Source organism: Triturus cristatus, chromosome 11 (assembly GCF_964204655.1).
Source record: "Triturus cristatus chromosome 11, aTriCri1.1, whole genome shotgun sequence".
Taxonomy (NCBI): domain Eukaryota; kingdom Metazoa; phylum Chordata; class Amphibia; order Caudata; family Salamandridae; genus Triturus; species Triturus cristatus.
This window is the reverse complement of record NC_140594.1, coordinates 42,132,206-42,204,294: the sequence shown is the minus strand read 5'-3', so window position 1 is coordinate 42,204,294 and position 72,089 is coordinate 42,132,206.

The window sequence follows — 72,089 nt, the reverse complement described above, 5'->3', positions numbered from 1 at the left end:
GTGGGAGTGAATGCTGCGCGATGATGTGTGCGGCGTGCCTGTACCTAGTGTGGAAGTGCCACTTCTAGAAGTGGGCACTTCTGTGTGCAGTGTGTCTGTCGCGTGATTGGCTGGTCGTGTCATGTGACGGGCTAGGGATTCCCCAGTGTCAGGATGAGTCACCCAGTGGTGAATGGGGAGATCAGCAGCTAGATGGGTGGGAGGAGTCCACCTGGGTCCTGAATAGGACAGGGTTTTCCAAACACAATGCTGGCCCCGCCCCCTGTGGTGCGACTGACGACCCTAGCCCTGCCAGTAAATAGAGTGAGGGGCTGAGCACATCAAGGGTGCTCCCCAACCAGCTGCGACTGGTTTTCCCCCTCACCCTGAACCCAGAACAAAGGGTTTGTCTGTATAAAAATGGGGCTGTGTCCCCACAGAAACTGTTCTTTGCCAGGATCCTGCCTGAGGGGGGCTGCTGCTGCTGCTGGACCAGAGGACCGCCACCTGGACTACCTCCCTGCCTGGAGGCCCAGTGAGCTGGCTCTGGGTCCAGCCTTGCCCTCCACCACTGCCCTGCTGCATGCAGGGGAGAACTTGCCTGGACTTTTGCTGATTGGGTGCCCTGAAGCGCTGGGAGCGCTTTATTTTTCACCTCTAGCGCCTGGAAGCGCTTTCCTTTTCCTTTACCGCTCAGGAGCGCTTTTATTTCTAAAAAGCCGGTGCCCACCCGGCGTCTGCCCCGTCTCTGCCGAGCCTGAAGTCCCCTGGCAGGTGCCCACCCTGCCAGGGACATTGCCGATATCGAGTGCCCACCTCGATTGTTGTTTTATTGGGAACTAGCAGGTGCCCACCCTGCATCTGTGACGTTTTGGCCCGATTTATAATTCGAGGGAGCCCACCCCTCATCACCGCTGTGGAGACGACGAAAATCACCGCTGCAGCCCGGGCCGGGACAGCCAGGAAGTCAGGCAGGACAAGGGCGGGCCTCCGGGACACCCAGGACCGGAAGTAGGAGGGCGGGAGCCTACCCCGCCTCCCACCGAGGACTCGCGTTGCATTGCAAACCCCGGAGCAGGCAGGAGCCTACCCTGCGCCCCGGGGCCCTGAGGAGAGAAGCCGCCTTCCGGCGGACCGGCCAGGAGAGGAGCGGAGTCCCCGGAGAACAGCCCGGTGAGTAGGGAAGGGCTGGGGGACTCCGTACATGCGCTGTGGGTGCCGGTCCCAGACCGGCCTATTCCTTGAGCGGCCTCCCATTTATTGCAAAGCCCCCGTGAAGCTCCAGCACAGAGCCCCGTGAGGCTCAAAGGGGGCATGAGTATTTAGAGCGCTAGACGCTCCAACGTTGGGGGCGACACTTGTTAGAGTCCAGAGGGACTCCGGGGCCACGATTGGTTTAAAGAGACTGCAACGCGCCCCCCCCCCCCCCAGTTGTTTCAGAGCCAGCAAGGCTCAGGGGGCCATCTGTGTGGTGAGAGCCTGCGAGGCTCACGAGTCACCCGCGTGGGACTCCAACGGTTGGGGGCATTGTTTCTTGAGCCCCGAGGCTCCGACGACGTGGGGCATTATTGGTTGCTCAGAGTCCAGAGGGACTCCCACGACAGCGCATTGGTGGTTTAGAGCCACGAAGGCTCTAGGGGGCATTTCAATTGTCTAGAGCCCAGAGAGGCCCCACGTGACTGTGATTTGTGTTCCAAAGGCACCGTGGTGCCCAGGCTCCTTTCTACAGCTGCCCAGCACTTAGTGGGCAGCTGCACCGTTTAGGTTGGGCCCCTCCACGTTTCGGCTTGCGCAGCCTGCGCAGCCCAGCCCTGACTTTGTGACACAGGGCGTCCTAGCCCCCCTACGAGGCCAGTTGGCCCAGGGACTGCCACAGTAGTGGCTAATGTGAGTTTTGGCGTTATTGTTCCTTTCCTGCACCTGAAATGTTTTTATGCATCATGTGTTTTATTGCTTTACACCTCTGAATGTTATGCATCATGTGTTTATGTGTTCAGACCCCTACAGGTATTGTGATACTTAGGTGGTTGTTTTTCTCCCTAAACACAGGTGGTGCTAGTGAGGTCCTGATTCCCTGCGCAATATTCTCCTAAGGTGGTTAGGGTTGCGTAGGTGGTACTTTCTGGTTACCAGTAGTTACTGGTTGTGTGCTACATTTGCTATTTTGTACTACAGTATTATTCCTATGTTCTAAAAAGTGCTAATTCCTGACAGTGGTCCAGGTGGCCCTGTCCCCTGTATATATAATCCCTTGTAAATTCTGCCCGTGCCTGTTGGCACATTGTAGAGTGTGTGTTTTTATCTAATGTGTTGTGTATAATACAAAGGTTATTTTTATAGAATACCTTGTGTGGAGTTTCCTTTGTGGTGGGCCTTGGGTGTTGTTGCTGGGTGCGCGCGCAAACGCTTTACACATCGCCTCAGGGATAAGTCTGACTGCTCGTGCCAAGCTACCAAGGGGGTGAGCAGGGGTTATCTTTGGCGTGTAACTCCCCAGCCCTGACTAGAGTGGTGGTTTCTGCCTGACTTTGGCGCAAGCCTTAGCCAACCAGAAATCCCATTTCTAACATTGGTGATCAGCGGTGGGATTTGGACTTGCGTTTGCGCTGTACCGCAGCGGCAAATGGCCGCACTACAAAACTCTGCATTTAGATAAATCACATGGTATAGGGATTATTGTTTTAAAGTTTGTTTTTAACTTGTCATTTCTTTGGAAATGTGTTTTTGTGCACTGTGAGTTAGGTGTCCCTAGCTCGGGAGGGTAGATCATCCCCCTTAGTGCATTGTGTTTCTGGATTCACCAGAGGGTGGGATCCAGTGGTGGCAGCGTAATAGTGTCCAGTACATTTGTCCCCCGCCCTGCGCCCAGAGTTGGTACCTGTGTCACGTGGTGGTCAGGTTGAGGAATCAGGGGTGGTAGAAACTGCCTTACCAGTCCGAGGGGAGGGTTGTGTGTGGATGAGTGGTGAGTGGCACTAGGCAAGTGAGTGTGAGTTCTCTGGGTTAGAGAGCTTGCTGAATCTTTTTGTGAATTGTGTGCTCCTGTGTGGAACTCAGACCCCTAGGTTCCCTGTATAATTGTTACCATAACGTCCGCCAGAATGGAGCCTGCTTGTGATCCCTATGAGCTAGCTTGGCGCCAGAGGCAGGAGTTAGAAAGGTACTGTACAGAGGAAGAGTCAGAAGAGGAGGTAGAGGATGACAATACCTGGACGCCAGTAGAGAGTGAGGACCCCATAGGTAGGGCGTCCCTTGCTGGGTCCAGCGTAGGAGGCAGCGCCTCATCCCTTTCCCTGTCCCCAGAGGAGTGGGAAGATAGGAGGAAAGAAAGGGAGCACCAGCTGGCGTTAGAGAAGCTCAGGTTAGAGCATGCTCAGGCTATGGCGCAGCTGGAGGCCAGGAAGCAACAGCGAGAGACTGAGTGGGTCTTGGCGCGGGAGAGGGTAGAGGAGGCTGAGAGGGCCTCCACCAGAGGCAAAGTAGCTCTGGAGGGTAGACTATCCCTTGCGCGCAGTTTTAATTTTCTGGGCTCCCCAGGGAGGGTTGAGTCCAGTGGTAGTAGCGATGTAGATTCCAGTGTAGGAAACCCCAGTCCCAGTTCCCCCAGTCTGGTACCTGTTCCCCAGGAGGAGGAGTTAAGGTTGAAATTCAGGGGCAGTAGGAAACTGTCTCACCAGACTTGGGAGGAGTTTGTGGATGGATGTGAGGATGCAATGTTTGATTGGATTTCCACAGCAAGTGATTTTGATATACTGTGTAATCTGGTTCTCAAAGAACACCTGCTCAGTTGTTGTGTGCCGGGGCTGCGCCAACACCTGTTGGGGTGTGGATTGTCTGAGCCATTTGACCTGGCGGAGGAAGCAGAGCGCTGGGAAAGGGCTAGAGGTTCTCTAGAGTCATTAGGGAGTGACTCCAAAAGTAGTGGGTCAGGTATCTTCCAGCCCAGCGTGGTGGAAGAGGCTCAGTGTAGCCCAGCTAGGTCCCAGGATAGCGAGGAGGGTGTAGGGGCTCACTGCCTGGCTCAGTGGAGCAGGAGTGAGAGGGTGACCGAGGGTCCCCTGACGTACGAAACCCTGCCTCAGGACTTGGATGGTTCCATGAGGGAACACCAAGTTGGGGACCTAGGCTGTCCTGTTAGCCCATTTGAGGGAGATCTCCTGGTGAGTAGAGGACCTGGAGCACCTGTAACCAGGGCTCCGGTGGTTCTAGAGTCTGGCAGTACCGCTCCGGTAGGGAGGGTACAGGAGTCCAGTGTGAGGAGTGATTGGGGGATGAGTTTCCCAGTGGAAGAGCCTGTGGGTCAGGGACTACCCAGTTGGGCTAGGATCCCGTGTAGTGACCAGGGTGGCACCACTTCTGTTCTGGGGGATCTCCGCGCACTCTCAGGTGGACAGGGGACGGGAGATCAGCGCCAGACAGACAGTCGCTCGACATATGTGTCCTTTGATAGCCTCAGGGGGATGGAGTGGAAATCCCCAGAAGTCCTGGAGTGCCAGGCAATTATTCCACCAAAGGTTCTAGGCCGGAGGTTGGAAGGCCAGGTTCGGGATCAGCCTGACCTGAAGGGTGGGACGTCTGTAACCAGCGTCCCGACCAGTTCTTCTTCCAGAGGTACCGCCCCAGTTGGTAGGGAGCAGGGCTCTGGAAGGGGGTGCAGAGGGTGAGAGAGCCCACCTCTGCCCCCGGTACAACCTGAGGGGTTAAACCCTGGGTTGGAATGGCGTTCTAGGTGTACCCCTCGCCAGAGGAGGAGGAACCCTAGGAGAAGAGGTAGGGGGAGGAGAGCCTTCCCTGAGACTCCTGGTCCGCCTGAGGGTGTAGACCCTAGGCTGGAGAACCAGTGGCAGTCTAGTCCTGTCTTTCAGAGAGGAAGAGTGGAGAATGGCCGCTATGTGCCAGGGGTTACTACCCCCCACTCTGTGGTTAGGCAAAGACCAGTGGCACCTGGGTGGCCTAGGGCCTGGTCTTGGCCGCGGACAGCTTGGGAGTACCAGTGGGGTAGCCCAGTTGGTCCGGACAGTGGTGTTAAAAAGAATTCCATGGGTTCACCGTGGCGTAGAACCGGAGGGTGTCCATGCAGTTGCGGGCCCGCGTCCGTGTTCTATCGCCCCAAGCAGGGAAGTCCATCACGGTGGTGATTGGTCTGCCCTGCGTTTTGGCTGGAAGGGGGTTGTGTTGGACTTGGCCCTTCTGGCAGGTTCACCCCTGGACTTTTTGGCTTTTTATTGGTGACTTGGTATGGTGATTGTTTGGTCTCTGCGCACTTTCCCTGTGTCCCAGGGTAAAGTGCGTGCGTGCGCTGAGTGCATGTGGTGAGATAGGCCTGCCCTCCCATAGGAATGCATGGGGAATGTATGTGTCCCTAGTAGTTCCTGATGCGTGGGGTGTGCAGGCCCGAGTTTGGTATGTGCGGACTCGTGGGAGTGAATGCTGCGCGATGATGTGTGCGGCGTGCCTGTACCTAGTGTGGAAGTGCCACTTCTAGAAGTGGGCACTTCTGTGTGCAGTGTGTCTGTCGCGTGATTGGCTGGTCGTGTCATGTGACGGGCTAGGGATTCCCCAGTGTCAGGATGAGTCACCCAGTGGTGAATGGGGAGATCAGCAGCTAGATGGGTGGGAGGAGTCCACCTGGGTCCTGAATAGGACAGGGTTTTCCAAACACAATGCTGGCCCCGCCCCCTGTGGTGCGACTGACGACCCTAGCCCTGCCAGTAAATAGAGTGAGGGGCTGAGCACATCAAGGGTGCTCCCCAACCAGCTGCGACTGGTTTTCCCCCTCACCCTGAACCCAGAACAAAGGGTTTGTCTGTATAAAAATGGGGCTGTGTCCCCACAGAAACTGTTCTTTGCCAGGATCCTGCCTGAGGGGGGCTGCTGCTGCTGCTGGACCAGAGGACCGCCACCTGGACTACCTCCCTGCCTGGAGGCCCAGTGAGCTGGCTCTGGGTCCAGCCTTGCCCCCCACCACTGCCCTGCTGCATGCAGGGGAGAACTTGCCTGGACTTTTGCTGATTGGGTGCCCTGAAGCGCTGGGAGCGCTTTATTTTTCACCTCTAGCGCCTGGAAGCGCTTTTCTTTTCCTTTAGCGCTCAGGAGCGCTTTTATTTCTAAAAAGCCGGTGCCCACCCGGCGTCTGCCCCGTCTCTGCCGAGCCTGAAGTCCCCTGGCAGGTGCCCACCCTGCCAGGGACATTGCCGATATCGAGTGCCCACCTCGATTGTTGTTTTATTGGGAACTAGCAGGTGCCCACCCTGCATCTGTGTCGTTTTGGCCCGATTTATAATTCGAGGGAGCCCACCCCTCATCACCGCTGTGGAGACGACGAAAATCACCGCTGCAGCCCGGGCCGGGACAGCCAGGAAGTCAGGCAGGACAAGGGCGGGCCTCCGGGACACCCAGGACCGGAAGTAGGAGGGCGGGAGCCTACCCCGCCTCCCACCGAGGACTCGCGTTGCATTGCAAACCCCGGAGCAGGCAGGAGCCTACCCTGCGCCCCGGGGCCCTGAGGAGAGAAGCCGCCTTCCGGCGGACCGGCCAGGAGAGGAGCGGAGTCCCCGGAGAACAGCCCGGTGAGTAGGGAAGGGCTGGGGGACTCCGTACATGCGCTGTGGGTGCCGGTCCCAGACCGGCCTATTCCTTGAGCGGCCTCCCATTTATTGCAAAGCCCCCGTGAAGCTCCAGCACGGAGCCCCGTGAGGCTCAAAGGGGGCATGAGTATTTAGAGCGCTAGACGCTCCAACGTTGGGGGCGACACTTGTTAGAGTCCAGAGGGACTCCGGGGCCACGATTGGTTTAAAGAGACTGCAACGCGCCCCCCCCCCCCCAGTTGTTTCAGAGCCAGCAAGGCTCAGGGGGCCATCTGTGTGGTGAGAGCCTGCGAGGCTCACGAGTCACCCGCGTGGGACTCCAACGGTTGGGGGCATTGTTTCTTGAGCCCCGAGGCTCCGACGACGTGGGGCATTATTGGTTGCTCAGAGTCCAGAGGGACTCCCACGACAGCGCATTGGTGGTTTAGAGCCACGAAGGCTCTAGGGGGCATTTCAATTGTCTAGAGCCCAGAGAGGCCCCACGTGACTGTGATTTGTGTTCCAAAGGCACCGTGGTGCCCAGGCTCCTTTCTACAGCTGCCCAGCACTTAGTGGGCAGCTGCACCGTTTAGGTTGGGCCCCTCCACGTTTCGGCTTGCGCAGCCTGCGCAGCCCAGCCCTGACTTTGTGACACAGGGCGTCCTAGCCCCCCTACGAGGCCAGTTGGCCCAGGGACTGCCACAGTAGTGGCTAATGTGAGTTTTGGCGTTATTGTTCCTTTCCTGCACCTGAAATGTTTTTATGCATCATGTGTTTTATTGCTTTACACCTCTGAATGTTATGCATCATGTGTTTATGTGTTCAGACCCCTACAGGTATTGTGATACTTAGGTGGTTGTTTTTCTCCCTAAACACAGGTGGTGCTAGTGAGGTCCTGATTCCCTGCGCAATATTCTCCTAAGGTGGTTAGGGTTGCGTAGGTGGTACTTTCTGGTTACCAGTAGTTACTGGTTGTGTGCTACATTTGCTATTTTGTACTACAGTATTATTCCTATGTTCTAAAAAGTGCTAATTCCTGACAGTGGTCCAGGTGGCCCTGTCCCCTGTATATATAATCCCTTGTAAATTCTGCCCGTGCCTGTTGGCACATTGTAGAGTGTGTGTTTTTATCTAATGTGTTGTGTATAATACAAAGGTTATTTTTATAGAATACCTTGTGTGGAGTTTCCTTTGTGGTGGGCCTTGGGTGTTGTTGCTGGGTGCGCGCGCAAACGCTTTACACATCGCCTCAGGGATAAGTCTGACTGCTCGTGCCAAGCTACCAAGGGGGTGAGCAGGGGTTATCTTTGGCGTGTAACTCCCCAGCCCTGACTAGAGTGGTGGTTTCTGCCTGACTTTGGCGCAAGCCTTAGCCAACCAGAAATCCCATTTCTAACACCTCCTCTACAGGTTACGACGCAGACGCCGCAGAAGGTCAGAATAACTAAGGGAGGGGGGAAAGTGGGGTGGGGGTGGCACGACCAGGGCAGGCCACAAAACAACCACATAAGTCACACACCACACATGGCCTGGACATACCTGACTCCCATGCCCTGGTCACCACGAGGGGGTGGGGGCGTGTCCTGATAAGCCAGCGACCGCCACAACGGAAGTCCGTCACCACGCGAACCGGCAACACAACCAGACAGGTACGTCCCGTACCCACGCCTGAAGAGCGTGGGTACGAGTCGGACCACGCCCACACACGTCACCCCAACAATGGCGGGACGGATCGCACCCACGTGGCAAAGGCCTGGGTACGGGCCGCACAAACATCACATAGCGTGGGGACGGATATGTACGGACCCTACCCCCACCCCGTATGCAAGGAGCGTACCCCCCAGCCCAACAGTGTAAGTACGACCCATACCCCCACCCGCGTATGCATGGAGCGTACCCCCCAGCCCAACAGTGTAAGTACGACCCGTACCCCCACCCGCGTATGCATGGAGCGTACCCCCCATGCCAACAGTGTAAGTACGACTCGAACCCTCACCCGCGTATGCAAGGAGCGTACCCCCCAGCCCAACAGTGTAAGTACGACCCGTACCCCCACCCGCGTATGCATGGAGCGTACCCCCCAGCCCAACAGTGTAAGTACGACCCGTACCCCCACCCGCGTATGCATGGAGCGTACCCCCCAGCCCAACAGTGTAAGTACGACCCGTACCCCCACCCGCGTATGCATGGAGCGTACCCCCCAGCCCAACAGTGTAAGTACGACCCGTACCCCCACCCGCGTATGCATGGAGCGTACCCCCCAGCCCAACAGTGTAAGTACGACCCGTACCCCCACCCGCGTATGCATGGAGCGTACCCCCCATGCCAACAGTGTAAGTACGACTCGAACCCTCACCCGCGTATGCAAGAAGCGTACCCCCCAGCCCAACAGTGTAAGTACGACCCGTACCCCCACCCACGTATGCATGGAGCGTACCCCCCAGCCCAACAGTGTAAGTACGACCCGTACCCCCACCCGCGTATGCATGGAGCGTACCCCCCAGCCCAACAGTGTAAGTACGACCCGTACCCCCACCCGCGTATGCATGGAGCGTACCCCCCAGCCCAACAGTGTAAGTACGACCCGTACCCCCACCCGCGTATGCATGGAGCGTACCCCCCAGCCCAACAGTGTAAGTACGACCCGTACCCCCACCCGCGTATGCATGGAGCGTACCCCCCATGCCAACAGTGTAAGTATGACTCAAACCCTCACCCGCGTATGCAAGGAGCGTACCCCCCAGCCCAACAGTGTAAGTACGACCCGTACCCCCACCCGCGTATGCATGGAGCGTACCCCCCAGCCCAACAGTGTAAGTACGACCCGTACCCCCACCCGCGTATGCATGGAGCATACCCCCCAGCCCAACAGTGTAAGTACGACCCGTACCCCCACCCGCGTATGCATGGAGCGTACCCCCCAGCCCAACAGTGTAAGTACGACCCGTACCCCCACCCGCGTAGGCATGGAGCGTACCCCCCAGCCCAACAGTGTAAGTACGACCCGTACCCCCACCCGCGTATGCATGGAGCGTACCCCCCAGCCCAACAGTGTAAGTACGACCCGTACCCCCACCCGCATATGCATGGAGCGTACCCCCCAGCCCAACAGTGTAAGTACGACCCGTACCCCCACCCGCGTATGCATGGAGCGTACCCCCACCACACCAGTGTAAGTAGACCCGTACCCTCACCTCGAATGCATTGAGCGTACCCCCACCGTGTATGTTCCAAGCGTACATATCCTGAAATCGGAGGTGTGTGTGCAGAGTCCACCCAGCAGTGCCCTGAGACAGGAGGGGTGTGTGCAGAGTCCTCCCAGCAGTGCCCTGAGACAGGAGGGGTGTGTGCAGAGTCCTCCCAGCAGTGCCCTGAGACAGGAGGGGTATGTGCCTATCACTCCCAGCAGTGCCCTGAGACAGGAGGGGTGGGTGCAGAGTCCTCCCAGCAGTGCCCTGAGACAGGAGGGGTGGGTGCAGAGTCCTCTCAGCAGTGCCCTGAGACAGGAGGGGTGGGTGCCTATCACTCCCAGCAGTGCCCTGAGACAGGAGGGGTGTGTGCAGAGTCCTCCCAGCAGTGCCCTGAGACAGGAGGGGTGGGTGTGGAGTCCTCCCAGCAGTGCCCTGAGACAGGAGGGGTGTGTGCAGAGTCCTCCCAGCAGTGCCCTGAGACAGGAGGGGTGTGTGCAGAGTCCTCCCAGCAGTGCCCTGAGACAGGAGGGGTGTGTGCAGAATCCTCCCAGCAGTGCCCTGAGACAGGAGGGGTGTGTGCAGAGTCCTCCCAGCAGTGCCCTGAGACAGGAGGGGTGTGTGCAGAGTCCTCCCAGCAGTGCCCTTAGACAGGAGGGGTGGGTGCAGAGTCCTCTCAGCAGTGCCCTGAGACAGGAGGGGTGGGTGCCTATCACTCCCAGCAGTGCCCTGAGACAGGAGGGGTGTGTGCAGAGTCCTCCCAGCAGTGCCCTGAGACAGGAGGGGTGGGTGTGGAGTCCTCCCAGCAGTGCCCTGAGACAGGAGGGGTGTGTGCAGAGTCCTCCCAGCAGTGCCCTGAGACAGGAGGGGTGTGTGCAGAGTCCTCCCAGCAGTGCCCTGAGACAGGAGGGGTGGGTGTGGAGTCCTCCCAGCAGTGCCCTGAGACAGGAGGGGTGTGTGCAGAGTCCTCCCAGCAGTGCCCTGAGACAGGAGGGGTGTGTGCAGAGTCCTCCCAGCAGTGCCCTGAGACAGGAGGGGTGGGTGTGGAGTCCTCCCAGCAGTGCCCTGAGACAGGAGGGGTGTGTGCAGAGTCCTCCCAGCAGTGCCCTGAGACAGGAGGGGTGTGTGCAGAGTCCTCCCAGCAGTGCCCTGAGACAGGAGGGGTGGGTGTGGAGTCCTCCCAGCAGTGCCCTGAGACAGGAGGGGTGTAACACATGTGTGTGAGGCCAGAATTATCCACATGCATACTGGCTACAAGGGAACATGTCCCCATGAACTCATGTCAACAGACTCCACACACAAGTACAGTGATCACCAAGGATGCCACGATTGTTGCAGGTGGACACATGGCCCTGCATGCATGGCCAAAGTAGAAGGGCTCCGTCACACACACAGCTCATGTAGACACAGCTCTGCGCTAAACATTGGGAACACCCTGCAGGGAAGAAAGCTGGGTACACAGAGGAAGGAATACACCCTGGGACAAGTGCACCATGCAGTAACTGCTTACATGAACAAAGAAAGTTAGCCAACACCTTGTGATGGCACACAGATCCCAGGGTCCCACCAATGAGCAGTACACTACTACACATCCCACACACCCAAACCCTTACACACCACCCAAAACCATGTAGCAGCCCCACCAACACCAATACCAGCATAGCAGTAGTGTGATAATGAAAAAAAAATTAAGCTTTATTCAGCATGAGCACAATGTCCGTGGATCGCAGGCAGTTCAATCTTCACAAAGCCCATAGGGCAGTCAATGATTCTCAGCTGGATGGGGGACACAGTGGGATGCGTGTCCCCTACCTTGCCTGCACAGTCAAATGGCATCGTCTTCCACACTGGTGAGGGCATCAGGGGGGGGGAAGCAACAGGCACCGCAGGGACATCAGGGCAAAGGGGCGGCGTTGTGGGTGCAGGGATGGAGGACTCCACCACAGGGGGTGGGGCAGGGCCAAAGGCGGAGGCCAGGATGGCACTACACACCTTTGCAAGGTCCTCCAGGGAGTCCCCTGCACCCGAAGGGACCTCAGGCCCCAAGGAGGGGGGGGGTCAGAGGGATGGGTCGCAGCGCCACTGGGGGAGGGTGGAGACAGGGGGGGAGACTCAACCACCCTGACCGGGGACCTCCTTGACCGCTTGCGTGGTGGTGTAACCGTGGGGCTCAGGGACAGAGCGGCCATGAAGGAGTCCTTGGGGGAGATGTGGCCAGGAGAGCTGAGGGGAGGGGATTTGGAGGGAGTGGACTGGGTGGAATGCGGACTCCCACTATGGCTGCGTGTCACACGTTTGCCCCCCGACCCAGTGGGTGTGCCTACCTCACCCTGTGTGTGCGTGTCAGGAGGAGTGCGGTGGACCTTCCCTGCTGGTGTGGTGCCCGTGTCCGTTGATGTGGGTGCATGCCGACGTCTGGGTGTACGTGGGACAGGCATGGGAGTGGGAAGTGTGGATGGGGCAGGGGTAGGTAGGGGGAGGTCGCGCTGCAGGAGACCCACTGCTGCAGTCAGTGTGGAGTCGATGGACCTCAGCAAGTTGCGTTGGTCAGCCTGCGATGAATGAATGCCCTCCAAGAAAGCCTCGATGTTGGTGAGGGTTTTGCCGTGGGCATGGAGGACATTAAGGATCGCAGCCTGACCAACCTGCAGTTGCCGCTGGATGTCCACAGACTCTGCATTGGCGGCAGCAGTGGAGACAGGGGCAGGGGGTGCGGTGCCTGGCAGGAAGGAGACATGCTGTGACCGGGCACGCTGGGAAGGGACACGAGCAAGTGGGAGGCGGCTGATGGAAACTGAGGGGGCGGTGCGAGGTGTTGTTCCGCTGTCAGCTGCTGGTGCAGCCTCCGCCCACTCGGAGACATCGTCCTCGGACCTGTCAGCTTCGTAGTCTGATGTGCCAGTCGACAGGTCCTCGGCCACACTCTCCTCCGCCTCTGTCCCACTCGATGTGCCAGACCCGATGTCACGGCTGGCACTGGTGCTCGGTCCCTCCGCCTGGTCTGTGTCCATGTCTCCCTCTGTGTCCCCCGACGATGCTGTGGGCAGGGTGGAGAGACAGAAATTAATCAGACACCTGTACACATCTGTCACATGAGTCCAATCTACATAGGTAACATTGCATAGCCTGAAAAGGAAGATCCCTAACATCTACTGAACAGGGTACCGATGTAGGGCATGAAACACACAGTTGGTTGAGCCACCATGCCACTGAAATACCATGGAGAGCATGAGACAATAGCTAAAGACAGGAAACGGAGTCTGACATAGCACCCAGGCCCTGGGGACAATCCAGCACTGCATCTGCACCACACAGCGTTGGCGAAAATACCGATGACCAGGGACCATATCCATGAACTTGAGACACATGCTGCATAGGTAATGCTGAAAACATGCCCAACATGACTCGGTCACTGCACATTGCGTGTGTGTCCAGACACATCACACACTGCCCAGACCCGGCAAGTGGAAATCAGGATTTGACACATAGGCATTGTCCGCCCCAACAAGACCCTACACGAGGCAAATTGTTGAGACACAGGTGGCACCAACATCTCATAGTCTGGGTGATACACACAGGGGCAGGCAAAAAGCAAGATTGGACGCCAAACAGCCAAGGTGCGCCTGTACAAATAATGAGGTACCAGTGCCCATCCTCAGATGAGTATAACAAGAAACACAGGCACTGGCAACTGTGAGTATGAAGAAGGACAATCAGGTCAGGCTGCACAGTGGACACCTGTACAAAATAGCACGTCAATATACATGGTGACAGGGGACAATGGCACAGAGCACAACCTACGCTGTAGACACTGAGATTGGCCACGTTTATGATGACACATACACCACTGAGGAAAAGGTGCCCCAGGGGACAGTAGTGGGCACGCAACTACATGCTACTGAATGGTAATGACTGCAACACACGTCACCATCCCTGCACTATGTGTATCGCACACTCATGCACATCATGTCACAGGCCACTACATAGGACATGCGCGCTGTAAGGCATGACACATGAGAGACCAACTCCCATGTCTGGAGTCAGCATCAGTGCCAACTGACATGGAACCCACATGCAGTGAACTTGACAGTGCACAGGCAAGGTCCCACAACCTGTTACACACCACCCCCACACATGATGCTACAGTCATTGTTCTCGTGGACAAAGCGCCAGCCTACATTACCTTGTGAAGGAGTGACTACACACAGACCAGGGAACACATTGCAAGGAGGGGAAGGGTGGCAGGGGCACAGCGCTATACTGGGGCAAACAGGATCTGCACAGCACCTTTAAACCCTGCCAGTGAATTCATGCTACTGTGCCCTTACAAATGCCGGTGACACACAACAAACACACATGTACCTACCCCCTTCCGGCTGCTGCATCGCCTGTAAGCGCCTCTCCAGGTCTGGAAAGACCACCGGCAGCACACGCCTGTGGAGGTGGCTCAGACGGCGGCGGCCGCGGTTCTTGTGGCTCTCAGGTGAGTCCCCCAGCAGGAGCCGTGCAATCCTCCGCGTCCAGCACCGGATATCCTGCCAGCGTTTCCTCACCTGGGGCAGGCTCCGCCTCCGACCATCCACACCCCTCACGGCACTGACGGCGGTCAGCCAGATCTGCTCCTTGGCAGTGGCGCCTACCTGTGAGGAGGAACAAGTGACACCACATCAATACACCAGCCACATGTCACAGAGAGACATATGGGTACAAATTAGCTGGTTACAACAAGGCATGTCATGCAGCCAACGCATTGCACCTTTGTCATAGGGACATCATCCCCTGGTGAGGGAAAAAGCAGTACGTGCCACAGTGGGTACACAGGTGGAATGATGGCAATGTCACAATCAATGATCAAGGCTCACACTGTGCATCACACCCACCCCTCCTGTCTCAGGGCACTGCTGTGAGTGATAGGCCCCCACCCCTCCTGTCTCAGGGCACTGCTGGGAGTGATAGGCCCCCACCCCTCCTGTCTCAGGGCACTGCTGTGAGTGATAGGCCCCCACCCCTCCTGTCTCAGGGCACTGCTGGGAGTGATAGGCCCCCACCCCTCCTGTCTCAGGGCACTGCTGGGAGTGATAGGCCCCCACCCCTCCTGTCTCAGGGCACTGCTGGGAGTGATAGGCCCCCACCCCTCCTGTCTCAGGGCACTGCTGGGAGTGATAGGCCCCCACCCCTCCTGTCTCAGGGCACTGCTGGGAGACATCAGGCACCCCCCCCCTGGGACCCCCCCGACAGTACATGGCATGTGTGTTACACCTGGACGCAATGGCAGAAGTCACAGTCACAACATAGGGACAGTCTGTGGCAGTGGCCTATGCACTCACCTGATACCCTGGTCGCCCATACAGCATGGAGTACTGTGGGAGGATCACATCCAGCAGAGCCATGTTCTCCTCCAGGGTGAATGGCTGTGTCCTCTCCACAGCCCTTGACATGGTTCCAGGGAATCAGTAGCAGCAGCTGGGTCGACGAATGCAAAGATGTGCAGGCAAGTGCTCCCTCATGGGACCTGGCTGCCTTATATGTGCCCTTCTGCCCAGTCTCATGCACAGGAGTACAGAGTGATTGGTCACTCACATTTGCATCCTATGTTTCCACCAATCCCTTCAAACCTAGCAGTCTGTGGGTTCTCTATCGGTTTCATTCTCCTGCATGATGTCAGCCCCACAAACACATTGCAACAAAGTAGAAGAATTCCAACTGACTTCTGCTGTGCACCTTCCAGAACAATTTCGAATTTTGAACTTGGTCTCCATGACAACCAGCATGCATGTAGGCCTTAATACTTGTCCCCTATGTAATTTGGAGCATCACACACAGGTACGATGCGTTTCGGGGCCCTAGGGCACCCCAAATGCATGGCAACGGCCCGTACATGCATGCCTACGCTCTCCATCACTATGGGTCTGCACGCGTATGCGTACCCGTAGTGTACGGACCGTACACACGCATGTACGCTCTCTATCACTATGGGTCTGCACGCGTATGCGTACCCGTAGTGTTACGGACCGTACACACGCATGTACGCTCTATATCACTATGGGTCTGCACGCGTATGCGTACTCCTAGTGATAGTGAGCGTACATGCGAGTGTACGGTCCGTACCACTACGGGTACGCATACGCGTGCAGACCCATAGTGATAGAGAGCGTACATGCGTGTGTACGGTCCGTACCACTACGGGTACGCATACGCGTGCAGACCCATAGTGATAGGGCCGTACACACGCATGTACGCTCTCTATCACTATGGGTCTGCACGCGTATGCGTACCCGTAGTGGTACGGACCGTAAAAATGCCTGTACGCTCGCCATCACGATGGGTACACATACGGCAGCACTCCCACAGTGATTTGGAAACATGCACAGGCCCTCTCAGCAGCAGTACGGCGGTTTTTACACATCACTGTGGTGATAGGCGACACACATGTAGGAATAGGGCGGACATACTTGTCCATGGATGGACATACTTGTCCAGGAATGGACATCAAGGCATCGTCTGTGCATTACTACATGTGTGGGGCACAGGTGTCACAGGCTGTGATGTGGAACATGCCTCCTGAGTGGAGAAGGCACCAGATGTATGATGAGATGTGTACATGTGTACTGTGTGAGGGTGCAATGTGTGCCAGGCATGCCCTTGACTCCTTTGACATGTGTGCATGTGGGACTGCGCACTTGGGGTGAGCGTCACTGGCATGGCACGGACACCAACACACGGAAGTGTCCCATGATGCCCGGTACAGGGGTCATGACACATGACTTGTCACTACCCACAGTGCACAATGTGACTATGCCATATATGTGTCCGGGATTTACATCAGGTTGATGTTGTAGCACCCTCAAAAGCTGCAGCCGTTGCAGCAACCAACATGTGGCTGTGTGTAGATTGTCATTGCACACTGTTCCCAACACCATGCCACATGTGTTATCGGATGTGAGGTGCACATGTATGCATGGGACACGGAGTAGCGTGACAAGGCCATGTCAGCAAACTCACAAGGAATGTGTGGTGAGTCATGACATGTGCACCTTCATGGCAAGGTGTGTGGGCTGGACTAGTGTGATGTCATGTGACCTGTGGCTCCAGTGTTCCGCTACCAGTCTCTGCAATCGGCATCACACTTCTGCTGATGTGTGGGTGTATGTCACTCCTGTCTTGCGTCGGGCAGTGCACTTGCACTGGGACACAGCTATTTCCATGGCGTGGCATGGGGAGGTTCTCAATCACCGTGTGTAGCTGGGTCTTGGAAGTAGTGTCACCTTGCATCCATACGTGTCCTGGGCATGTAGCACATGCCTGACTCCCTATGTGGCATGTGTGCATTGCCAGATTTACATGTGCTCAGTAGACATGAGTTGTTCTCGTAGTGCACTCACTCTTCCTTGTCACTTCCAAATTACTGCAGAGCGCCTCCTGTTGCCCGAAGAATTCCAGACTTGGCTACCATGCAGGAGAATGACAGGATCCGGCTCTACCGCTTCACCCAACCGTTGATTCTGGAGCTGACGGCGAGACTGGCACCACACCTGCAACCGCAGCACAGGTATCCGACGGCACTGACACCCCAGCTGAAGGTAATGGCTGCCCTACATTTTCTGGCCACGGGTACCTTCCAAAATACCATAGCTCATGTTGGTGGCATGTCCCAGAGCATGTTCAGCGGTGTGCTGCATGATTTCTTGGAGGCCATGTTGAATCACCTGGATGACTTCATCAAGTTCCCAACCCCTGAACAGATGACTGAGGTCAAGCGTGGATTCTATGCCCTGGGAGGGATGCCCCATGTCATTGGGTCCATAGATGGGACACATGTAGGTTTGGTACCACCACACGCACGGGAGGTGGCGTACCGCAATCGGAAGCACTACCACTCCATCAATGCCCTTGTGGTGTGTCTGTCCAATATGGTGATTTCACATGTCTGTGCTCGTTTCCCAGGATCAGCACACGATGCCTACATCATGAGGCGTAGCGGGATGCCTGATATGATGATGCAGCTGCGCAACGAACGGGCATGTGTTGTTGGTGGGTACAGTCTGTCTGTCCTGTATTCTGTATATCCGACCAGCACGACCGCTACACCAGTTCTAACGATGTCCATGTGCTTCCCATGTAGGGGACGCTGGCTATCCCAACATGCCTTGGCTGCTGACACCTCTCCGCAACCCCATCACGCCGGCCCAGCTCCGCTATAACACCGCCCATGGCCAGACAAGGCGAGTGATAGAGAGGACGTTTGGCATGCTGAAGAGCCGATTCCGGTGCCTCCACAAGACCGGCGGTGCACTCCCTTATGCCCCGGCGAAGGTCTGCAAGATCTTCATGGTCTGCTGCATGCTGCACAACATGGCAGTTGAAAGAGCTGTGCCACTCATCCTGAATCAACATGACGAGGACCATCCACCCGTGGAGGACGAAGGGCTTGGCAATGGGGCTAGTGATGTGGAGGATGTGGAGCCGCAAGAGGACATCCGGACTCGGCTCATACGCGACTTCTTTGCTTAGTGGTGAGTACCAGGGTCTGAGTGTGCACGCATTGGTCCCCGTGTGGCATGCGTTGTGATGTGTGTCTCCACCTGCATGTATGGCACGTGGGTCAGAGGTGTGTGTGGGTGTGTCACTGGAGTGATGGTGGCAGTGATGGTAGTATTTCCCCAGTCATAATTGTGACCTAGCATGTTGTCATCCATACATGTGTCGATTAACTGCACATGCAAGTGGCTGTGCTTTTTGTGGCTGACTTCTTGTGTGTCTCTCTTCCCCAGGTACCTGCGCATGCCGTTTGCTGGTTGCATTGTTGTGGCACTGCTATTCCTCATGGACATGACATCGTGGGCTGACTCAGCGTTACAGGCACGGACACGTTTGGAAGTCTCCATGGGGTAAGGGATGCATCTGGGGTGTATTGGGTGTGGCAGTTGTTCACGATGTGTGCACACTGCCCCGGTCGGGGTTTGGTTCCTCTGCAGACATGTGGCATCCCTATGGGACACGACATGCAGCTGGGTACACCTGAATAGATGGGCTGCCTGGTTGTCAGTCATCAGTGATGGGATAGTGGATTGTGATGATGGCATCAATGTGTGTGACACTGCCCTCGGACACATACGGTTAACATTGTCTTGACATGGCGTGGGACTTCCACATCAGCGGATGTATGGTGTATGGCAGGCTCTCCGTGAGCAGCTGTGGGTGTTTAGCTGTTAGCCGACGCTTGTGTGCCAGTTCCCTGGCCATCACGCATTTGTGCTGCAGAAGGGGGGTGCCAGTGTTGGAGCCACATGTTACTCCACATGATGTGTTCATGTGTACTTCAAGTTGCCTCTGCAATACCAATAACATGACTAATAAAGGTGTCCCTATGCCTCCAAGGTGCCTCTTCTCAGTCAGTGCTGGTGTGTTGGCACGGTGCATCCTGCATGTCTGGCATGGTATTCCCTGATTGTGGCTATGTGTCAATGTGTCGAGTGGCAAGATGCAAGCTGTGTGTGTGTGCTGAGACTGTGTATTGGGCATGATGTCCATGACTGTGTGGGTATTGTGACATGTGCCATCCCCATGCATCCAACGTTGTCCATGACCCCATTCTCTGCATCCACCGGACTCAAGCTTGCAGGACATGGTTCTGCCACCTGTCTACACATACCTGGGTGCCCCCCAGGACACGGGCCAGGATCCCTGACCTCTGCGCATGACTGTTGCTGTACTCAATGTGTCTGTCAGCACGGTTGTTCGGCCACCCCCTCAGCTGGTTCTGACCATCACGGGTGTGTATGGTGCTCCATGTCTGTCTTGCCTAATAAACTGTGACCCATGTGTCCTGTGCCAGACTCAGGCCCCAGGGTGTGGATGGTTGAAGTGAACAGATGACTCAGGCATGTTTAGACTGTACAAGACACATGTTAGGTAATAATGCTACCAGCAGGCATCTACTCTTAATAGTGTGATTTATTATTGGGGGGGGGGGACAAAGTGAGGGGCTTTCCGGGATTAGGGAATCCAAAGTTCAGTAGGGGAGTTGGTGTCCTTGCCATTGGAAATCCTCAGAGTCCATGCCACAGTCTTTGTCAACATTGGTCAGCCAGTGACCAGCAGGGCCATGTGGCAGAGAATGTCTCTTGATGCTGTGATGCTGTTGCTCCAGTGGGCCAGGTGCCAGGCCAGGTGTCCTGGGAGATGGTGATGTAGCAGCCACCCTCACGGTCCTTTCCGTGGACGACCCGGCTTCCTGCGGGGAACCTCAGCAGCAGGCCGTGACGACGTCTGGGATGCTCCGTCGGATGTTTCCTCCTCCTCCTCATGATCCCTCCCTGTGGGTGGTGATGTTCTCCGCCTTCTGGCACAGGGAGGGTCGGCCATGGTGTCGGCCATCCGACGGAGTTCAGCGTGAATCCCCTGGGACGCCGTCACTTGCTCAGCCTGTCTGTCCTCCATCCTCCGTTGGTGTAGCTGTAGACAGGCTATTAGCTCCGCATGTTGCTGGGCCTGCTGGACCTTGATCCCCTCGAGGACGGACACAACCTGGGCCATGCCCGTGGTGTCCTGCCGGTATGAGTCCAGGATGTTACGGACATGGGAAAATACCGGATCCCCAGCCAACTGGTCAGGCTCGCGCCTCCGCCGTCCTCCACTCCCACCACCCCTGCCCACTTGCGTCTGGCCTGCACTTGTGGGAACATCGGGTCTCCGGGACCCCTGAGGGGTGGCATTGGCGTTGTCGCCTGCCTCCTCCTGGGTGCCCGGGACACCGTGTCCCTCCTGGCGAGCCTGGCTGCATTGTGGTGTTGGGGCAGGGATCCTGGGTGTCTCCTGGGATGTGGCAGGAGTGGGGGTGGTGGTTGGCACGGTTGTACCTGACGCAGGTGCTGCAGGTGGTTGGACACCAGAGGGGCCAGGTCGGTCGGGGTCGTCCGCAGAGTGGTGAGAGTGGTCGCTGCCGGTGGGATCGGTCTCCTGCAGATCCGGGTCCTGTGAGTGTTCCCCCCCAGTGTTGGGGGGTGCAGCACGACGTTGACCTGTGTGTGAGAGGGAAAATGTTAATTTTGATCCATGCAACATCCATGTTTCATCCGTTACAAAGTTGGCACATTTCCTCTTGGAATTAGGATCTGTCTTGCATTCCACTCACAGTGCACTTGTGCATGGGTGTGTCCCTTGGCCACCAATTTGGCCCCTTTAACTATGTGTGGCACAGTCTTACTTGCTGCGTCAAGTGTGACTGCAGTCAGCAGTGGAGTGTGCATGTGTGGCGAGCCATGCATTTGCGCCTTCCTTGTAGCACTGTACATGTGCACATGGAGTGGATCCACACACTTATATGATGCAGGTAGCTGTCCTTGTGCTCGTGTACAGGTTGTGACATGGCCCTGCGTTTTGCCATGATGAAGAGGGGGGGTTCTGGCACTGGCCACCCTTGTCTACATGCACGCAGTCCACCTGCTGACGAGCAGACATTCCCACACACCAAAGGACTGATTTGCTCTCCCTGTGTCTCCCTCCTTCTCTGTCCCCCTCTCCCTCCCTCTCTGTCCCCCTCTCCCTCCCTCTGTGTGTCAGCCTCCTCCCTCTGTCCATCTTCCTGTGTCTCCCTCCCTCTCTGTCCCCCTCTCCCTCCCTCTGTGTGTCAGCCTCCTCCCTCTGTCCGTCTCCCTCCCTCTCAGTCCCCCTCTCCCTCCCTCTGTGTCCCCCTCTCCCTCCCTCTGTGTGTCACCCTCCTCCCTCTGTCCGTCTCCCTCCCTCTCAGTCCCCCTCTCCCTCCCTCTGTGTCCCCCTCTCCCTCCCTCCGTGTGTCACCCTCTGTCACCTTGGCCCAGCTTCCTGGGCACACACTGTTAGCAGATCTTTGAGTGGCCCTTGGCCTGTTGATGTGAGTTTGTTTCTGATCTCCAGGCACCCATTTTGTCTGCTGTGTGTCTGTGCGCTGCTGCTGTGGTGGTGTGTGCTGCCACTCTTTCACAATGTTGGCTGTTCATTAGCTGCTGTCATGTGCAAAACAGTGCCTTCACCCCCATGTGTTGATGCAAGGCGTCCGCCATTTGCTGGCAAGTCATTCCTGTGTTGGGACACAGTGTTTGTCTGGCTGTGACCTAGGCCATATGGGCAGAGGGCATTGTTGTCTGCTTTGGAGTCGCACTATGTGATTCTTGGTGCCCAGCCTCCCGCCATCCGGGTTACCGTGTCATGTGTTGTTGTCTTCTGTGGCCTGTGACTTGACATTGTCCATCTGGGTGCATGGGGCATGGTGGCAGCAGTGGCATGTGCCTGCTCATGGAGTGTGGTTGAGTCATGCGATGGCTTGTGGTGGTTGCGTGCCTGTTATTAATTTTGGTTGTGGTTGCAGTTCCCCCCATGTGAGGTGCGTTGTTTGTGTACTCACCCGGGTCTCGGAGTCCTTCTACTCCTTCAACTGCCTCCACCGGCAGTATGGCCATCACCCTCTCCTCCCAGGGATGGTACTGTACAGGTCTGCGGGAGGGCCCTCCTCCGGTGGCGTTGGCCTGGTCGTGTTCCTCCTGCCTCTTGGCTCTGACCCTCCTCCGCAGATCGTACCACCTGTTCTGGCAATCCTGCTTGGTCCTCCTGGTGTCCGCAACAGCATTCACAGCATCGACAATGGTCTGCCACATGGCTGTTTTGGCTGCCTGGCTGGTGCTTCTGACCAATGTTCCAAAGATCTGTGGCTCGACTCTGAGGATTTGATCAACAAGGACCTCCAACTCTCGGTGACTGAACTTTGGATTCTTGGTAGTGGGCATGGTGAGGGATGTGGGTAGGGATGGTGTGGGTGTGGGGGGTGTGTGGATGTTGGGGGGGGGTGTGGATGGTTGTGTGTGTGTGTGAATGTGATGAGAGGGTGTTTGTGAGGGTGGTCGTGTGAAGGTGTGCAAGTGTAAGCTGTGGTGTTGCTTGTAGTCTGGTTCTGTGGTGTCTGGCAGCAGTGAGTCTGTTGCAAAGGCTCATGGTTTGTGTGTGTGGGCCCTTTTCATTGGTCCATGGGTGGGTGTGGCAGTGTTTGAATTTTGGGTGGGTGTGTTATAAGGAGTGGTGGTGTATTGGGCCTCTGTTTGTTTTTGACAGTTGCAGGTCAGTGATTGTGTTCTTTTAGTGGTTGTTGGCCATGTTTAGTGGCTGTGTGCCTTTCGAATGGTGTATTCTTGTGTTGTTTTGTTTTGTCCTTGTTGTGTACGTGCGTTTTGAGCGTGTGTACGGTGTGTACATGGGCCATTTGGTTGTACGATTATGTCCTTGTGTGTGGCTTTGTACGACTCGTACATGCGGTTGTGATGTTGGGGCATGGGGTGCGCTCCGTACTTAGGAGGTTGTGTTGGGGGTGTGCGAGGAACGTACTGGGGTGTAGGTACACGGGGGTATGACACGTACTGGGGTGGGGGTGGGGCTCGAACGTACTGGGGTGTACATAGACGGTGGTACGACACGTACTGGGGTGGGGGGGTGTACATTGACGGTGGTACGACACGTACAGGGGTGGGGGGGTGTACATTGACGGTGGTACGACACGTACTGGGGTGGGGGTACGACTGGAACGTACTGGGGTGTACATAGACGGTGGTACGACACGTACAGGGGTGGGGGGGTGTACATTGACGGTGGTACGACACGTACAGGGGTGGGGGGGTGTACATTGACGGTGGTACGACACGTACAGGGGTGGGGGTACGACTGGAACGTACTGGGGTGTAGGTACACGGTGGTACGACACGTACTGGGGTGGGGGTACGACTGGAACGTACTGGGGTGTACATTGACGGTGGTACGACACGTACAGGGGTGGGGGGGTGTACATTGACGGTGGTACGACACGTACAGGGGTGGGGGGGTGTACATAGACGGTGGTACGACACGTACAGGGGTGGGGGGGTGTACATTGACGGTGGTACGACACGTACAGGGGTGGGGGGGTGTACATTGACGGTGGTACGACACGTACTGGGGTGGGGGTACGACTGGAACGTACTGGGGTGTACATTGACGGTGGTACGACACGTACAGGGGTGGGGGGGTGTACATTGACGGTGGTACGACACGTACAGGGGTGGGGGGGTGTACATTGACGGTGGTACGACACGTACAGGGGTGGGGGGGTGTACATTGACGGTGGTACGACACGTACTGGGGTGGGGGTACGACTGGAACGTACTGGGGTGTAGGTACACGGTGGTACGACACGTACTGGGGTGGGGGTACGACTGGAACGTACTGGGGTGTACATTGACGGTGGTACGACACGTACAGGGGTGGGGGGGTGTACATTGACGGTGGTACGACACGTACAGGGGTGGGGGGGTGTACATTGACGGTGGTACGACACGTACAGGGGTGGGGGGGTGTACATTGACGGTGGTACGACACGTACTGGGGTGGGGGTACGACTGGAACGTACTGGGGTGTACATAGACGGTGGTACGACACGTACAGGGGTGGGGGGGTGTACATTGACGGTGGTACGACACGTACAGGGGTGGGGGGGTGTACATTGACGGTGGTACGACACGTACTGGGGTGGGGGTACGACTGGAACGTACTGGGGTGTAGGTACACGGTGGTACGACACGTACTGTGGTGGGGGTACTACTGGAACGTACTGGGGTGTGGGTAGACGGGGCTATGACACGTACTGGGGTGGGGGTGTGGCTCGAACGTACTGGGGTGTAGGTACACGGGGGGTACGACACGTACTGGGGGGGGGTACGACTGGAACGTACTGGGGTGTGGGTAGACGAGGCTATGACACGTACTGGGGTGGGGGTGTGGCTCGAACGTACTGGGGTGTAGGTACACGGGGGGTACGACGCGTACTGGGGTGGGGGTATGACTGGAACGTACTGGGGTGTAGGTAGACGGGGCTATGACACGTACTGGGGTGGGGGTGTGGCTCGAACGTACTGGGGTGTAGGTACACGGGGGGTACGACACGTACTGGGGTGGGGGTGCGACTGGAACGTACTGGGGTGTACATAGACGGTGGTACGACACGTACAGGGGTGGGGGGGTGTACATTGACGGTGGTACGACACGTACTGGGGTGGGGGTACGACTGGAACGTACTGGGGTGTACCTAGACGGGTGGGGGTATACATATACGGGGGTACGTGTCGGACGTACGGGGGCTGGGGGGAGTGTTGGGCGCGTATGCGGGCACATGTCTCCATGGTTGCTATAGGTGTTCGGTGCGGACGGTGTTTTTTCCATACGGTTGTAGGCTCGGACGCACGGGATGGATCGTGATTCCTCGGTCGGACTTGGATTTTTACGTTTGTAAGGTAAATCGTCCGAGGACGTGTCGGACACATTTTCCGACCCGAGGACGTGTGGGGAATGATTCCCAGTGCGGTTCGTATGGACTTTTTACCATGCGAATCGTGATTGCCAGTTCGTTCGGCACTTGTACGATTCGTACGGTAAAAAGACCCGATACGAGTCGCACGGGGGAATTTTTTACCGGATCGTGATCGCCACCAAAGTGTGTGACAGGAGAGGCAGGCAGGGACTGTGGCGGGAAGCCAGGGAATACTGCAGGACACTGCCACACTGTTAGTGGTTTTTGATCAGAAGCTGATCCCAGAAAAGGTGGATTTGCACAGAGTTTGCATTTACTTCCCACAAACTAAAATCTGTGCCATGCACTGCCCAGACAGGACACTTTAGGAGTGGAGTAGGTAAAAGCAGAAAGGGGATTATGTTAGGAAGGGGAAATCAGGGACAACAGGGCCTTTTGGGACAGAGTCAAAGGAATTCAGCACATGGTCTTCTAGTGAATTTTCTGCAAACTGAGCCACTCTTCACCCAAAGAAGTATAAATGTGACATTAAAGCGGTTCCCCGTGTCCAATCGATAAACCACACCTCATTTTAAGACAGTTTAGGGAATTAAAGCACCTGCTGTAGACATCAATATGTGTCCCTCAAGACTCAGGGTCCAAAACTGATAAGAGAGTTTAGGAGTTTAAAACACTAGGGTGCCGATCACGATCCGGCAAAAACCGGGTACGAACCGTCGGACGGAGCATAATCTCCGCCCGACGTGTACCCGGTCGACAATTTTTACAAACAAGGAATTACGATTCGCACGGGTACACCATTACCGTACGATTCGTAAAAAAGCCCGACCGAACAAAAAACACACACCAATGCGATCCGGGAAAGCGACGACCTGACGTCGGGACGCTCGCAGCCAGCCATTCACGATCCAGGAATCACGATTCGCACCGACGTCACCCCGCACGGTGAATATTTAGCGGCAGCCAAAAACTGCCGGGAAATCAGGACGACGCGAACAAGGACCACCAGTACGCGACGGACAGACGACGACGCGAACAAGGAGGACCAGTACGCGACGGACAGACATGGACCCGAACCTACGAGTCATCCCTGCCCTCATAGCAGTACACCTCCTCTACAGGTTACGACGCAGACGCCGCAGAAGGTCAGAATAACTAAGGGAGGGGGGAAAGTGGGGTGGGGTGGGGGTGGCACGACCAGGGCAGGCCACAAAACAACCACATAAGTCACACACCACACATGGCCTGGACATACCTGACTCCCATGCCCTGGTCACCACGAGGGGGTGGGGGCGTGTCCTGATAAGCCAGCGACCGCCACAACGGAAGTCCGTCACCACGCGAACCGGCAACACAACCAGACAGGTACGTCCCGTACCCACGCCTGAAGAGCGTGGGTACCAGTCGGACCACGCCCACACACGTCACCCCAACAATGGCGGGACGGATCGCACCCACGTGGCAAAGGCCTGGGTACGGGCCGCACAAACATCACATAGCGTGGGGACGGATATGTACGGACCCTACCCCCACCCCGTATGCAAGGAGCGTACCCCCCAGCCCAACAGTGCAAGTACGACCCGTACCCCCACCCGCGTATGCATGGAGCGTACCCCCACCCCAACAGTGTAAGTTCGACCCGTACCCTCACCCCCGTATGCATGCAGCGTACCCCCCATGCCAACAGTGTAAGTACGACTCGAACCCCCACCCACGAATGCAAGGAGCGTACCCCCCAGCCCAACAGTGTAAGTACGACCCGTACCCCCACCCGCGGACGTACGGAGCGTACCCCCACCCCAACAGTGTAAGTTCGACCCGTACCCCCACCCGCGTATGCATGCAGCGTACCCCCCATGCCAACAGTGTAAGTACGACTCGAACCCCCACCCACGAATGCAAGGAGCGTACCCCCCAGCCCAACAGTGTAAGTACGACCCGTACCCCCACCCGCGAATGCAAGGAGCGTACCCCCCATGCCAACAGTGTCAGTACGACCCGTACCCCCACCCGCGGACGTACGGAGCGTACCCCCACCCCAACAGTGTAAGTTCGACCCGTACCCTCACCCGCGTATGCATGCAGCGTACCCCCCATGCCAACAGTGTAAGTACGACTCGAACCCCCACCCACGAATGCAAGGAGCGTACCCCCCAGCCCAACAGTGTAAGTACGACCCGTACCCCCACCCGCGGATGTACGGAGCGTACCCCCACCCCAACAGTGTAAGTTCGACCCGTACCCCCACCCGCAAATGCAAGGAGCGTACCCCCCAGCCCAACAGTGTAAGTACGACCCGTACCCCCACCCGCGAATGCAAGGAGCGTACCCCCCATGCCAACAGTGTCAGTACGACCCGTACCCCCACCCGCGAATGCAAGGAGCGTACCCCCCATGCCAACAGTGTCAGTACGACCCGTACCCCCACCCGCGGACGTACGGAGCGTACCCCCACCCCAACAGTGTAAGTTCGACCCGTACCCTCACCCGCGTATGCATGCAGCGTACCCCCCATGCCAACAGTGTAAGTACGACTCGAACCCCCACCCACGAATGCAAGGAGCGTACCCCCCAGCCCAACAGTGTAAGTACGACCCGTACCCCCACCCGCGGATGTACGGAGTGTACCCCCACCCCAACAGTGTAAGTTCGACCCGTACCCCCACCCGCAAATGCAAGGAGCGTACCCCCCAGCCCAACAGTGTAAGTACGACCCGTACCCCCACCCGCGAATGCAAGGAGTGTACCCCCCATGCCAACAGTGTCAGTACGACCCGTACCCCCACCCGCGGACGTACGGAGCGTACCCCCACCCCAACAGTGTAAGTTCGACCCGTACCCCCACCCGCGTATGCAAGGAGCGTACCCCCCATGCCAACAGTGTAAGTACGACTCGAACCCCCACCCACGAATGCAAGGAGCGTACCCCCCAGCCCAACAGTGTAAGTACGACCCGTACCCCCACCCGCGAATGCAAGGAGCGTACCCCCCATGCCAACAGTGTCAGTACGACCCGTACCCCCACCCGCGGACGTACGGAGCGTACCCCCACCCCAACAGTGTAAATTCGACCCGTACCCCCACCCGCGAATGCAAGGAGCGTACCCCCCATGCCAACAGTGTAAGTACGACTCGAACCCCCACCCACGAATGCAAGGAGCGTACCCCCCAGCCCAACAGTGTAAGTACGACCCGTACCCCCACCCGCGAATGCAAGGAGCGTACCCCCCAGCCCAACAGTGTAAGTACGACCCGCACCCACACCCGCGGATGTACGGAGCGTACCCCCACCACACCAGTGTCAGTAGACTCGTACCCTCACCTCGAATGCATTGTGCGTACCCCCACCGTGTATGTGCCAAGCGCACATATCCTGAAATCGGAGGTGTGTGTGCAGAGTCCACCCAGCAGTGCCCTGAGACAGGAGGGGTGGGTGTGGAGTCCTCCCAGCAGTGCCCTGAGACAGGAGGGGTGGGTGTGGAGTCCTCCCAGCAGTGCCCTGAGACAGGAGGGGTGGGTGTGGAGTCCTCCCAGCAGTGCCCTGAGACAGGAGGGGTGGGTGCAGAGTCCTCCCAGCAGTGCCCTGAGACAGGAGGGGTGGGTGCCCATCACTCCCAGCAGTGCCCTGATACAGGAGGGGTGTAACACATGTGTGTGAGGCCAGAATTATCCACATGCATACTGGCTACAAGGGAACATGTCCCCATGAACTCATGTCAACAGACTCCACACACAAGTACAGTGATCACCAAGGATGCCACGATTGTCGCAGGTGGAGACATGGCCCTGCATGCATGGCCAAAGTAGAAGGGCTCCGTCACACACACAGCTCATGTAGACACAGCTCTGCGCTAAACATTGGGAACACCCTGCAGGGAAGAAAGCTGGGTACACAGAGGAAGGAATACACCCTGGGACAAGTGCACCATGCAGTAACTGCTTACATGAACAAAGAAAGTTAGCCAACACCTTGTGATGGCACACAGATCACAGGGTCCCACCAATGAGCAGTACACTACTACACATCCCACACACCCAAACCCTTACACACCACCCAAAACCATGTAGCAGCCCCACCAACACCAATACCAGCATAGCAGTAGTGTGATAATGAAAACAAAATTAAGCTTTATTCAGCATGAGCACAATGTCCGTGGATCGCAGGCAGTTCAATCTTCACAAAGCCCATAGGGCAGTCAATGATTCTCAGCTGGATGGGGGACACAGTGGGATGCGTGTCCCCTACATTGCCTGCACAGTCAAATGGCATCGTCTTCCACACTGGTGAGGGCATCAGGGGGGGGGGAAGCAACAGGCACCGCAGGGACATCAGGGCAAAGGGGCGGCGTTGTGGGTGCAGGGATGGAGGACTCCACCACAGGGGGTGGGTCAGTGCCAAAGGCGGAGGCCAGGATGGCACTACACACCTTTGCAAGGTCCTCCAGGGAGTCCCCTGCACCCGAAGGGACCTCAGGCCCCAAGGAGGGGGGGGGGTCAGAGGGATGGGTCGCAGCGCCACCGGGGGAGGGTGGAGACAGGGGGGAGACTCAACCACCCTGACCGGGGACCTCCTTGACCGCTTGCGTGGTGGTGTAACTGTGGGGCTCAGGGACAGAGCGGCCATGAAGGTGTCCTTGGGGGAGATGTGGCCAGGAGAGCTGAGGGGAGGGGATTTGGAGGGAGTGGACTGGGTGGAATGCGGACTCCCACTATGGCTGCGTGTCACACGTTTGCCCCCCGACCCAGTGGGTGTGCCTACCTCACCCTGTGTGTGCGTGTCAGGAGGAGTGCGGTGGACCTTCCCTGCTGGTGTGGTGCCCGTGTCCGTTGATGTGGGTGCATGCCGACGTCTGGGTGTACGTGTGACAGGCATGGGAGTGGGAAGTGTGGATGGGGCAGGGGTAGGTGGGGGGAGGTCGCGCTGCAGGAGACCCACTGCTGCAGTCAGTGTGGAGTCGATGGACCTCAGCAAGTTGCGTTGGTCAGCCTGCGATGAATGAATGCCCTCCAAGAAAGCCTCGATGTTGGTGAGGGTTTTGCCGTGGGCATGGAGGACATTAAGGATCGCAGCCTGACCAACCTGCAGTTGCCGCTGGATGTCCACAGACTCTGCATTGGCGGCAGCAGTGGAGACAGGGGCAGGGGGTGCGGTGCCTGGCAGGAAGGAGACATGCTGTGACCGGGCACGCTGGGAAGGGACACGAGCAAGTGGGAGGCGGCTGGTGGAAACTGAGGGGGCGGTGCGAGGTGTTGTTTCGCTGTCAGCTGCTGGTGCAGCCTCCGCCCACTCGGAGACATCGTCCCCGGACCTGTCAGCTTCGTAGTCTGATGTGCCAGTCGACAGGTCCTCGGCCACACTCTCCTCCGCCTCTGTACCACTCGATGTGCCAGACCCGATGTCACGGCTGGCACTGGTGCTCGGTCCCTCCGCCTGGTCTGTGTCCATGTCTCCCTCCGTGTCCCCCGACGATGCTGTGGGCAGGGTGGAGAGACAGAAATAATCAGACATCTGTACACATCTGTCACATGAGTCCAATCCACATAGGTAACATTGCATGGCCTGAAAAGGAAGATCCCTAACATCTACTGAACAGGGTACCGATGTAGGGCATGAAACACACAGTTGGTTGAGCCACCATGCCACTGAAATACCATAGAGAGCATGAGACAATAGCTAAACACAGGAAAAGGAGTCTGACATAGCACCCAGGCCCTGGGGACAATCCAGCACTGCATCTGCACCACACAGCGTTGGCGAAAATACCGATGACCAGGGACCATATCCATGAACTTGAGACACATGCTGCATAGGTAATGCTGAAAACATGCACAACATGACTCTGTCACTGCACATTGCGTGTGTGTCCAGACACATCACACACTGCCCAGACCCAGCAAGTGGTAATCAGGATTTAACACATAGGCATTGCCCGCCCCAACAAGACCCTACACGAGGCAAATTGTTGAGACACAGGTGGCACCAACATCTCATAGTCTGGGTGATACACACAGGGGCAGCCAAAAAGCGAGATTGAACGCCAAACAGCCAAGGTGCGCCTGTACAAATAATGTGGTACCAGTGCCCATCCTCAGATGAGTATAGCAAGACACACAGGCACTGGCAACTGTGAGTATGAAGAAGGACAATCAGGTCAGGCTGCACAGTGGACACCTGTACAAAATAGCATGTCTATATACATGGTGACAGGGGACAATGGCAGAGAGCACAACTTACGCTGTAGACACTGACAGTGGCCACGTTTATGATGACACATACACCACTGAGGAAAAGGTGCCCCAGGGGACAGTAGTGGGCACGCAACTACATGCTACTGAATGGTAATGACTGCAACACACGTCACCATCCCTGCACTATGTGTATCGCACACTCATGCACATCATGTCACAGGCCACTACATGGGACATGCGCGCTGTAAGGCATGACACATGAGAGACCAACTCCCATGTCTGGAGTCAGCATCAGTGCCAACTGATATGGAACCCACATGCAGTGAACTTGACAGTGCACAGGCAATGTCCCACAACCTGTTACACACCACCCCCACACATGATGCTACAGACATTGTTCCAGTGGACAAAGCGCCAGCCTACATTACCCTGTGAAGGAGTGACTACACACAGACCAGGGAACACATTGCAAGGAGGGGAAGGGTGGCAGGGGCACAGCGCTATACTGGGGCAAACAGGATCTGCACAGCACCTTTAAACCCTGCCAGTGAATTCATGCTACTGTGCCCTTACAAATGCCGGTGACACACAACAAACACACATGTACCTACCCCCTTCCGGCTGCTGCATCGCCTGTAAGCGCCTCTCCAGGTCTGGAAAGACCACCGGCAGCACACGCCTGTGGAGGTGGCTCAGACGGCGGCGGCCGCGGTTCTTGTGGCTCTCAGGTGAGTCCCCCAGCAGGAGCCGTGCAATCCTCCGCGTCCAGCACCGGATATCCTGCCAGCGTTTCCTCACCTGGGGCAGGCTCCGCCTCCGACCATCCACACGCCTCACGGCACTGACGGCGGTCAGCCAGATCTGCTCCTTGGCAGTGGCGCCTACCTGTGAGGAAGAACAAGTGACACCACATCAATACACCAGCCACATGTCACAGAGAGACATATGGGTACAAATTAGCTGGTTACAACACGGCATGTCATGCAGCCAAAGCATTGCACCTTTGTCATAGGGACATCATCCCCTGGTGAGGGGAAAAAGCACTACGTGCCACAGTGGGTACACAGGTGGAATGATGGCAATGTCACAATCAATGATCAAGGCTCACACTGTGCATCACACCCACCCCTCCTGTCTCAGGGCACTGCTGGTAGTGATAGGCACAGACCCCTCCTGTCTCAGGGCACTGCTGGGAGCACTCTGTACCCACCCCTCCTGTCTCAGGGCACTGCTGGGAGCACTCTGTACCCACCCCTCCTGTCTCAGGGCACTGCTGGGAGCACTCTGTACCCACCCCTCCTGTCTCAGGGCACTGCTGGGAGCACTCTGTACCCACCCCTCCTGTCTCAGGGCACTGCTGTTAGTGATAGGCACACACCCCTCCTGTCTCAGGGCACTGCTGGGAGCACTCTGTACCCACCCCTCCTGTCTCAGGGCACTGCGGGGAGCACTCTGTACCCACCCCTCCTGTCTCAGGGCACTGCTGGGAGTGATAGGCACCCACCCCTCCTGTCTCAGGGCACTGCTGGGAGCACTCTGTACCCACCCCTCCTGTCTCAGGGCACTGCTGGGAGCACTCTGTACCCACCCCTCCTGTCTCAGGGCACTGCTGTTAGTGATAGGCACACACCCCTCCTGTCTCAGGGCACTGCTGGGAGACATCAGGCACCCCCCCCCTGGGACCCCCCCGACAGTACATGGCATGTGTGTTACACCTGGACGCAATGGCAGAAGTCACAGTCACAACATAGGGACAGTCTGTGGCAGTGGCCTATGCACTCACCTGATACCCTGGTCGCCCATACAGCATGGGGTACTGTGGGAGGATCACATCCAGCAGAGCCATGTTCTCCTCCAGGGTGAATGGCTGTGTCCTCTCCACAGCCCTTGACATGGTTCCAGAGAATCAGTAGCAGCAGCTGGGTCGACGAATGCAAAGATGTGCAGGCAAGTGCTCCCTCATGGGACCTGGCTGCCTTATATGTGCCCTTCTGCCCAGTCTCATGCACAGGAGTACAGAGAGATTGGTCACTCACATTTGCATCCTATGTTTCCACCAATCCCTACAAACCTAGCAGTCTGTGTGTTCTCTATCGGTTTCATTCTCCTGCATGATGTCAGCCCCACAAACACATTGCAACAAAGTAGACAAATTCCAACTGACTTCTGCTGTGCACCTTCCAGAACAATTTCGAATTTTGAACTTGGTCTCCATGACAACCAGCATGCATGTAGGCCTTAATACTTGTCCCCTATGTAATTTGGAGCATCACACACAGGTACGGTGCGTGTGGGGGCCCTAGGGCACCCCAAATGCATGGCAACGGCCCGTACATGCATGCCTACCCTCTCCATCACTATGGGTCTGCACGCGTATGCGTACCCGTAGTGGTACGGACCGTACACTCGCATCTACGCTCACTATCACTATGGGTCTGCACGCGTATGCGTACCCGTAGTGGCACGGACCGTACACTCGCATCTACGCTCGCCATCACGATGGGTACACATACGGCAGCACTCCCACAGTGATTTGGGAACATGCACAGGCCCTCTCAGCAGCAGTACGGTGGATTTTACACATCACTGTGGTGATAGGCGACACACATGTAGGAATAGGGCGGACATACTTGTCCATGGATGGACATACTTGTCCAGGAATGGACATCAAGGCATCGTCTGTGCATTACCACATGTGTGGGGCACAGGTGTCACAGGCTGTGATGTGGAACATGCCTCCTGAGTGGAGAAGGCACCAGATGTATGATGAGATGTGTACATGTGTACTGTGTGAGGGTGCAATGTGTGCCAGGCATGCCCTTGACTCCTTTGACATGTGTGCATGTGGGACTGCGCACTTGGGGTGAGCGTCACTGGCATGGCACCGACACCAACACACGGAAGTGTCCCATGATGCCAGGTACAGGGGTCATGACACATGACTTATCACTACCCACAGTGCACAATGTGACTATGCCATATATGTGTCCGGGATTTACATCAGGTTGATGTTGTAGCACCCTCAAAAGCTGCAGCCGTTGCAGCAACCAACATGTGGCTGTGTGTAGATTGTCATTGCACACTGTTCCCAACACCATGCCACATGTGTTCTCGGATGTGAGGTGCACATGTATGCAAGGGACACGGAGTAGCGTGACAAGGCCATGTCAGCAAACTCACAAGGAATGTGTGGTGAGTCATGACATGTGCACCTTCATGGCAAGGTGTGTGGGCTGGACTAGTGTAATGTCATGTGACCTGTGGCTCAAGTGTTCCGCTGCCAGTCTCTGCAATCGGCATCACACTTCTGCTGATGTGTGGGTGTATGTCACTCCTGTCTTGCGTCGGGCAGTGCACTTGCACTGGGACACAGCTATTTCCATGGCGTGGCATGGGGAGGTTCTCAATCACCGTGTGTAGCTGGGTCTTGGAAGGAGTGTCACCTTGCATCCATACGTGTCCTGGGCATGTAGCACATGCCTGACTCCCTATGTGGCATGTGTGTATTGCCAGATTTACATGTGCTCAGTAGACATGAGTTGTTCTCGTAGTGCACTCACTCTTCCTTGTCACTTCCAAATTACTGCAGAGCGCCTCCTGTTGCCCGAAGAATTCCAGACTTGGCCACCATGCAGGAGAATGACAGGATCCGGCTCTACCGCTTCACCCAACCGTTGATTCTGGAGCTGACGGCGAGACTGGCACCACACCTGCAACCGCAGCACAGGTATCCTACGGCACTGACACCCCAGCTGAAGGTAATGGCTGCCCTACATTTCCTTGCCACGGGTACCTTCCAAAATACCATAGCTCATGTTGGTGGCATGTCCCAGAGCATGTTCAGCGGTGTGCTGCATGATTTCTTGGAGGCCATGTTGATTCACCTGGATGACTTCATCAAGTTCCCAACCCCTGAACAGATGACTGAGGTCAAGCGTGGTTTCTATGCCCTGGGAGGGATGCCCCATGTCATTGGGTCCATAGATGGGACACATGTAGGTTTGGTACCACCACACGCACGGGAGGTGGCGTACCGCAATCGGAAGCACTACCACTCCATCAATGCCCTTGTGGTGTGTCTGTCCAACATGGTGATTTCACATGTCTGTGCTCGTTTCCCAGGATCAGCACACGATGCCTACATCATGAGGCGTAGCGGGATGCCTGATATGATGATGCAGCTGCGCAACGAACGAGCATGTGTTGTTGGTGGGTACAGTCTGTCTGTCCTGTATTCTGTTTGGCCGAGCAGCACTACCGCTTCGCCAGTTCTAACGATATCCATGTGCTTTCCATTTAGGGGACGCTGGCTATCCCAACATGCCTTGGCTGCTGACACCTCTCCGCAACCCCATCACGCCGGCCCAGCTCCGCTACAACACCGCCCATGGCCGGACAAGGCGAGTGATAGAGAGGACGTTTGGCATGCTGAAGAGCCGATTCCGGTGCCTCCACAAGACCGGCGGCGCACTCCCATATGCCCCGGCAAAGGTTTGCAAGATCTTCATGGTCTGCTGCATGCTGCACAACATGGCAGTTGAAAGAGCTGTGCCACTCATCCTGAATCAACATGACGAGGACCATCCACCCGTGGAGGACGAAGGGCTTGGCAATGGGGCTAGTGATGTGGAGGATGTGGAGCCGCAAGAGGACATCCGGACTCGGCTCATACGCGACTTCTTTGCTTAGTGGTGAGTACCAGTGTCTGAGTGTGCACGCCTTGGTCCCCGTGTGGCATGTGTTGTGATGCGTGTCTCCACCTGCATGTATGGCACGTGAGTCAGAGGTGTGCGTGGGTGTGTCACTGGAGTGATGGTGGCAGTGATGGTAGTATTTCCCCACTCATAATTGTGACCTAGCATTTTTTCATCCATACATGTGTCGAGTCAATGCACATGCAAGTGGCTGTGCTCTGTGTGGCTGACTTCTTGTGTGTCTCTCTTCCCCAGGTACCTGCGCATGCCGTCTTCTGGTTGCATTGTTGTGGCACTGCTATTCCTCATGGACATGGCATCGTGGGCTGACTCAGCGTTACAGGCACGGACACGTTTGGAAGTCTCCATGGGGTAAGGGATGCATCTGGGGTGTATTGGGTGTGGCAGTTGTTCACGATGTGTGCACACTGGCCAGGTCGGTGTTTGGTTCCTCTGCAGACATGTGGCATCCCCATGGGACACAACATGCAGCTGGGTACACCTGAATAGATGGGCTGCCTGGTTGTCAGTCATCAGTGATGGGATAGTGGATTGTGATGAAGGCATCAATGTGTGTGACACTGCCCTCGGACACATACGGTTAACATTGTCTTGACATGGCGTGGGACTTCCACATCAGCGGATGTATGGTGTATGGCAGTCTCTCCGTGAGCAGCTGTGGGTATTTAGCTGTTAGCCGACACTTGTGTGCCAGTTCCATGGCTATCACGCATTTGTGCTGCAGAAGGGGGGTGCCAGTGTTTGAGCCACATGTTACTCCACATGATGTGTTCATGTGTACTTCAAGTTGCCTCTGCAATCCCAAAAACATGACTATTAAAGGTGTCCCTATGCCTCCAAGGTGCCTCTGCTCAGTCAATGCTGGTGTGTTGGCACGGTGCATCCTGCATGTCTGGCATGGTATTCCCAGATTGTGGCTATGTGTCAATGTGTCGAGTGGCAAGATGCAAGCTGTGTGTGTGTGCTGAGACTGTGTATTGGGCATGATGTCCATGACTGTGTGGGTAGTGTGACATGTGCCATCCCCATGCATCCAACGTTGTCCAGGCCCCCATTCTCTGCATCCACCGGACTCAAGCTTGCAGGACAGGGTTCTGCCACCTGTCTACACGTACCTGGGTGCCCCCCAGGACACGGGCCAGGTTCCCTGACCTCTGCGCATGACTGTTGCTGTACTCAATGTGTCTGTCAGCACGGTTGTTCGGCCACCCCCTCAGCTGGTTCTGACCATCACGGGTGTGTATGGTGCTCCATGTCTGTCTTGCCTAATAAACTGTGACCCATGTGTCCTGTGCCAGACTCAGGCCCCAGGGTGTGGATGGTTGAAGTGAACAGATGACTCAGGCATGTTTAGACTGTACAAGACACATGTTAGGTAATAATGCTACCAGCAGGCATCTACTCTTAATAGTGTGATTTATTATGGGGGGGGGGGGGGACAAAGTGAGGGGCTTTCCGGGATTAGGGAATCCAAAGTTCAGTAGGGGAGTTGGTGTCCTTGCCATTGGAAATCCTCAGAGTCCATGCCACAGTCTTTGTCAACATTGGTCAGCCAGTGACCAGCAGGGCCATGTGGCAGAGAATGTCTCTTGATGCTGTGATGCTGTTGCTCCAGTGGGCCAGGTGCCAGACCAGGTGTCCTGGGAGATGGTGATGTAGCAGCCACCCTCACGGTCCTTTCCGTGGACGACCCGGCTTCCTGCGGGGAACCTCAGCAGCAGGCCGTGACGACGTCTGGGATGCTCCGTCGGATGTTTCCTCCTCCTCCTCATGATCCCTCCCTGTGGGTGGTGATGTTCTCCGCCTTCTGGCACAGGGAGGGTCGGCCATGGTGTCGGCCATCCGACGGAGTTCAGCGTGAATCCCCTGGGACGCCGTCACTTGCTCAGCCTGTCTGTCCTCCATCCTCCGTTGGTGTAGCTGTAGACAGGCTATTAGCTCCGCATGTTGCTGGGCCTGCTGGACCTTGATCCCCTCGAGGACGGACACAACCTGGGCCATGCCCGTGGTGTCCTGCCGGTATGAGTCCAGGATGTTATGGACATGTGAAAATACCGGATCCCCAGCCAACTGGTCAGGCTCGCGCCTCCGCCGTCCTCCACTCCCACCACCCCTGCCCACTTGCGTCTGGCCTGCACTTGTGGGCACATCGGGTCTCCGGGACCCCTGAGGGGTGGCATTGGCGTTGTCGCCTGCCTCCTCCTGGGTGCCCGGGACACCGTGTCCCTCCTGGCGAGCCTGGCTGCATTGTGGTGTTGGGGCAGGGATCCTGGGTGTCTCCTGGGATGTGGCAGGAGTGGGGGTGGTGGTTGGCACGGTTGTACCTGACGCAGGTGCTGCAGGTGGTTGGACACCAGAGGGGCCAGGTCGGTCGGGGTCGTCCGCAGAGTGGTGAGAGTGGTCGCTGCCGGTGGGATCGGTCTCCTGCAGATCCGGGTCCTGTGAGTGTTCCCCCCCAGTGTTGGGGGGTGCAGCACGACGTTGACCTGTGTGTGAGAGAGAAAATGTTAATTTTGATCCATGCAACATCCATGTTTCATACAAAGTTGGCACATTTCCTCTTGGAATTAGGATCTGTCTTGCATTCCACTCACAGTGCACTTGTGCATGTGTGTGTCCCTTGGGCACCAATTTGGCCCCTTTAACTATGTGTGGCACAGTCTTACTTGCTGCGTCAAGTGTGACTGCAGTCAGCAGTGGAGTGTGCATGTGTGCCGAGCTATGCATTTGCGCCTTCCTTGTAGCACTGTACATGTGCACATGGAGTGGATCCACACACTCATATGATGCAGGTGGCTGTCCTTGTGCTCGTGTACAGGTTGTGACATGGCCCTGCGTTTTGCCATGATGAAGAGGGGGGGTTCTGGCACTGGCCACCCTTGTCTACATGCACGCAGTCCACCTGCTGACGAGCAGACATTCCCACACACCACAGGACTGATTTGCTCTCCCTGTGTCTCCCTCCTTCTCTGTCCCCCTCTCCCTCCCTCTCTGTCCCCCTCTCCCTCCCTCTGTGTCCCCCTCTCCCTCCCTCTGTGTCCCCCTCTCCCTCCCTCTCTGTCCCCCTCTCCCTCCCTCTGTGTGTCAGCCTCCTCCCTCTGTCCATCTTCCTGTGTCTCCCTCCCTCTCTGTCCCCCTCTCCCTCCCTCTCTGTCCCCCTCTCCCTCCCTCTGTGTGTCAGCCTCCTCCCTCTGTCCATCTTCCTGTGTCTCCCTCCCTCTCTGTCCCCCTCTCCCTCCCTCTCTGTCCCCCTCTCCCTCCCTCTGTGTGTCAGCCTCCTCCCTCTGTCCATCTTCCTGTGTCTCCCTCCCTCTCTGTCCCCCTCTCCCTCCCTCTCTGTCCCCCTCTCCCTCCCTCTGTGTGTCAGCCTCCTCCCTCTGTCCATCTTCCTGTGTCTCCCTCCCTCTCTGTCCCCCTCTCCCTCCCTCTCTGTCCCCCTCTCCCTCCCTCTGTGTGTCAGCCTCCTCCCTCTGTCCATCTTCCTGTGTCTCCCTCCCTCTCTGTCCCCCTCTCCCTCCCTCTCTGTCCCCCTCTCCCTCCCTCTGTGTGTCAGCCTCCTCCCTCTGTCCATCTTCCTGTGTCTCCCTCCCTCTCTGTCCCCCTCTCCCTCCCTCTCTGTCCCCCTCTCCCTCCCTCTGTTTGTCAGCCTCCTCCCTCTGTCCATCTTCCTGTGTCTCCCTCCCTCTCTGTCCCCCTCTCCCTCCCTCTCTGTCCCCCTCTCCCTCCCTCTGTGTGTCAGCCTCCTCCCTCTGTCCATCTTCCTGTGTCTCCCTCCCTCTCTGTCCCCCTCTCCCTCCCTCTCTGTCCCCCTCTCCCTCCCTCTGTGTGTCAGCCTCCTCCCTCTGTCCATCTTCCTGTGTCTCCCTCCCTCTCTGTCCCCCTCTCCCTCCCTCTCTGTCCCCCTCTCCCTCCCTCTGTGTGTCAGCCTCCTCCCTCTGTCCATCTTCCTGTGTCTCCCTCCCTCTCTGTCCCCCTCTCCCTCCCTCTCTGTCCCCCTCTCCCTCCCTCTGTGTGTCAGCCTCCTCCCTCTGTCCGTCTCCCTCCCTCTCAGTCCCCCTCTCCCTCCCTCTGTGTCCCCCTCTCCCTCCCTCCGTGTGTCACTCTCTGTCACCTTGGCCCAGCTTCCTGGGCACACACTGTTAGCAGATCTTTGAGTGGCCCTTGGCCTGTTGATGTGAGTTTGTTTCTGATCTCCAGGCACCCATTTTGTCTGCTGTGTGTCTGTGCGCTGCTGCTGTGGTGGTGTGTGCTGCCACTCTTTCACACTGTTGGCTGTTCATTAGCTGCTGGCATGTGCAAAACAGTGCCTTCACCCCCATGTGTTGATGCAAGGCATCCGCCATTTGCTGGCAAGTCATTCCTGTGTTGGGACACAGTGTTTGTCTGGCTGTGACCTAGGCCATATGGGCAGAGGGCATTGTTGTCTGCTTTGGAGTCGCACTATGTGATTCTTGGTGCCCAGCCTCCCGACATCCGGGTTACCGTGTCATGTGTTGTTGTCTTCTGTGGCCTGTGACTTGACATTGTCCAGCTGGGTGCATGGGGCATGGTGGCAGCAGTGGCATGTGCCTGCTCATGGAGTGTGGTTGAGTAATGCGATGGCTTGTGGTGGTTGCGTGCCTGTTATTAATTTTGGTTGTGGTTGCAGTTCCCCCCATGTGAGGTGCGTTGTTTGTGTACTCACCCGGGTCTCGGAGTCCTTCTACTCCTTCAACTGCCTCCACCGGCAGTATGGCCATCACCCTCTCCTCCCAGGGATGGTACTGTACGGGTCTGCGGGAGGGCCCTCCTCCGGTGGCGTTGGCCTGGTCGTGTTCCTCCTGTCTCTTGGCTCTGACCCTCCTCCGCAGATCGTACCACCTGTTCTGGCAATCCTGCTTGGTCCTCCTGGTGTCCGCAACAGCATTCACAGCATCGACGATGGTCTGCCACATGGCTGTTTTGGCTGCCTGGCTGGTGCTTCTGACCAATGTTCCAAAGATCTGTGGCTCGACTCTGAGGATTTGATCAACAAGGACCTCCAACTCTCGGTGACTGAACTTTGGATTCTTGGTAGTGGGCATGGTGAGGGGTGTGGGTGGGGATGGTGTGGGTGTGGGGGGTGTGTGGATGTTGGGGGGGGGTGTGGATGGTTGTGTGTGTGTGTGAATGTGATGAGAGGGTGTTTGTGAGGGTGGTCGTGTGAAGGTGTGCAAGTGTAAGATGTGGTGTCGCTTGTAGTCTGGTTCTGTGGTGTCTGGCAGCAGTGGGTCTGTTGCAAAGGCTCATGGTTTGTGTGTGTGGGCCCTTTTTATTGGTCCATGGGTGGTTGTGGCAGTGTTTGAATTTTGGGTGGGTGTGTTATAAGGAGTGGTGGTGTATTGGGCCTCTGTTTGTTTTTGACAGTTGCAGGTCAGTGATTGTGTTATTTTAGTGGTTGTTGGCCATGTTTAGTGGCTGTGTGCCTTTCGAATGGTGTATTGTTGAGTTGTTTTGTTTTGTCCTTGTTGTGTACGTGCGTTTTGAGCGTGTGTACGGTGTGTACATGGGCCATTTGGTTGTACGATTTGGTCCTTGTGTGTGGCTTTGTACGACTCGTACATGCGGTTGTGATGTTGGGGCATGGGGTGCGCTCCGTACTTAGGAGGTTGTGTTGGGGGTGCGCCAGGAACGTACTGGGGTGGGGGTACGACTGGAACGTACTGGGGTGTACATAGACGGTGGTACGACACGTACAGGGGTGGGGGGGTGTACATTGACGGTGGTACGACACGTACAGGGGTGGGGGGGTGTACATTGACGGTGGTACGACACGTACTGGGGTGGGGGTACGACTGGAACGTACTGGGGTGTACATAGACGGTGGTGCGACACGTACAGGGGTGGGGGGGTGTACATTGACGGTGGTACGACACGTACAGGGGTGGGGGGGTGTACATTGACGGTGGTACGACACGTACTGGGGTGGGGGTACGACTGGAACGTACTGGGGTGTACATAGACGGTGGTACGACACGTACAGGGGTGGGGGGGTGTACATTGACGGTGGTACGACACGTACAGGGGTGGGGGGGTGTACATTGACGGTGGTACGACACGTACAGGGGTGGGGGGGTGTACATTGACGGTGGTACGACACGTACTGGGGTGGGGGTACGACTGGAACGTACTGGGGTGTACATAGACGGTGGTACGACACGTACAGGGGTGGGGGGGTGTACATAGACGGTGGTACGACACGTACAGGGGTGGGGGGGTGTACATTGACGGTGGTACGACACGTACAGGGGTGGGGGGGTGTACATTGACGGTGGTACGACACGTACTGGGGTGGGTGTACGACTGGAACGTACTGGGGTGTACATAGACGGTGGTACGACACGTACAGGGGTGGGGGGGTGTACATTGACGGTGGTACGACACGTACAGGGGTGGGGGGGTGTACATTGACGGTGGTACGACACGTACTGGGGTGGGGGTACGACTGGAACGTACTGGGGTGTACATAGACGGTGGTACGACACGTACTGGGGTGGGGGTACGACTGGAACGTACTGGGTTGTAGGTAGACGGGGCTATGACACGTACTGGGGTGGGGGTGTGGCTCGAACGTACTGGGGTGTAGGTACACGGGGGGTACGACACGTACTGGGGTGGGGGTACGACTGGAACGTACTGGGGTGTAGGTAGACGGGGCTATGACACGTACTGGGGTGGGGGTGTGGCTCGAACGTACTGGGGTGTAGGTACACGGGGGGTACGACACGTACTGGGGTGGGGGTACGACTGGAACGTACTGGGGTGTAGGTAGACGGGGCCATGACACGTACTGGGGTGGGGGTGTGGCTCGAACGTACTGGGGTGTAGGTACACGGGGGGTACGACACGTACTGGGGTGGGGGTACGACTGGAACGTACTGGGGTGTAGGTACACGGGGCCATGACACGTACTGGGGTGGGGGTGTGGCTCGAACGTACTGGGGTGTAGGTACACGGGGGGTATGACACGTACTGGGGTGGGGGTACGACTGGAACGTACTGGGGTGTAGGTAGACGGGGCTATGACACGTACTGGGGTGGGGGTGTGGCTCGAACGTACTGGGGTGTAGGTACACGGGGGGTACGACACGTTATGGGGTGGGGGTACGACTGGAACGTACTGGGGTGTAGGTAGACGGGGCTATGACACGTACTGGGGTGGGGGTGTGGCTCGAACGTACTGGGGTGTAGGTACACGGGGGGTACGACACGTACTGGGGTGGGGGTACGACTGGAACGTACTGGGGTGTAGGTAGACGGGGCCATGACACGTACTGGGGTGGGGGTGTGGCTCGAACGTACTGGGGTGTAGGTACACGGGGGGTACGACACGTACTGGGGTGGGGGTACGACTGGAACGTACTGGGGTGTAGGTAGACGGGGCTGTTGTAAATTGAAACAGAATGTGATTAAGCATTTACTAAAGACATCAATGCTTTCCCTTTAGATCATGTTTTTCTTCGTTATGTTGACCGAAGTCCGGACTCCATTTTGTATTGACATGCTGCCATGTGTTCACCACGAGGAGAGTCCGACCTCTGTGTTAGTTGCTCTTGTAATCTGCCTAGTAACAGTTTATAAATAGCTCTCTCCTGTCCATCTGGCGCATGCCCAGACTTGACCACATCTGTTATAATTAGCCTTGCTTGACAATGTGTTTTCGCGGGCTCAAGGAGTGTGTTGGCTCCGCCCATGTATTGATTCAGTATTGAGAATGACCATAAATGGTAATGTTCTTCGGCCTCATGTTGTATCCACCCACTTATGAGCCCCTCTGTTGTGTATAAAAGGGGACTGTGTACGAATGTTCTTTGTGCTACTCCATGCAATACTGAAGAGTGTTGTGTGGATTGTAGGACCACCCTTAAGGGTTAATAAATGCTGTTTTTGTACTTTGCAGTTTCCGTGCCAACTTCCTTATAGATTCCGTTACAGGAGAGCGAACCCTTGTGTCCTGCGGGCCTAGCTGGGGCCTGTATTCATCAATTGGCGCCCGTCACGTGGGGCTCATCGGCGACTCGGATGCTCGAAGGACTGGTCGCGACGAAGGTGAGGAGTTTGGCCGGGGACGTGATCACTGCCAGCGGCGTCTTAGCCCTGGCATCCCGAGGTTTTTCTTCCTTCCCTTCCGAGCTGACCGTCTGGGTGGCGCCGGTCATCGACTGAGACCTCTTCTGTCGGTCCTGCCGTGAGAGCCGTTTGGGCGATTTTGGAGCTTGGCAGTTGGAATCTGGACTCTTGATTGGTAAGAACCGTTGTACGGTACTTGCTCCGAGTTTTTGAAGCCCGGGTTGGCTATTTGAGTTTGATTGATGATGACTAGTCATATTTTGAATTTGTCTTTGTGAAAATATATGCGTTGCAACACATATAGGCAGGTAATGTGGAGAGATTTCTCCGGAGCTGTGTAAACTTTGAACGGCGCAACGATTAAGTGCCATTTTTCCTTATAATATTGCATATTTTGCATTATTCCTAGCATGCCTGCTTTTAGCGCACTCCGTAAGTGGTGCTGCTGTTTTGGTAACCGGTTGGACCTCGAGGAATCTGCTCCAGCTCCCCCAGAGGGGACTCCTAATAGGGATATGTATGTGAAGCATGGTCTTTCTTCCATAATGTACAGCACACTATGGAGGAAATACACGAAGAAGGATCCTGAGTTGCGATGGCCTTTGTATGGATCGTTTGATATACGTAAGATTGAGTATGTGAAACAGTGTATGTGTAAGCGACGTGCTCGTCAGGATATGTTTGAATGTGTGCGGTTGTGGGTGAAGGAGGTGCGTGAGCGAGAGAAACGTGAGAAAGCGCTGTTTGATAAAGAGCAACGGAAGAATGATCATGTGCGAGCGCAGGAAGCGAAGCGTCGGGAGGACAAAGAGCAAACGGACAGACAAGAGAAAGAGCGTAGGCTACAGGTCTCGGGTCAATATGTTGTTCGTCAGCCACTTTATCCTGTCCTTAATAATCCTGATGATGATTTTTATTTACTAGATCGCTCTCCGCCCCCTTATGTTGGCGCATCCGCTCCGCGGCCGCAAGATTCTGGCCCGGCTTCGGGTAAGGTAGACACACGGTCCATGTTATCGGCCGAGCATATGGCTGAGCTTCGGAAACTTTCCCTCCGTGCACTTAAGGGCAAGATGTCTAAGGAGGAGTTGTTTCATACTTGGGGGTCGTGGCAAGATAGAGAGAGGGTGTATTTTCTGTCTCATTTCGCGGATGAAGTAATTGCTGCTTTCCGAAAATATTCTAGTGTCCTTGAGCCTGACGAAGTGTCTTCGGATGCCGGAGCATTACGTAATGGTGTTTTTTCTCCCCCTAAGGCTCCTGAGGCGGCTCGGCGGCTGTTCGCTTTGCGGGACGAGGTGCTGGCCCTTAGAGAGAAAGCACGCCAACAAACGGAGGAGGAGAAGCAGTCGGATTCGTCTGCAGCAGGGGGCCACCCATCCGCCTCCCAGTCAGATAAGGATGACATAGTGCATGCTAAACCAATGCGAGAGGCGGCGCCTTTGTATGTTCCTCCTAAGGGAGCAGGGACTAGCTCGGATATTAACTCCGCCGATGCAAGGGGATATTTCGTATATAATTGGGTTTATACTCCATGGCATAGGGCCGATGTTATGGCGTTAAAGAATGCATTGCCTGACCCCCACAAGAATCCAGCGGCCTTCTATGAAGAAGTCGAGGGGGCCTTGAATTCTTGCATTATGACCTTAGCGGATATAGACCTGTTCTTTGGCCTTATCCTACCGCCGGATACGTGGCGCTCTGTCCGAAAGGTAGATGATGCAGTTGCCTTCAAGGCCCGGTGGTCTGACCTTGAGGATGAGGATAGGGAACGGAAGCCCGCACAGAAACCACCCCAGAATATTTTAGATCTCCCTGCTGCTATTGTGACTAAGTTAAAGACGATTATCCCCCCTAAAAAGATTGACTGGAATATGTTAGCTGCATGTAAACAGAAAGTTGACGAGTCAGTTGCAGATTTCTTCACGCGCTTTGAGGAAACGTTTCATGATTTTAGTGGCCAGTCGCTTACTGACGACACGGGCCGCCACCTTTTCGCGGACAAATATTTGGCTAATCTGCTACCGGCAGTTGCGGCCCGGTTAAAAGCGAGCGAGAGTTCCTGGTCCTCCGCGACGCCGACGGCCCTTCTGACTATCGCTCAGTATTATGAGCGTCAGGAGCACGAGGCGAAGGGCCAGGAAGAGAAGAAATCGAAAGACCTCAAGACTAAGGTGATGTTAGCACAAGTATATGGCCCGCCCCGGCGGGGTAATAATAGAGGAAGGGGCGGATCTTATGGTCCCCCTGCGGGCCGATCTGATTTGAATAGGAACCAGTGTGCGTATTGTAAGCAATTGGGCCATTGGGCCAGGGATTGCCCAGTGTTGCGTGTTTCACGTCAGGGGCATACTCCGGGTGGCCCGAGAGGTAGAGGGGGTTCCTCGAACTTTAGAGGGAATTCTAATGATAATGCCCGTTTCGATACTGCTGGGCAGCACCGAGATAGCTCAAATGTGTTCGATCGCCAGCACCAGTATCATGTGTCGGACATCGATCGATCGGGATATCACGATTCGCAGCATGCATAGGAATGCGTTGGATGGGGGTCTGAATCAGTTGAGGTGCCGGTCGATCAGACGGGTCCTTATGTATCGGCTGAGGTTTTAGGTTCTACTGATCAGTTCCTAGTAGATACAGGAGCGACACGTAGTGCATTGTCTAGGTACTTGGTTCCGGGGGCTCCCCCATCCGGCTCAGTGGTTACATCGGTAGGGTTTGACGGTACACTCTCCCGAAGCCCTCTTTCACAGCCCCTTACATTTAAGGTTGATTCTTTTTCTGCGCCCTGTCCGTTTCTGCTTGCTCCGTACACACCGGATAACATTATGGGCCTTGATATGTTAAAGTACTTTAGGGCTACAATCCGCTGCTCCCCTGAGGGTGTGAGGGTGATCTTAAATGACAACTACCCCCGGTCTGGGCGGATGTGTACGATATCAGAGGATGCGTTGTTGGCTACCCTCCCCCGAGCTTTATGGGCGACTTCGGACACAGATGTGGGACAAATGGTGATTCCTCCGGTCCACATTAGTGTCCAGGAGGGGGCGGTGTTACCGCGCCTCCCGCAGTATCGTATTTCCCAGGAGGGCGAGGAGGCTCTCATACAGATTGTGCAAGACTTGATCGCAGTAGGGGTAGTGGAAGAAGTTCCCTATAATATCTGTAACAGTCCGATTCTCCCTATTCTGAAAAAGGACACGGATGCAAAGGTCTATCGGTTCATAATTGATTTGAGGGAGGTGAACAAGATCGTGATACCTCAGTACCCGGTGGTTTCCGATATCACGACGTTGCTTACCTTGGTCCCGCCTACGGCGACCATGTTTTCAGTGATTGATTTGAAGAATGCCTTCTTTTCCATTCCCATTCACCCTGATAGCCGATTTCTTTTTGGGTTCACATTAAATAATAGATCTTATCGTTTTTGTAGAATTCCCCAAGGCTACACAGAAAGCCCTAGTATTTACAGTCAGGCTTTGAAACGACAGTTGGATTCCTTTGTTTTACTCGAGGGGGTCGCCCTCATTCAATATGTCGATGACATCTTGTTGGCGGCTGACACCCTGGAGTTGTGTGAAAAAAACACGTTATCCCTACTTTCCTTTTTAGCATCCCACAATCATAAGGTATCTAGGAAGAAATTGCAATTCTGTAGACCAAAGGTGACTTATTTAGGTCACCTTTTGTCTAAGGAGGGGCGTGCACTCACACCAGATCGTATCCAAGTAATTTTGGACACACCGAGACCATCCACGCAGAAGGATGTGCGTGCATTTTTGGGCCTTGTTTCTTTTTGTAGACAGTGGATACTGGGGTTTTCACACATAGCTAAGCCATTACTAGCTCTTTTGACAAAAGACACGCCTATCCCAATCCCTTGGTCAGATGAGTGTGATGCTGCTTTTCAGCAACTGCGACAGGCCCTTTGTTCAGCACCAGTGTTAGGGACCCCTGATTATGCAAAACCCTTTTCGTTGTATGTGCATGAGAAAGATGGATGTGCATTATCAGTTTTAGTGCAGATGCACGGCGACAAGCAGCGCCCTTGTGCATACTTTTCGGCTGTGCTTGATCCTGTCGCCCGAGCATTACCAGGGTGTTTTCGCTCGGTAGCGGCGACAGCTGTGTCAATACGCCAAAGTGAAGGAATTGTGTTGTCCCATAAATTGTTGGTGTTAGTTCCCCATGCTGTGGATGCCCTGCTCAATCAAACAAAGACGCAGCATTTGACCAGTGCCCGCTTAACGGGATATGAGTTGACGCTTTTGGCTCCTCATATTACGTTGAAAAGGTGCGTAACGTTAAACCCGGCCACATTGTTGCCATACCCCGAGACCCAGCCTGAGGCGCAGAAAGCGCATGATTGTATTCTTGTGACTGAGGAACAAACAAAGGGTCGTATTGATCTCCAGGATACGCCCTTTTCAGATGTAGATGGAGAGTTGTGGGTAGACGGATCATGCCTGAAGCTACCAGATGGTACGACTTCAGCAGCGTATGCAATTACCACATTACACACGATAGTGGAGACAGCACGCATACCACAGAAATCAGCTCAAGCAGCGGAACTGATAGCATTAACACGAGCATGTGAGCTCAGTACAGGATTATGTGTGAATGTTTATACAGATAGCCGCTATGCCTTCGGAGTAGCACATGACTTCGGCCTACTCTGGAAGGAGAGAGGGTTTTTAACGTCACATGGAGTACAGATAATGCATGGACAGTTAGTTCATAATCTTTTAACTGCATTGACATACCCAAAGAAAATTGCTATCGTTAAGTGTAGCGCCCATAGGAAAGTGGTTGATAAAGTTGGAGAAGGGAATGCGTTAGCGGATCGAGTAGCACGGGAGACTGCGATGCAGCCCGGCGCTACTGCCATGTATGTAGTAAAATCACAGGTGGAGAGATGGCGTGATGCGAAGGAGGAAGTGCGAGAAATGCAAAGGACCGCTTCTGATAAAGAGCGGGAGAAATGGGCTAGCGAGGGAGAGTTGGATGATGAGGGTTGTTGGAGAAATAAACAGATGGATAGATGGAAGTTACCCACGGCTTTCGTACAACCTATGGTTCAGATGGCACATGGGCTAGCACATGTTGGAGCTTCCGCAATCGTGAAATTGCTTACCCAAGTCTGGGAGCATCCAGAGATTGCTAGCACGGCAAAGAGGGTGGTGCAGACCTGTATGATCTGTCTGAAGTATAACCCAGGGAAAGGCACTCGAACTCCAGCAGGAGGATTTGCGACACCCACTGCACCCTTTGAGGTTCTACAGATGGATTACATCCAGCTTGAGCGCTGTAACAATTTGAAGTACGTTCTAGTAGTGGTTTGCGCTTTCAGCAAATGGGTTGAGGCGTACCCTACGAAAGACAATACTGCAATGACCACGGCGAAGCTACTGCTAAAAGAGTTTTTCCCTCGATACGGCGTCTGTAGACTTCTGTGGAGTGATAATGGCCCTCACTTTGTAGCGGATGTTATAAAGTATGTCTTGAAGGGCCTAGGCATCACTCAGAAGTTTCATGCCGTGTTTCACCCCCAGTCTGCCGGACTAGTCGAGAAGTATAATGGTACACTGAAGCTTAAGATAGCCAAAATCCAAGCTTCAACGTCTTTGACTTGGCCAGACGCCCTGCCACTGGCGTTATTGTCAATTAGGTCAGTGCCACATTCTCGAACCGGCCTTACGCCGTACGAAATAGTATTCGGACGCCCAATGAACATTTGGGGTCCACCAAGGCCTAAGGCTGTGTATGATGTACCTTGTGTAATGATGAGCGATTATCTGGCACAGTTAACGGATAACTTGGTTTCTATTCATCAACAGGTTCGAGAGGCGCTCCCTGATCGGTCTACCGGCGAAGGACATGGTCTCCGGCCTGGAGATCATGTTATGGTGAAAGTCTTTGACAGAACGAACAGTTTGGAGCCGAGGTGGGTAGGACCTGAACAAGTCCTCCTTGCAACGAGGACGGCTGTGCGAGTCTCGAACCGAAAGAATTGGATCCATTCCTTGCACTGTCGAAAGGTACCGCCCGGATTGGTGGAGTCTGCCGTGCTGACCGATCAACGAGAAATCCTAGCAGCAGAGACAGGCCGTGCTGCTGAGCCACGAGACACTGAGGAGCTCTTTCCGGACCACACGACTTCTGGAGGAAGGCGATATCATCTTCGACCAAGGAAGTAAGGTTTCCAGTGCCGGGACATACTGTCAGAACGGCCCTTGGGTTAGTGAAACGGAGAGCCGATGAGGCAAGGGGGGGGGATCAGCCCTGCATTAGTGTAGTGACACCCGTCTTGGCCCGCTGGTGAAGAAATCAACCGCTGCCCAAGGGGAAGAGTTCTGACAGACCTTTTTAGTTTCAGGAAGATATCAGGGTATTGTTTCTTTTGACATGGAGAAGAAGAAAATCCTTTGTGCGTTGGGGTTCATGCTAACAGTAGCTATTGTTGGGATAACCACATGGTTTGTGGAGGAGGTAACTCCTGCTCGGAAAACACTTGTGTTGACAACTCCGGTGCCTGAGGAGCACTACTTTTATACATTACCGTATCAAGAGTTGAAGCATCGACAATCTTACTTGAACAACACTTTCATCCAGATGCTGCATCATACCCACGTTGCTACGAACGCTACGAACTGTTGGATATGTGGGATGATGCCGGCTCATCAGAAGAAAGGAGGTACGCCGTTCATACCACTCCCTTTCTCTCATAATGGCTCTTGTAGAGCATGGTACACTTTGCTTTTTGCCACTCGGAAACCGACAGTGGGTCGATTGCTTTTTAGACTTAATAGAGAATGCCATCAAGACAAGAATGGGTATCCACAAGCGAATGGGACAATTTGGGAATGGGAAGAGTACCGACCGGACAATGAATCCATTCCCTATATCTTCACGAACACCAGAGACACTGTGGGGAAGGACAAATTCGTGATCCAAGTGGCACAAGCTCAAGCGGACCTGTGTGTCCAGAGTGTGGGTTTTATCCCTGTTGGTGTCAGTGATTGTATAACTGTACTGAATATTGACGGGTTGAACAACAGTACCTTCCTAGCGTCCCATAATACTTACTTTGTATGTGGAAATAAAGGTTATTACCGTTTGCCGGCTGGGTGGTCTGGGGTATGCTATGTATCATTCCTATTACCTCCTGTATTTCTAGCACCCGCGTCATATCATAAGGATTTGAAATTGTTGAATAATGTGACTGTAAATAGGTATAAACGTACTCTATCAATTGATGATGTGGATCAAACCGATACTAGCTTGCAACAGTATATTGATTTTAACCTAGGACTGTTTTTCTTTGTTGGAGCCGCTCTGAATAGTAGGAAGATCCGAAGATTAACAAGAGTGGTAGAAGCTGTGACCAATCAGACTGCTGCTGCTCTTGGGAATCTTACGGAAGAGTTACAAATAACTAGGATTGTTGCATTACAGAATCGTATGGTATTAGATGTAATGCTAGCTGATCGAGGTGGAGCCTGTAAAATTATTGGAAGTAGCTGCTGTGTGTTCATCCCTGATCATACGCCATCCGTTTATAACGCCATTAACAAGCTGCATAAAATAGCAGCTGAAATCCACACAGAAAACGGCACTTGGTCCTTTTCTGGATGGTTTTGGGCGTTGGTTACTGCCTGGGGATGGAAGGTCTTAACTGGTTTCTGTATTATTATAGCAATTCTGTTCTTCTTCTGTATGTGTGTTCAATGTGGACCATTATTCTGTTCCGTATGCATTTCATTCTGCATTCCGGATAAGAAAGCTATTGCCGATGTTGCTCATCAGAAGCGTCTAGCTAAAGAGGTTAAAGGAATGATGATAATTGACATATATGATGATTTTTGGAAACCGGATGTCTTCAGTAAATGCTGAAAGGGTCGTCTGTTGTAAATTGAAACAGAATGTGATTAAGCATTTACTAAAGACATCAATGCTTTCCCTTTAGATCATGTTTTTCTTCGTTATGTTGACCGAAGTCCGGACTCCATTTTGTATTGACATGCTGCCATGTGTTCACCACGAGGAGAGTCCGACCTCTGTGTTAGTTGCTCTTGTAATCTGCCTAGTAACAGTTTATAAATAGCTCTCTCCTGTCCATCTGGCGCATGCCCAGACTTGACCACATCTGTTATAATTAGCCTTGCTTGACCATGTGTTTTCGCGGGCTCAAGGAGTGTGTTGGCTCCGCCCATGTATTGATTCAGTATTGAGAATGACCATAAATGGTAATGTTCTTCGGCCTCATGTTGTATCCACCCACTTATGAGCCCCTCTGTTGTGTATAAAAGGGGACTGTGTACGAATGTTCTTTGTGCTACTCCATGCAATACTGAAGAGTGTTGTGTGGATTGTAGGACCACCCTTAAGGGTTAATAAATGCTGTTTTTGTACTTTGCAGTTTCCGTGCCAACTTCCTTATAGATTCCGTTACAGGAGAGCGAACCCTTGTGTCCTGCGGGCCTAGCTGGGGCCTGTATTCATCAGGGCTATGACACGTACTGGGGTGGGGGTGTGGCTCGAACGTACTGGGGTGTAGGTACACGGGGGTACGACACGTACTGGGGTGGGGGTGCGACTGGAACGTACTGGGGTGTACATAGACGGTGGTACGACACGTACAGGGGTGGGGGGGTGTACATTGACGGTGGTACGACACGTACTGGGGTGGGGGTACGACTGGAACGTACTGGGGTGTACCTAGACGGGTGGGGGTATACATATACGGGGGGTATGTGTCGGACGTACGGGGGCTGGGGGGAGTGTTGGGCGCGTATGCGGGCACATGTCTCCATGGTTGCTATAGGTGTTCGGTGCGGACGGTGTTTTTTCCATACAGTTGTAGGCTCGGACGCACGGGATGGATCGTGATTCCTCGGTCGGACTTGGATTTTCACGTTTGTAAGGTAAATCGTCCGAGGACGTGTCGGACACATTTTCCGACCCGAGGACGTGTGGGGAATGATTCCCAGTGCGGTTCGTATGGACTTTTTACCATGCGAATCGTGATTGCCAGTTCGTACGGCACTTGTACGATTCGTACGGTAAAAAGACCCGATACGAGTCGCACGGGGGAATTTTTTACCGGATCGTGATCGGCACCTAGCTGTACGTACTGGTGTGCAAATCTCTGATGAAATAGCTTAGAGGGTTAGGGCCCGATTCACAGAACTAACTTAAGACAAAATCCTAAACTTACTAATTTTGGTATTCACAGAAGGCATTTAGTAGTAGTAAAGTTAGGATTTTCTCCTAAGTCTCTCTTAAGTCTGTCCTAAGTTTGTCTTAAGTCTGTCTTAAGTCTGTCTTAAGTCTGTCTTAAGTCTGTCCTAAGTCTGTCTTAAGTCTGTCTTAAGTCAAACTTAAGACAAAATCCTAACTTTACTACTACTGTGAATACCAAAAGTAGTAGGACAGACTTAAGACAGACTTAAGACAGACTTAAGACAGACTTGGGACAGACTTAAGACAGACTTAAGACACCCATACAAACTTGAGAGAGTAAAACACTTTTACATCTTGGGTTATCTCTTGGTCCTTGGTGTGTTACCTGCTCCCATGTTAGTAGCACACAACGGGGCAGATGCCTGCGTTGTGGGGAGATTGTTTTTGTGCAGGAAGGGAACCCTGAACAAAAACAATCTGAAATGCCGTTTTTTATCTTCTATATGTCCTGCATTGGCACCCATAGAAGTTGAAAAACAGCATTCTTTCAATGATTGTTTATATGCAGGAAGGGAACACTTCTCGAACAAAAACAATCATTAGAGGTGGTTTCCTCTTTCAATGTGTGCTGCAGAATTCAGCGCGCAAAGAACAGGAAACAAAAAAGAGAGACATGAATACATTTCTCCTTGTTGCGCCTCCCTACGTTTCCCCAGCGGAGTCGTAACATTCACACGCATTTCCAGATTTACAATTCCTTGTAAATCTGGAAATGTCTTGTTCCATGTGTGTTGCGTGGGAACACCCACAGCAACACTCATTGAAATGCCCCTTTCACGCAAAGTGCTGCGTGTAAAGGGGCCATATTTACAAGGACAGGAAAAGCCACGCAGGGTGGCTTTTCCTGTCCTCGTATATATGGGGCAGTGTATTGCTCTGCCAGGGCATCACAAAAAGTGACATACTAGCAGCGCAAGGGGCTTGTAAATATGCCCCTATGTTTCCCGGCTGGGTTTTAATTTGATAGTCTGTTGTGTTCTGAGAGTGTTACAGGAATTCTGCTCAGGAACAAAACTACGCTGGGGGCAATAGAACATCAGCATGTAGGGACTGAGTCACCATACCACATCAGTACTTATGAGCCAGACTCTGACTAGCTATACTGCCCCACTTGCCCTCCTAACTTTTCCAGCAAGACAAGTGATTTGGCACCCCAGAACATAACACTCCCGACCCTCACAAGGATCACAACACCAGGGAACACCCTTTCGCTCTCTCACTCGTACTTATCCACAATAAGATAAAAAAGAGACACAAAGGAAGTTACAGTGTTTATTTAAACTATCGTACTCTCAGTTGCAATAATCACACTACAATTATTTAAAAAATACATGTCAATAAAGTCATCAGCATGGTTGAAAAACCATATACAATAAAGAGTCCTGTCATGTTAACTGATAAAACTGCTTAAACCCTCCCGTACTACTGAAGCTAAGTGATTATGAATTATAGATATCTGGGTTTAGTGGTGGACCCCATACCTTAACATGCATAGGTGGATGTTCTACATCTCAGATGATGCAACATCACTTTTTGAGTGTGCTTTTTCAGAACCCCTGCCCTTAGTTATATGTGTATTCAAAACAGCGGCTGCATTCTTCCATTATGTCCAGGTGCTAGTGTCTGACCAGAGAGAATAACAAGGGGCAATGTTGTTTGACCTTGCCTAAGCTGTTCAGTCTAAATTGCAGGAAAAGACAATGCAAAAACGGTGAGCAGTCTAAATATCGAGTTTTAAATTTCGAACTACAAGTATATTGAGTTGGAAATATCGTAGGTAAAGAATATCGAAGTCAAGAATATCGATGGACAGAATATCGACCCCAAGGTAAGTATTATCGAAGTTAAATATATCGAAGTCATTAATATAGATGTAAGTAATATCGTAATCAAAAATTTCGATGTCAAGAATATCGATATTTTATTAGTGTAATGTATTTTAATATGTATTTTATTTGTATGTTAAAGACTATTGTAATGTATTTTAATACATTTAAAAATAAATGTTGAGATTAATAATTATGTAAAATATAATTTAGCGTTTTAGTATCAGAGCGGGTTGTGGGTTTATAGGGGAATAGGGTGGGAAGTAATTTAATTATAATTAATTAATTAATATGTATTGTTTAATTGGTATTTATGATTAATTAATTGTTAATTAATTACTAATTGTTAATTAAATATATTAATTGATTAATTAATTGTTAATTAATTATTAATTGTAAATTAATTTTATTAATTGGTTAATTATATAAGTTATAATTAGTTTAATATTACTATTTTTTTATTGGTATTGTTAATTAATTAATTGTTAATTACTAATTAATTGGTGATTTAATTTTATTAAGTGATTAATTGATGATTAAATTAATTATGTGAATTTTTATGTGTAGTGGGTTGTGGGTTTATAGGGGAATAGGGTGGGATGTAATTAAATTCAAATAATTACTGATCATTTTTATTTATTTGTAATTAATAATAATTAATTGTTAATTAATTATTAATGGTATTTAATTGTTATTAGTACGTTAAATATAGTAAATATAAATAATTTATTATTCCATGTTATTTGTTGTTATTGCTAATTAATGTATTGTTAATTAATAATTAATTTGTGAATAATTGTAATTTGGTAGTTAATATGTATAAATTTGTAAATAATAAGTATATTAATTATAAAGAATGTATTATGAATTGTAAATAATAGATACACTGATATTTAAATGTATTGTGTATTTTGTATGTGTAGTGTGTTGTGTGTTAAAGGGGGAATAGTGTGGGATGTAATTTAAAGTTATTTATATAAATAATTATTTTAAATAATTGGTATTTAATAATACATATTTTGTAAATTAATTATTAATATGCAATTTTTTTTATAACTTATTATTTAATTGGTTATTATGTTTATAGAATCCCTATGCTATCCAGTGCTTTCCCAACTGTTTTACTATCTGGAGTTGGAATAGTAATTTTTAACCCTACGCTATCCAGCGCTTTCCCTACTGTTTCACTTACTGGAGTGGGAATAGTAATTTGTACCCCTACGCTATCCAGCGTTTTCACTACTGTTGCACTCTCTGGAGTGGGAATAGTAATTTTTACTCCTACGCTATCCAACGCTTTCCCTTCTGTTGGACTCACTGGAGTGGGAATAGTAATTTTTACCCTTACGCTATCCAACGCTTTCCCTACTATTGCACTCTCTGGAGTTGGAATAGTAATTTTTACCCCTACGCTATCCAACGCTTTCCCTACTGTTGCACTCTTTGGAGTTGGAATAGTAATTTTTACCCCTACGCTATCCAGCGCTTTCCCTACTGTTTCACTTACTGGAGTGGGAATAGTAATTTGTACCCCTACGCTATCCAACGCTTTCCCTACTGTTGCACTCTCTGGAGTTGGAATAGTAATTTTTACCCCTACGCTATCCAGCGCTTTTCCTACTGTTGCACTCTCTGGAGTTGGAATAGTAATTTTTACCCCTACGCTATCCAGCGCTTTCCCTACTGTTTCACTTACTGGAGTGGGAATAGTAATTTTTACCCCTAAGCTATCCAGCGCTTTTCCTACTGTTTCACTTACTGGAGTGGGAATAGTAATTTGTACCCCTACGCTATCCAGCGTTTTCACTACTGTTGCACTCTCTGGAGTGGGAATAGTAATTTTTACCCCTACGCTATCCAACGCTTTCCCTACTGTTGGACTCACTGGAGTGGGAATAGTTATTTTTACTCCTACGCTATCCAACGTTTTCCCTACTATTGCACTCTCTGGAGTTGGAATAGTAATTCTTTTCCCTACGCTATCCAACACTTTCCCTACTGTTGCACTCTCTGGAGTGGGAATAGTAATTTTTACCCTTACGCTATCCAGCGCTTTCCCCACTATTGCACTCTCTGGAGTTGGAATAGTAATTTTTACCCCTACGCTATCCAACGCTTTCCCTACTGTTGCACTCTTTGGAGTTGGAATAGTAATTTTTACCCCTACGCTATTCAGCGCTTTCCCTACTGTTTCACTTACTGGAGTGGGAATAGTAATTTGTACCCCTACGCTATCCAACGCTTTCCCTACTGTTGCACTCTCTGGAGTTGGAATAGTAATTTTTACCCCTACGCTATCCAACGCTTTCCCTACTGTTGCACTCTTTGGATTTGGAATAGTAATTTTTACCCCTACGCTATCCAGCGCTTTACCTACTGTTTCACTTACTGGAGTGGGAATAGTAATTTGTACCCCTACGCTATCCAACGCTTTCCCTACTGTTGCACTCTCTGGAGTTGGAATAGTAATTTTTACCCCTACGCTATCCAGCGCTTTTCCTACTGTTGCACTCTCTGGAGTTGGAATAGTAATTATTTTCCCTACACTATCCAACACTTTCCCTACTGTTGCACTCTCTGGAGTGGGAATAGTAATTTTTACCCTTACGCTATCCAACGCTTTCCCTACTATTGCACTCTCTGGAGTTGGAATAGTAATTTTTACCCCTACGCTATCCAACGCTTTCCCTACTGTTGCACTCTTTGGAGTTGGAATAGTAATTTTTACCCCTACGCTATCCAGCGCTTTCCCTACTGTTTCACTTACTGGAGTGGGAATAGTAATTTGTACCCCTACGCTATCCAACGCTTTCCCTACTGTTGCACTCTCTGGAGTTGGAATAGTAATTTTTACCCCTACACTATCCAACGCTTTCCCTACTGTTGCACTCTTTGGAGTTGGAATAGTAATTTTTACCCCTACGCTATCCAACGCTTTCCCTACTGTTGCACTCTTTGGAGTTGGAATAGTAATTTTTACCCCTACGCTATCCAGCGCTTTACCTACTGTTTCACTTACTGGAGTGGGAATAGTAATTTGTACCCCTACGCTATCCAACGCTTTCCCTACTGTTGCACTCTCTGGAGTTGGAATAGTAATTTTTACCCCTACGCTATCCAGCGCTTTTCCTACTATTGCACTCTCTGGAGTTGGAATAGTAATTTTAATACCCTACGCTATCCAACGCTTTCCCTACTGTTGCACTCTTTGGAGTTGGAATAGTAATTTTTACCCCTACGCTATCCAGCACTTTTCCTACTGTTGCACTCTCTGGAGTTGGAATAGTAATTTTTACCTTTACGCTATCCAACGCTTTCCCTACTATTGCACTCTCTGGAGTTGGAATAGTAATTTTAACCCTACGCTATCCAACGCTTTCCCTACTGTTGCACTCTTTGGAGTTGGAATAGTAATTTTTACCCCTACGGTATCCAACATTTTACATTCTGTTGTTTTTGTTGGAGTTGGACTAGTAGTTTTATTGTGTCTGATATTTCATATGTTTTGTATTATTTTTGCTATTGTAATATATCATTAATAATAAAAATTATTCACATTAAAAATATTGATTATTATTTGCTATATGTAATTATTAAATATTTATTAATGTTATTTTTTTATGTGTATAGATGTATTGGTAATTTTTAAAAACATTTAATAATTTATACGTTACAGAAATTATTAGTAAAATTAATTATTAAGTAAGTATATATATTATATATTATATGTATATGTTTAATTAAAGTTTTATTAAATTATATATATTAATTATACATTTTAAATATTATACAATATATTTAATTATGTTTATTTAATTTCTAAGTATAATTTGGTTTATTTTACATATATTTTTAAAGTAAAAAAAAACGATATTTTTAATAACGATATTTTTGATATCGATATTTAATTTTCGATATTTTTGTACTTACCATGTTGTAGATAGGATGTCGATATTCTTGACATCGATATTTTTGTTGCGATATATTTGTAGGTCGATTTTCTGTCTGTCGAAATTATGTCATACAACCTGCAAAAACATGTGCTGGTTCTGTGTGAAAACACAATGTGGCACAAAAACAAGCACAATATTTAGTAATGTTTGCAAAATAGAGGTAGGCTACAACATGCACTATTAAGCTAAAATAGGGGAAACAACAAAGGTCCATATAAGAAATGCACAACATCCTCCCTTTGGTCAGGATAATAGCGCGATAAATCACTAAAAATATAAATATAATCGAAAGATAAACAAACTCAAATCATAATTCATAAAATTATATTGGAAAAGCTCAAAAAGAAATTGTTCATTTTGAGAAATAGTCATATTATGGTGCTTTGGAGGAATCCATGATGTCACTCACATATTTAAAGGCCAGGGACTCCAGAAAGAAGTCCAACTTCACACAAAAGGGTTGATTGACAGCCCATGTTGCAAGTTCCAATGAACAGACTTAATCCTCGGTCTCAGCCGATTCTGAGATAGCTACCGGGTAACCTGCACCCATGTTAATAGAGCCTGTATTCAGTGGTCCTTGTGCCGATGCATATATTTCCTCAAAAAAGAGTGTCTCACACCTTGCATTGTGGAGAAGCCACAAACCCAAATGGGTCGTTAAGGGACTCACTAGAAGTTCAAAGTCCAATGCAGCGAGCATCTGCAAAGACAGGCAAACATCCAGTGCCCATTTGAAGAGGCACCATAGGCAGTAAAACATTGGGTAAACCAGGCAGGCCAGAATGTTAACAACCAATCAAGATTCAGTACTTGTAATAGAAATATTCCAAAATATTGAAATATGCGCTCACAATAGTGTTGGAGTGGTTGTAGTTCCAGGGGGCTTGCGAATGGAACATCCATTGCGGAGAAGCAGAAATAGGACGAGAATGCTGCAAATGAGAAATAACAGCAATTCTCCGACCACAGCAACATAAATCGTCCGAACACACTGGGAAAAATGGAATGAATAAAAGCTGGTATTATTCCAAAGACAGTTTGGAATGAACTGACTAGGCCAGAGCAAACAATATTAGAAAAATGTGCAAGACCGGCCATGTTAGATGGGTTACACATTTGATGCACTCATTCACCAAAATGCAGGGGGAGGTTTGTGTTTAACAATGACTGTATCTCGCTAGACGTTCTAGTCACCTGGAATTCGAAGGTCCCATGAGCAGTTGTGAGAGCTACCTCTTTTTGAAAGAATAATGCTTTGAGTCTTTTTAGCATTGGAATCTGCCTTCAAAGTTGGAATGGAAGGCCACAACAAGCTATCTCTAATTCCCTGCGAGCGAGGGAACAGGGTATAGTCGCAACAAGTGACGAGCTTGAAAATGGACAAGATTCTGCAACAGTCTTGATCTCTAAGCATTAAATAACTTCCATTTGGAAGGACTGTAATAAGTGGAAGAATTGCAGGATCCAGCAACCCTTTTACATAGCAGGCCAAATTTGGCGCTGAAGCATTCATGCGCCATGGATCTTAACATGTTTGCAAATGAGTGACTGTCTGACAGAAGAGTCACATTCCTCTCCAGTAAGGAAATCTTCATTTTTCTTTTCTTTTTTATGGAGTTTTATATTGCGCAAACTTGACCCGAAAATATTGGGTATCAGAGGGCTTTACACAGGCACCAGTGGCATTACATGAGGAAACATTCATTTTTGTTAGGCACAGGAAGATTAAGTGATTTGCCCAGAATCACAGGATGTTGCGCGTCCTTGCCGAGACTTGAACCCAGTTCTCCAGATTCGAGGTCAACCGCCCAGCCCGTAGGCCAACTCCTCTTTGGCATGTTCACAATGATAGGAGAAGGGAAGTGACTATAACTCAAGAATGAAGCTGCCTCTGAGGAGTTCATATCTACTAACAGGAAAATGTTTAATGAAAGCTGTGAACTGAAATGTCAAATAGGTAAAGAGATAATGCTGTGTATTACCTATGCAGCTGAAGGTGTTTCAACCATAGTGAATGGAAGTTGTTCTAACTTTCCTAAATGTAACATTGTGTAGGTGGCATCTCTTGTTGTTATTAGTTGTTTGCGTGTTAAATTAAAGGGCAAGAATAAAGCCCTGCAATTCAAATAGTGCCATGGTACAGGCCCGTTTTTAAGGGTTTGAAGTGTCCAGCTAAAGTGCATAATAGAACTAAGCTGACTATGCCCATGATGCAATGTTGACATGTAACTTTGCATAATATCAATACCAGACACAATGTTCTTTAAATTATAAATATGAGAAACAGTGTATTAATACTATTACAAACATCAGTAAACACTTTATCCAAATTGTCTTGGTCAATTTGTCTTAAACATGCAGCAGGTTCAAATTGTGACAATTCCAAATGTCATTCTAAGTAGCATAAATACATCTTTTAGAATGTGGCAATTTGGGACCCAAAATAAAATCAATATCTTCAGACTAGAGAGAAAGATATTATTTCACTGCAGACAGAGTGGAATGTTCCAACCGTTGTTGACACAATTTTCCCACTGAATAGGTGGTAGTAATACTAGAATATTGTGAGTAAGAATAGCGGGTCTGCTTGATTTGAACCCAGGTGTGGAATTGAGAAATCATGCATGACAACCATTAGTGTCTACTGCCTACAATAACCACTAATTAGGACCTGAAAGTGTGGAATTAAATGTACCATTCTGCACCATGCTTTTGAGTTGTTCTTCGGTATAATTTGTCAAACTTTGCCAATTATTAAAGCAGGCAATAGAGGGAATATTTGGGGCAATAATTTCTTTAATTTTTGCCAATTCCACACATGTAGTCTCCTGGACAGTGTCATTCAAGGAAATCAATTGTGTTGGAATTAGGCAGGCCGAAATAAGGTTTCCATTCCCTGAACCTGCCAAGGTTTTGTTTCCCAAATCGATTTCAAATCAATTGTGTCTTTCCAATAAACATAGCCATTAAGGACTAAGTGGTTAACAAATGAAGCTGTATATATTAGCTTGGTCTGTGAAAGCATAAACTTTTTGATGTAGTAGGGACTAATTTGAAATTATATGATGTGGATTCCAAAATGGCATATCCTGTGAAATATGTTTATTTCTATTTATGCATTTTGGAGCTCCCTTGTGGCGGAGTCGGACAATGATGCCATTGTGTATATTACAATGGGTAGGTTGACTACTGACTCTACTGTGTGGAAAATGATGTCCATACTGGTTATAACTGAACATATCAGCATAGTTAGTAGAATTTAGGTATAAGTCCTCCGATTAAAAAACAATAACATTTTCCAGCTGTGAAAGCATCAAATGTACGGTTTCAACATCTCAATCATCTGAATGCAACCCAGGTACTATTACATCACCCATAGAAACTTTGAACACATATAGGTGCCGATCACGATCCGGTAAAAAATTCCCCCGTGCGACTCGTATCGGGTCTTTTTACCGTACGAATCGTACAAGTGCCGTACGAACTGGCAATCACGATTCGCATGGTAAAAAGTCCATACGAACCGCACCGGGAATCATTCCCCACACGTCCTCGGGTCGGAAAATGTGTCCGACACGTCCTCGGACGATTTACCTTACAAACGTAAAAATCCAAGTCCGACCGAGGAATCACGATCCATCCCGTGCGTCCGAGCCTACAACCGTATGGAAAAAACACCGTCCGCACCGAAAACCAATAGCAACCATGGAGACATGTGCCCGCATACGCGCCCAACACTCCCCCCAGCCCCCGTACGTCCGACACGTACCCCCGTATATGTATACCCCCACCCGTCTATGTACACCCCAGTACGTTCCAGTCGCACCCCCACCCCAGTACGTGTCGTACCACCGTCAATGTACACCCCCCCACCCCTGTACGTGTCGTACCACCGTCTATGTACACCCCACTACGTTCCAGTCGCACCCCCACCCCAGTACGTGTCGTACCCCCTGTGTACCTACACCCCAGTACGTTCGAGCCACACCCCCACCCCAGTACGTGTCACAGCCCCGTCTACCTACACCCCAGTACGTTCCAGTCGTACCCCCACCCCAGTACGTGTCGTACCCCCCGTGTACCTACACCCCAGTACGTTCGAGCCACACCCCCACCCCAGTACGTGTCATAGCCCCGTCTACCTACACCCCAGTACGTTCCAGTCGTACCCCCACCCCAGTACGTGTCGTACCACCGTCAATGTACACCCCCCCACCCCTGTACGTGTCGTACCACCGTCTATGTACACCCCCCCACCCCTGTACGTGTCGTACCACCGTCTATGTACACCCCCCCACCCCTGTACGTGTCGTAACACCGTCTATGTACACCCCCCCACCCCTGTACGTGTCGTACCACCGTCTATGTACACCCCCCCACCCCTGTACGTGTCGTAACACCGTCTATGTACACCCCCCCACCCCTGTACGTGTCGTACCACCGTCTATGTACACCCCAGTACGTTCCAGTCGTACCCCCACCCCAGTACGTTCCTGGCGCACCCCCAACACAACCTCCTAAGTACGGAGCGCACCCCATGCCCCAACATCACAACCGCATGTACGAGTCGTACAAAGCCACACACAAGGACCAAATCGTACAACCAAATGGCCCATGTACACACCGTACACACGCACAAAACGCACGTACACAACAAGGACAAAACAACTCAACAATACACCATTCGAAAGGCACACAGCCACTAAACATGGCCAACAACCACTAAAATAACACAATCACTTACCTGCAACTGTCAAAAACAAACAGAGGCCCAATACACCACCACTCCTTATAACACACCCACCCAAAATTCAAACACTGCCACACCCACCCATGGACCAATAAAAAGGGCCCACACACACAAACCATGAGCCTTTGCAACAGACCCACTGCTGCCAGACACCACAGAACCAGACTACAAGCGACACCACATCTTACACTTGCACACCTTCACACGACCACCCTCACAAACACCCTCTCATCACATTCACACACACACACAACCATCCACACCCCCCCAACATCCACACACCCCCCACACCCACACCATCCCCACCCACACCCCTCACCATGCCCACTACCAAGAATCCAAAGTTCAGTCACCGAGAGTTGGAGGTCCTTGTTGATCAAATCCTCAGAGTCGAGCCACAGATCTTTGGAACATTGGTCAGAAGCACCAGCCAGGCAGCCAAAACAGCCATGTGGCAGACCATCGTCGATGCTGTGAATGCTGTTGCGGACACCAGGAGGACCAAGCAGGATTGCCAGAACAGGTGGTACGATCTGCGGAGGAGGGTCAGAGCCAAGAGACAGGAGGAACACGACCAGGCCAACGCCACCGGAGGAGGGCCCTCCCGCAGACCCGTACAGTACCATCCCTGGGAGGAGAGGGTGATGGCCATACTGCCGGTGGAGGCAGTTGAAGGAGTAGAAGGACTCCGAGACCCGGGTGAGTACACAAACAACGCACCTCACATGGGGGGAACTGCAACCACAACCAAAATTAATAACAGGCACGCAACCACCACAAGCCATCGCATGACTCAACCACACTCCATGAGCAGGCACATGCCAATGCTGCCACCATGCCCCATGCACCCAGCTGGACAATGTCAAGTCACAGGCCACAGAAGACAACAACACATGACACGGTAACCCGGATGGCGGGAGGCTGGGCACCAAAAATCACATAGTGCGACTCCAAAGCAGACAACAATGCCCTCTGCCCATATGGCCTAGGTAACAGCCAGACAAACACTGTGTCCCAACACAGGAATGACTTGCCAGCAAATGGCGGATGCCTTGCATCAACACATGGGGGTGAAGGCACTGTTTTGCACATGCCAGCAGCTAATGAACAGCCAACAGTGTGAAAGAGTGGCAGCACACACCACCACAGCAGCAGCGCACAGACACACAGCAGACAAAATGGGTGCCTGGAGATCATAAACAAACTCACATCAACAGGCCAAGGGCCACTCAAAGATCTGCTAACAGTGTGTGCCCAGGAAGCTGGGCCAAGGTGACAGAGGGTGACACACGGAGGGAGGGAGAGGGGGACACAGAGGGAGGGAGAGGGGGACTGAGAGGGAGGGAGACGGACAGAGGGAGGAGGCTGACACACAGAGGGAGGGAGAGGGGGACAGAGAGGGAGGGAGAGGGGGACACAGAGGGAGGGAGAGGGGGACTGAGAGGGAGGGAGACGGACATAGGGAGGAGGCTGACACACAGAGGGAGGGAGAGGGGGACAGAGAGGGAGGGAGAGGGGGACAGAGAGGGAGGTAGACACAGGAAGATGGACAGAGGGAGGAGGCTGACACACAGAGGGAGGGAGAGGGGGACAGAGAAGGAGGGAGACACAGGGAGAGCAAATCAGTCCTGTGGTGTGTGGGAATGTCTGCTCGTCAGCAGGTGGACTGCGTGCATGTAGACAAGGGTGGCCAGTGCCAGAACCCCCCCTCTTCATCATGGCAAAACGCAGGGCCATGTCACAACCTGTACACGAGCACAAGGACAGCCACCTGCATCATATGAGTGTGTGGATCCACTCCATGTGCACATGTACAGTGCTACAAGGAAGGCGCAAATGCATAGCTCGGCACACATGCACACTCCACTGCTGACTGCAGTCACACTTGACGCAGCAAGTAAGACTGTGCCACACATAGTTAAAGGGGCCAAATTGGTGCCCAAGGGACACACACATGCACAAGTGCACTGTGAGTGGAATGCAAGACAGATCCTAATTCCAAGAGGAAATGTGCCAACTTTGTAACGGATGAAACATGGATGTTGCATGGATCAAAATTAACATTTTCTCTCTCACACACAGGTCAACGTCGTGCTGCACCCCCCAACACTGGGGGGGAACACTCACAGGACCCGGATCTGCAGGAGACCGATCCCACCGGCAGCGACCACTCTCACCACTCTGCGGACGACCCCGACCGACCTGGCCCCTCTGGTGTCCAACCACCTGCAGCACCTGCGTCAGGTACAACCGTGCCAACCACCACCCCCACTCCTGCCACTTCCCAGGAGACACCCAGGATCCCTGCCCCAACACCACAATGCAGCCAGGCTCGCCAGGAGGGACACGGTGTCCCGGGCACCCAGGAGGAGGCAGGCGACAACGCCAATGCCACCCCTCAGGGGTCCCGGAGACCCGATGTGCCCACAAGTGCAGGCCAGACGCAAGTGGGCAGGGGTGGTGAGAGTGGAGGACGGCGGAGGCGCGAGCCTGACCAGTTGGCTGGGGATCCGGTATTTTCACATGTCCGTAACATCCTGGACTCATACCGGCAGGACACCACGGGCATGGCCCAGGTTGTGTCCGTCCTCGAGGGGATCAAGGTCCAGCAGGCCCAGCAACATGCGGAGCTAATAGCCTGTCTACAGCTACACCAACGGAGGATGGAGGACAGACAGGCTGAGCAAGTGACGGCGTCCCAGGGGATTCACGCTGAACTCCGTCGGATGGCCGACACCATGGCCGACCCTCCCTGTGCCAGAAGGCGGAGAACATCACCACCCACAGGGAGGGATCATGAGGAGGAGGAGGAAACATCCGACGGAGCATCCCAGACGTCGTCACGGCCTGCTGCTGAGGTTCCCCGCAGGAAGCCGGGTCGTCCACGGAAAGGACCGTGAGGGTGGCTGCTACATCACCATCGCCCAGGACACCTGGCCTGGCACCTGGCCCACTGGAGCAACAGCATCACAGCATCAAGAGACATTCTCTGCCACATGGCCCTGCTGGTCACTGGCTGACCAATGTTGACAAAGACTGTGGCATGGACTCTGAGGATTTCCAATGGCAAGGACACCAACTCCCCTACTGAACTTTGGATTCCCTAATCCCGGAAAGCCCCCCACTTTGTCCCCCCCCCCCCTAATAAATCACACTATTAAGAGTAGATGCCTGCTGGTAGCATTATTACCTAACATGTGTCTTGTACAGTCTAAACATGCCTGAGTCATCTGTTCACTTCAACCATCCACACCCTGGGGCCTGAGTCTGGCACAGGACACATGGGTCACAGTTTATTAGGCAAGACAGACATGGAGCACCATACACACCCGTGATGTGCAGAACCAGCTGAGGGGGTGGCCGAACAACCGTGCTGACAGACACATTGAGTACAGCAACAGTCATGCGCAGAGGTCAGGGAACCTGGCCCGTGTCCTGGGGGGCACCCAGGTACGTGTAGACAGGTGGCAGAACCATGTCCTGCAAGCTTGAGTCCGGTGGATGCAGAGAATGGGGGCCTGGACAACGTTGGATGCATGGGGATGGCACATGTCACACTACCCACACAGTCATGGACATCATGCCCAATACACAGTCTCAGCACACACACACAGCTTGCATCTTGCCACTCGACACATTGACACATAGCCACAATCTGGGAATACCATGCCAGACATGCAGGATGCACCGTGCCAACACACCAGCATTGACTGAGCAGAGGCACCTTGGAGGCATAGGGACACCTTTAATAGTCATGTTTTTGGGATTGCAGAGGCAACTTGAAGTACACATGAACACATCATGTGGAGTAACATGTGGCTCAAACACTGGCACCCCCCTTCTGCAGCACAAATGCGTGATAGCCATGGTACTGGCACACAAGCGTCGGCTAACAGCTAAATACCCACAGCTGCACACGGAGAGCCTGCCATACACCATAGATCCGCTGATGTGGAAGTCCCACGCCATGTCAAGCCAATGTCAACCGTATGTGTCCGAGGGCAGTGTCACACACATTGATGCCATCATCACAATCCACCATCCCATCACTGATGACTGACAACCAGGCAGCCCATCTATTCTGGTGTACCCAGCTGCATGTCGTGTCCCATGGGGATGCCACATGACTGCAGAGGAACCAAACCCCGACCTGGGCAGTGTGCACACATCGTGAACAACTGCCACACCCAATACACCCCAGATGCATCCCTTACCCCATGGAGACTTCCAAACGTGTCCGTGCCTGTAACGCTGAGTCAGCCCACGATGCCATGTCCATGAGGAATAGCAGTGCCACAACAATGCAACCAGCAGATGGCATGCGCAGGTACCTGGGGAAGAGAGACACACAAGAAGTCAGCCACAAAAAGCACAGCCACTTGCATGTGCATTGACTCGACACATGTATGGATGACAACATGCTAGGTCACAATTATGACTGGGGAAATACTACCATCACTGCCACCATCACTCCAGTGACACACCCACACACACCTCTGACTCACGTGCCATACATGCAGGTGGACACACACATCACAACACATGCCACACGGGGACCAAGGCGTGCACACTCAGACACTGGTACTCACCACTAAGCAAAGAAGTCGCGTATGAGCCGAGTCCGGATGTCCTCTTGCGGCTCCACATCCTCCACATCACTAGCCCCATTGCCAAGCCCTTCGTCCTCCACGGGTGGATGGTCCTCGTCATGTTGATTCAGGATGAGTGGCACAGCTCTTTCAACTGCCATGTTGTGCAGCATGCAGCAGACCATGAAGATCTTGCAAACCTTTGCCGGGGCATATGGGAGTGCGCCGCCGGTCTTGTGGAGGCACCGGAATCGGCTCTTCAGCATGCCAAACGTCCTCTCTATCACTCGCCTTGTCCGGCCATGGGCGGTGTTGTAGCGGAGCTGGGCCGGCGTGATGGGGTTGCGGAGAGGTGTCAGCAGCCAAGGCATGTTGGGATAGCCAGCGTCCCCTAAATGGAAAGCACATGGATATCGTTAGAACTGGCGAAGCGGTAGTGCTGCTCGGCCAAACAGAATACAGGACAGACAGACTGTACCCACCAACAACACATGCTCGTTCGTTGCGCAGCTGCATCATCATATCAGGCATCCCGCTACGCCTCATGATGTAGGCATCGTGTGCTGATCCTGGGAAACGAGCACAGACATGTGAAATCACCATGTTGGACAGACACACCACAAGGGCATTGATGGAGTGGTAGTGCTTCCGATTGCGGTACGCCACCTCCCGTGCGTGTGGTGGTACCAAACCTACATGTGTCCCATCTATGGACCCAATGACATGGGGCATCCCTCCCAGGGCATAGAAACCACGCTTGACCTCAGTCATCTGTTCAGGGGTTGGGAACTTGATGAAGTCATCCAGGTGAATCAACATGGCCTCCAAGAAATCATGCAGCACACCTCTGAACATGCTCTGGGACATGCCACCAACATGAGCTATGGTATTTTGGAAGGTACCCGTGGCAAGGAAATGTAGGGCAGCCATTACCTTCAGCTGGGGTGTCAGTGCCGTAGGATACCTGTGCTGCGGTTGCAGGTGTGGTGCCAGTCTCGCCGTCAGCTCCAGAATCAACGGTTGGGTGAAGCGGTAGAGCCGGATCCTGTCATTCTCCTGCATGGTGGCCAAGTCTGGAATTCTTCGGGCAACAGGAGGCGCTCTGCAGTAATTTGGAAGTGACAAGGAAGAGTGAGTGCACTACGAGAACAACTCATGTCTACTGAGCACATGTCAATCTGGCAATACACACATGCCACATAGGGAGTCAGGCATGTGCTACATGCCCAGGACACGTATGGATGCAAGGTGACACTCCTTCCAAGACCCAGCTACACACGGTGATTGAGAACCTCCCCATGCCACGCCATGGAAATAGCTGTGTCCCAGTGCAAGTGCACTGCCCGACGCAAGACAGGAGTGACATACACCCACACATCAGCAGAAGTGTGATGCCGATTGCAGAGACTGGCAGCGGAACACTTGAGCCACAGGTCACATGACATTACACTAGTCCAGCCCACACACCTTGCCATGAAGGTGCACATGTCATGACTCACCACACATTCCTTGTGAGTTTGCTGACATGGCCTTGTCACGCTACTCCGTGTCCCTTGCATACATGTGCACCTCACATCCGAGAACACATGTGGCATGGTGTTGGGAACAGTGTGCAATGACAATCTACACACAGCCACATGTTGGTTGCTGCAACGGCTGCAGCTTTTGAGGGTGCTACAACATCAACCTGATGTAAATCCCGGACACATATATGGCATAGTCACATTGTGCACTGTGGGTAATGATAAGTCATGTGTCATGACCCCTGTACCTGGCATCATGGGACACTTCCGTGTGTTGGTGTCGGTGCCATGCCAGTGACGCTCACACCAAGTGCGCAGTCCCACATGCACACATGTCAAAGGAGTCAAGGGCATGCCTGGCACACATTGCACCCTCACACAGTACACATGTACACATCTCATCATACATCTGGTGCCTTCTCCACTCAGGAGGCATGTTCCACATCACAGCCTGTGACACCTGTGCCCCACACATGTGGTAATGCACAGACGATGCCTTGATGTCCATTCCTGGACAAGTATGTCCATCCATGGACAAGTATGTCCGCCCTATTCCTACATGTGTGTCGCCTATCACCACAGTGATGTGTAAAATCCGCCGTACTGCTGCTGAGGGGGCCTGTGCATGTTCCCAAATCACTGTGGGAGTGCTGCCGTATGTGTACCCATCGTGATGGCGAGCGTAGATGCGAGTGTACGGTCCGTACCACTACGGGTACGCATACGCGTGCAGACCCATAGTGATAGAGAGCGTAGATGCGAGTGTACGGTCCGTACCACTACGGGTACGCATACGCGTGCAGACCCATAGTGATAGAGAGCGTAGATGCGAGTGTACGGTCCGTACCACTACGGGTACGCATACGCGTGCAGACCCATAGTGATAGAGAGCGTAGATGCGAGTGTACGGCCCTATCACTATGGGTCTGCACGCGTATGCGTACCCGTAGTGGTACGGACCGTACACTCGCATCTACGCTCACTATCACTATGGGTCTGCACGCGTATGCGTACCCGTAGTGGTACGGACCGTACACTCGCATCTACGCTCACTATCACTATGGGTCTGCACGCGTATGCGTACCCGTAGTGGTACGGACCGTACACTCGCATCTACGCTCACTATCACTATGGGTCTGCACGCGTATGCGTACCCGTAGTGGTACGGACCGTACACTCGCATCTACGTTCACTGTCACTACGAGTACGCATACGCGTGCAGACCCATATTGATGGAGAGCGTAGATGCGAGTGTACGGTCCGTACCACTACGGGTACGCATACGCGTGCAGACCCATAGTGATGGAGAGCGTAAATGTGAGTGTACGGTCCGTACCACTACGGGTACGCATACGCGTGCAGACCCATAGTGATAGAGAGCGTAGATGCGAGTGTACGGTCCGTACCACTACGGGTACGCATACGCGTGCAGACCCATAGTGATAGAGAGCGTAGATGCGAGTGTACGGCCCTATCACTATGGGTCTGCACGCGTATGCGTACCCGTAGTGGTACGGACCGTACACTCGCATCTACGCTCACTATCACTATGGGTCTGCACGCGTATGCGTACCCGTAGTGGTACGGACCGTACACTCGCATCTACGCTCACTATCACTATGGGTCTGCACGCGTATGCGTACCCGTAGTGGTACGGACCGTACACTCGCATCTACGCTCACTATCACTATGGGTCTGCACGCGTATGCGTACCCGTAGTGGTACGGACCGTACACTCGCATCTACGCTCACTATCACTATGGGTCTGCACGCGTATGCGTACCCGTAGTGGTACGGACCGTACACTCGCATCTACGTTCACTGTCACTACGAGTACGCATACGCGTGAAGACCCATATTGATGGAGAGCGTAGATGCGAGTGTACGGTCCGTACCACTACGGGTACGCATACGCGTGCAGACCCATAGTGATGGAGAGCGTAAATGTGAGTGTACGGTCCGTACCACTACGGGTACGCATACGCGTGCAGACCCATAGTGATAGAGAGCGTAGATGCGAGTGTACGGTCCGTACCACTACGGGTACGCATACGCGTGCAGACCCATAGTGATAGAGAGCGTAGATGCGAGTGTACGGTCCGTACCACTACGGGTACGCATACGCGTGCAGACCCATAGTGATGGAGAGGGTAGGCATGCATGTACGGGCCGT